This window comes from Cervus elaphus, chromosome 8, assembly GCF_910594005.1.
Source record: "Cervus elaphus chromosome 8, mCerEla1.1, whole genome shotgun sequence".
Lineage (NCBI taxonomy): Eukaryota > Metazoa > Chordata > Mammalia > Artiodactyla > Cervidae > Cervus > Cervus elaphus.
Window position 1 is genome coordinate 38,983,447 of NC_057822.1, and position 72,089 is coordinate 39,055,535.

The 72,089-nt window shown below is 40.4% G+C and overlaps 1 protein-coding gene across 2 annotated transcripts; it reads right to left on the reverse strand.

Annotated features, from left to right (window-relative positions):
- Positions 1–12,423: 12,423 nt before the first annotated feature.
- Positions 12,424–44,230, reverse strand: CPO (carboxypeptidase O). 2 transcript variants are annotated; one of them, XM_043910622.1, is made up of 9 exons: positions 44,115–44,230; positions 32,861–32,960; positions 30,831–30,932; positions 27,234–27,338; positions 26,015–26,125; positions 24,473–24,563; positions 19,863–20,065; positions 13,622–13,706; positions 12,424–12,821 (listed from the first exon to the last, which is right to left on the reverse strand). In XM_043910622.1, the coding sequence occupies exons 1-9, from the start codon at positions 44,180–44,182 to the stop codon at positions 12,559–12,561; spliced, it is 1,128 nt and encodes a 375-aa protein (XP_043766557.1). In that variant the 5' UTR covers positions 44,183–44,230; the 3' UTR covers positions 12,424–12,558. The 2 variants fall into 2 exon arrangements, with proteins under 2 accessions (XP_043766557.1, XP_043766558.1); XM_043910623.1 differs by lacking the exons at positions 26,015–26,125; positions 27,234–27,338 and having other exon boundaries at positions 44,115–44,214.
- Between the last annotated feature and the right edge of the window lie 27,859 nt (positions 44,231–72,089).

A 72,089-nucleotide genomic window follows, 5' to 3' on the forward strand; every position in this document is an offset into this window, starting at 1 on the left:
TGGGTTTCCTGATTATTTGGGGGAGAGATGGAGGCCCTAGAAATATTTACAAATAAGCTGACCCCTACATTGGCACCCACAAGGAATGGACAGGTATTCCCTTCTCTTTCACTCCCTGGACTTATACTGAAAGTAGGTTTAAATGCTCATCTTTTGAAAATCCTGGGCTTATGAAGGTACACATCTGAAAAGCTCTGATAACGTCTTGTTTTCAGCCTGGCTCCAGGAAAACAAAGCTGAATCAAGGGTTCTGCTATAGCACCTATTTAGACGCATCCTGTGTCTCTGAGCCTGGAGAGAAACCCTAATGAAAGTGATTTGGGAAAGCGGCTTTCCACTTGGCCGAAGGATGCAACACCACCTCTTCTGACACGGTCATGTTTGTATTCCTGCAACCCTTCCAGGGGACTGTTGTGTATGAAACAAAGGGCAAATTTCATGGCACCAAGGTGAGGTGAATCGTCAGAACTCCTTTGAAATTGCAGTAAAATATGGACACACAGGATTTATTCCCGGGATCCAGGCTTCTAAGCCAAGGCTTGTGTCCTTGTCTTCTTGTTTTTATATTTATCAACAGTTTCTTCAAGGAAGCCTTCTCTTTCCCTTCCTGATTTGTTGGCAGATGCTGTGTGGTTACACGGGTAGTTTCTGGTTTGAGTTTCCAAAGAAGTTTCACCCTCCAGCTTCTCTCCTGCCTGGGCCACTTCAGCAGGTCACTGGGAGCTCACTTTCATTTCTGCACTTCACTATTTAAACCTCACCTCTCTCCACTTAGCAGATGGAAAAGTGAAGCACACATAGATAAGGATAATGGACATAAACTCCTGGCACTTAGTAATGATAATAACAGATAAATACCAATTGGTTCTTGTGTATCAGGCAGCTTATTTAGCACTTCATGTGCTTTTTCTCATTTACTCTCCCCAACCACCCTATAAAAGACACAATTATGAACTCTTCTTTTCAAATCATATAAAAGAAAATTCAGACATTGAGAGAAGATTCAGTTAACTGTTATGCAATAATGCTGTGTAACAAACAGCTACACATTCTCCACGTCAGACAGCAGTAAGCACCTAGTTAGACTGTATCTCTGGGTTTACAGGAGGTTGGAGTTACACTAAGCTGGATTCAGCTGGAGCAATTCTATTACTTGCGTTTTTCATCCTTTTTAGACCAATGTGGTGGCTGAGGCATAGTCTTCTCATAGGGATGATGGAGATGAAAACAGCAAAGTGGAAACATATGAGGCCACTGAAGTCTTAGGCTCAGAACTAATACAGGGACACCTTTACCTACACAAAATTAGCCAACACACGTCACATGGGTGAGCCTAAATTCCAGAAATGAAAAGGACACTCTGCCCAAGATGGAACTATGGCAAAGTGGATGTAGAAAGGGTGAAGATACCCTGAGAAAACCATAATTCAAAAAGTTATAGATATCCTAATATTCATTGCAGCACTATTTACAATGGCCAGTACATGGAAGCAACCTAAATGTCCATTAATAGATATAGATAAAGAAGATGTGGTACATAATTACAATGGAATATTACTCTGCCATAAAAAGGAATAAAAATGGGTCATTTATAGTGATGTGGATGAACCTATAGTCTGTCATACAGAGTGAAGTAAGTCAGAAAGAGAAAAACAAATATCATATATTAATACATATATGTAGAATCTAGGAAAATTGTACTAATGAAACTAGTTGCAGGACAGGAATAGAGACACAGGCATAGAGAATGGACATCTGGATACAGAGATGCAGAGGGGAGGGTGGGATGAACTGGGAGAGGAGCACTGACATATATTCACTCCCATGTGTAAAGTAGATAGCTAGTGGGAAGCTCTATACCACAGGGCGCTCAGCTTGGTGCTTTGTGATGACCTAGACAGGAGGAGAAGGGAACGACAGAGGATGAGATGGTTGGATGGCATCACCGACTCAACGGACATGAGTTTGGGTAAACTCCAGGAGCTTACCTGGACAGGGTAAGCCTGGTGTACTGCAATCCATGGGGTCGCCAAGAGTCGGACACGACTGAGTGACTGAACTGATTGACTGGGAGGGGTGGGATGGGAGGCATGGGATGGAGGCTCATGAGGGGAGGGGATGTAAGTATACATATAGCTGATTCACTTTATTGTATGGTAGACACTAATGCAACATTGTAAAGCAATTATATTCCAACTAAAGAAAGAAAAAAGTGAAGAACTGGAAACAAACCTGCTAAGGGACAGGGTCAGAATTTGAACCAAGGCAGCCTGGCTTTAAAACCTAAGTTCATAACTTGTTATGAACATAAGTTCATACTATGTTATATCAGAAAGGCCACTGTTGCTTTCTTAAAAACACAGCTTGTCCCTCACAGACTAGTGGGATTAATGTAGACAAACAAATGAGAATAGGAGTGGAAAGCTATTAATAAGGAGAAAAACTGGAAGAATAAGAAATAGGACAGAGAGGGAGGTCATAACTATGGTGTTAAATCACAATTACCAATATTCACCAGTTACTGAACACTTGCTTACATTTTATATCATCATTTCAGAGTAAACAGACTCCTGAGCATCTATACTGACATGTGTCAAATGTTTTGAGACTCAGAGTCACTTTTCAGTAATTTGGGAGATATATCCCATTGTGGCAGCAGCACTCATTTGGACAGGTCAGGGATACTGACCTTTTGGAAAGGGTGCTGGGTCAGAAATATGAGGATCCAGGCTCACAGGGAGCAGCAAGAGAGCAATGCCAACCTCAGGAAATCAGATGAAGACAAATCGGAGGGACAATGCCTTAGAATGACCTTTGAGAGCCAGTAGGATTGGGATAAAATACAGGTGATGAATAAAGGGTAGATGACTGAGCATAGGTGAAACCTTTGACTATCAGGGAAAGGCAATCTCGTTTCTCTAAATTTGTGCCTCAACTCAGAGCTAGATTTCTGCTTGTTGCTGTTGTTGTGGTTGACTCTCAGTTGTGTCCAACTCTTCGACCCCATAGATGGCAGCACGCCAAGCTTGCTTCCCCGCCCTTCAGCATCTCCCAGAGTTTGCTTAAACTCATATCCATTGAGTCGATGATGCCATCCAACCATCTCATTCTCATTATTCACAGATTGCTGGTGGCAACTGCAAATAATCTGACAAGGGAGAGCAATCTATGTCAAGGCCAGGTATCCAAATTCCTGGTCATCTTCAGGGAGGCCCATTCAGTCCGTATTTGGGAATTTGATGGAAACTATTGGAAAATAAAAGCACTTTTCCTCCAGTGTTGCAGAGAGGGTAAAATATAGGCCTGGAGCTATGGGTGGTCACTGGCACCTATGTGGAAAGAACCTGCTTCAGTCAAACCAACAGAAAAAAATGCTGATGCAAAAGCGAAAAATGAAAAATTACTAATTCTGATAACACTTGGAATTGCCAGATCCTTTTCTCCCTGAACTCCTTCTATACATTTCTATGATCCAAACTGGTAAATCCCCTTTTATTGGTTTAAAGCCAGACCATTTGCGGTTCCAGTCCCTTGTATCTGAAAAAAATCTCCCTAAGACATCTGTGGTTCCTTGGAAGAAGGCATGCTCCTCAGTCCTAGGGTTTAAGAACTCCATTCCTGCAAGGGTCGGATCCTGAGGATTTCCTCCTGTGACCGGGGAGAGCAGCCAATATCAGATGCTTGGCTTTTTATTTTAAGAGGCAAACATCCAGAGACAACCAGGTGTTTCTTCATTCTTCTCCCCGACTCTGAGAGAGGGTTTGTGCATGCTTGTCCCCGCCCCCACCACTCTCCTCCTAGCTCCTGATTCCCAACAATACTCCCCCTCCCCATCCCACCCTGCCTCATTCTGCTTCATAAAAGACTGAGAATACTTTCATTACAAAAGCATAACTGAATGGAAAATCCATGGCTATTCACAAGCTCTCAAATGAAAGAATGTGTCTTGCATAGAACACATATCATTTAAGCAATCAGACCCTTTCCAAGTATTGCTCCAGCTTTAAGGCAAGTAGGGGAAATCTCCCCGGGGCCACCCTAGATACTGTCACGGAGCCTGAGGTCGTGGCTCTTCTACTCTTAGCTCTGTGCACGTGGCCCATGTGAGGCGTTTACTTGCTTTTCTGTATTTTGAACTAGACTCTAAGGTCCTTGAGGGAAGAAACTTCTTTTCACACTTTATCCCCTTTTACTTAAGAAAATAAATCAAGGTACCCTCGATTACCCGGTGGCATCTATATCCCAATGATGAGCCAAGTGTTCTTGATTAGGGTTCTGCAGTGTGTTTCCTAGAGCAGTAGCCACAGTATCACCTGGGAACTTGTTAGAAATGCAAGTTCTCAGGCCCCACTTGCTGAATCAGAAACTGAGCTGAGCCCAGCAAGCCATGATTAACACCCCTTCCAGATGATTCCACTGCCCTAGCCTCTTGCTATTCACCAATAGTAGCAGCCTCATCTGGGAGCTTGTTAAACACGCAAAATTTCATGCTCTACCACAGACGTGTTGCTGTGCCTGAGAATCTGTGTTTGAACATGCTTCCCAGGAAATCTGTAGCTCCAGTCATGTCCAACTCTTTGTGACCCAATGGACTGTAGCCCACCAGGCTCCTCTGTCCATGGGATTCTCCAGGTGAGAATACTGGAGTGGCTCGCCATACCCTCCTCCAGGGGATTTGACCAACGCTGGGATTGAACCCACATCTCTTATGTCTTCAGCAGTGGCAGGCAGCTTCTTTACAACTAGCACCACCTGGGAAGCCCCATACTGTAAAGCAGTGTTTCCTGTATTTTTAAGAATATCACTTTACTTAAGGAAAACTCAAGTTTTGATGCCTGAGAACTGGAATTTTTAACAAGCTGCCAGGTGAGACTGATGCTTTTGGTTCATGGACCACACTTTGAGTAGTAAGTGCCTAGAAAGAAAACAGCAAGTTCTTCAAGACTCAGGGAAACTGGGGGCAAAGGAGAGCAGAGAAACATCTCCAGACCTACTTAGTAACCATCCTCCTCCCAAGATCAGGCAGAGCAAATGTGTCTTTATCTGATTTTAATATCACACTTTAAGGAAATTTTTGATTTCAAATAATAATTCTGCTGCAAAACAAATCTTCTAGGCAACTGCATTACAGAGAATAGTCAGCCTTTAAAGTGATAGATGTGCACATGTAATTCTAAATTAAATGTCATAGGGCAAATTAGTGTATGTGCAAGAAGAAGCTGGTGGATTCAAATGAAGGTTGCTTGTTCCTGGAGACTTGGTTTAAAGTTGCAAAGCAAACCTTAAGTTTTAACAGATACTTCAGTGAGACAATTTTGCTTTTCCTATTTCCTGTCTGAAACGAAATGGCTCATCATTTTTCCATACTGCTTCCCTTTGGGCTCCATGGATCTGTAAGTCTGTATTCAGCATTGGTCTATGTTATACCTTTCTTGGTAGTGATGGGGTAAAGATGAATTAAGACAAAGTCTCATGATCTTCTAATACCACTGTTTTTCTGTTTGGCCATGCCCAACGATTCCAATCCTCCTTTTTCCACATTCCCATAATCAAAAAGACCCCACACTGAATCTTTCTGAACAATATCTCTGATGTCTGTTTGTTTCCATCTTTATGACCACCAACTCAACTGAAGTCTTATTCAATTATGTATGTGCACCACACACTATATTCTTAACTGTTTGCCTAATATGTCTCTCCTCCAACTGTCTCATTCTAATCCGTCCTTTGAGACTGATCTTCGTGTTAGGAAAAACACACTGACTGAAACCGCCCACCCTGGCCAGGCACCATGGTAACCGTTTGCATGAGTTATTTTACGAAAGGAGGTCCTAGTAAGGAACATGAAACTAACAAGCCACCCCCAAGCGTTAGAATTTGGGAAAGGTCAAGAGGAGACGCCATGTGTCCTACCGTCTCCCAGAATCCTTCTCTCTGGCAACCGTTTTGGCTGAGCAGTGTGTATGTCCCACCAGTAAAGACCCTGAGTTAGAGTGATGGGCCAAAGACAACCCAGAAACTAATCCCACCACCATAACCCCTGAGACCATGAGCCACTTGGCAAGGCAGTTCTCCCGTGTTCCCTTAACTTACTGCGCTCCACCTGGGCACCTTCCCAATAAAGTCTCTTGCTTTGTCAGCTCGTGTATCTCATTGGACAATTCATTTCCGAGTGTTAGACAAGAGCCCACTCTCAGGCCTTGGAAGGGGTTCTGCTTCCTGCAACATTTACACAACATGTGTTTAATTACCCTCTTTGTGCAAAAATATGGGGACTCCCTGCAGTCTATAGGCATAATGGCTAAACTCCTATCCAGTGCTCAGGGCCATACAACAAACTGATTCCAGCTTGACTTTCCACCTCACTTTCTCAGGATCTTCCACCTAATCAACCAGATTTTGCTGGTTCCAACCCCATGAATACACATTCCAACCCCGTGAATACACATTCTTCTTTGCCTCCTCTGTGTTTCTGTGGTTGCTTTTGTACCATTTATGTAAAGAGGGAGGGAGACTTTTTTTTTTTTAAATTGGCACCATTTTTAGAGCTGACTTGCACAAATGTATTTTTTTTTTTAAAGAACAAATTCTCAGGAAAAAACATAATAAGAGCTCCAGAGGAAAGGAACATGCAGGTAGGAAAGGAGTTAGTACATTCACCATTTAAGCTCTTTGGAGCTTTATTTTTTATTAGTATTATTTTAAATGAATGACTCCTTGGAAAGAAATAAAATTCTTTTTTCAGGGGAGCTAAGAAAAGACTATGCAGTCTTGATTATGGCAGAGTGGAAAACTGTTATAAGTGGCTATTATTTTCTCGTAAAATCTTATCATAATACCAGATATTTCAAAATTTACAAGTCCATAAAGGCTAATCTTTTTTTTTTACTGTGCCTTCAATAGAGACCAGACTGGAAATGCATATGTTTTCCTGAAGTGAAAGTCTTTTCTGGAACAAGATTCCTCATGTTCCAGAATGGTTACATCTTCAAAATAGGAAATATTTCTGTCCATATGATGTTGTAATCCCCAGGCATATTCTGAATATTAAATATAGTAATACTTAAAAAAATTTATCTCTAGGTTTTTAAAATTAAAGTATAGTTGATTAACATTCATTTTCATTTCAGGTATATAACACCACACATGATTCAGTTATATATTTTTTAATATATTATATATATAATACATATGTAATATACATGGGGCTTCCCAGGTGGTGCTAGAGGTAAAGAACCCAACTGATGCAAGAGACCTGGGTTCAATCCCTGGGTCGAGTAGATCCCCTGGAGGATGGCTTGGTAATCTACTCCAGTATTCTTGCCTGAAGAATCCCATGGACAGAGAAGCATGGCAGGCTGCAGTCCATAGGGTCACAGAGTCAGACACGACTGAAGTGACTTAGTACACAAGCACACATATAATATACATAATACATATATATATTATAGATATATATGCTTTTATTAAAAGCCATTTTAGGAAATTAATAAAGTATTATGTTTTGGTAATAATTCCCAAGGAGATTGTCTTATGTTGGGTTCCCTAGAGGTAGATCCAGAAGTGAGGATTCATGTACAAATGGCTTGTTTAGGAGGTACCACCAAGAGAAAGTGACACAGAATGAGGAAAGGTGGAAGCCAAGCATGGCTGTAATCTCAGAGAAAGGCTTTGGAGAGTCACATCAACCGTATCCCACAGGAACTCTGGGACGTGAGTGATGCTTTGAAGTTTTTCCCAACCTACTGCAAGGGGCTGGGTTTCATATTATTGGACCCACGTGTTTCTATCCAGGCAGAAGCTGGGAGTTTTGGGTGGTGGGTAGAACTCACAAATGCATCTAAGCTCTCTGTGAAAGTGAAGTCACTCAGTTGTGTCTGACTCTTTGAGACCCCATGGGCTGTAGCCTACCAGGCTCCTCCATCCATGAGATTTTCCAGGCAAGAATACTAGAGTGGGTCACCATTTCCTTCTCCAGGAGATCTTCCCCACCCAGGGATTGAACCCAGGTCTCCCACATTGTAGGCAAATGCTTTACCGTCTGAGGCACAAGCTGAGAGAGAAGCTCTCTGTAGCTGCAGGCAAATCACGTGCAGCAGCCCAAGGGCAGACATTGGATAAAGAGTCACAGAGACACATCAAGGACAGAGAGAGATACAGGAGAAGGGACCTGACAGGATCTGAAGGAAGCACTGGCTGGGGCCACTAGATAGTACTTTTAACATGGTAGAACCAAGAAGTTCCTATCTCAAGAAATTATTTGATCAATCAAGAATGATTAAGAACAGTGTGACCACATGAAGGGTGCAGATGTGTTTTCTTGGACCTGTGTGGCCTTGTAAAAATAAAGACATTTGGGGACTTCCCTGGTGGTCCAGTGGCTAAGACTTTGCACTCCCAATGCAGGGGTCTGGTGTTCAATTCCTGGTCAGGGAACTAGGTCCCACATGTTGCAACAAAGTGTTCACATGCCCAACAAAAAGACCCCTGCATGCTGTAATGAAGGTCAAAGCTTCTGCATGCCGCAACTAAGACCTGGAACAGCCAAATAAATAAATAAATGTTAAAAAAAAACAAAACACAAAAAAATTTAAAAAATAAATGCAAGAACATTTGATAGAAAAAAAAAAGTACAATGTGACCATAGATATGCTACTTACATTCTCTTCATCGCAGGCTCTTCATCAAATTAATAAAAGTGCCCAACTCAGGATTCTTGTGAGTATTATGCAAAGGAATACACGCAAAGGATTCTAATCACTACCTATAGTATCAAATTAATAATAATTAATTTAATTTTTAGAAACTCTTTCATATTTAATATTGTAATTTTATATTCTTGGGCAGTGGGCCTCTCTTAGTGACATAATAGTACTATACCAGATTCAAATTATATGCAGAAGATAAGAATAATACCAGGCAATATGAAGAATGTATTTTCAGTAACATATCAGGAGATTGCTAAACTGCATAAGAAAAGGAAGGGAAACAGAGCTTGGCCGTACCTAATGTAAGCAAAAATATAACTCATTTTAACACTGAGGTAGAAAAAAGAGCTAGCAGCTTGGATACCATCTGAGTTTATCATTTTGCATCATTTTAAACTCTAAATTCCCCTATGGGTCAAGAAGATCTCAATCCTTTGTAGGGATTGTTATAAGAAAAAAAGCATCAATCAAGTGTAATGGAAAGAAAGAAATAGTAAAAAAAAAAAAAGCAAAATATTTAAACTTAGGAGTAAGGTGTGTGTGCACACTCAGCCCTGTCTGACTCTTTGTGACCCCATGGACTGTAACCTGCCAGTTTCTCTGGTCCATGGAATTTTCTAGGCAATAATACTGGAGTGGATTATCATTTACTTCTCCAGGGGATCTTTCCAACCCAGGGATCAAACCCATGTCTCCTGCATCTTCTGCACTGGCAGGCAGATTCTTTACCACTGTGCCACCCAGGGAGCCCTGGAAACAAAGGAAACAAATGTAAATATGCTGATGTTCACGCTGTTCCCTATGCTGCATGTGATAACTTCCTGTCTCTGACTCAGGGGGTTCATGTTTTCTAACAATCCTGAAACAGCAGCGAGCTAACTTCCTAGCTTTAAAATGTGTCTTGTGTGCTCAGTCACATCAGTCATGTCCGACTCCTTGCGACCCTGTTGCAGGAAGGGGGACCCCTTCCAGGGCCTGAAACTGGGCTCTTGTCTAACACTCAGAAATGAATTGTCAGAGGAGACACATGTGCTGACAAAGCAAGAGATTTTATTGGGAAAGGGCACCCGGGCGGAGAGCAGGAGGCTAAGGGAACCCAGGAGAACTGCTCTGTCACATGGCTTGCAGTCTCGGGTTTTATGGTGATGGGATTAGTTTCTGGGTTGTCTTTAGCCAATTATTCTGACTCAGAGTACTTCCTGGTGGTGCCCGCCTTGTTCAGCCAAGATGGATGCCAGAGAGAAGGATTCTAGGAGATGGTCAGACATGTGGTGTCTCCTTTTGACCTTTCCGGAACTCTTCCGGTTGGTGGAGGCATATTCGTTCTGTGTTCCTTAGCAGGACCTCCTGTCGTAAAAACAACTCATGCAAATGGTTACTATGGTGCCTGGCCAGGGTGGGCGGTTTCACTCAGGGTGCTTCCCCTAACAACCCTAAGGATTGTATTCCGCCAGGCTCTTCTGTCTGTGGGATTCTCCAGGCAAGAATACTGGAGTGAGTTGCCTTGCCTTCCTCCAGGAGATCTTGCTGACTCAGGGATTGAACCCGTGTCTTTCCTGCATCTCCTGCATTGCAGGTGGATTCTTTACCCACTGAGCCACCTGGGAAGCCCTAGCTTTAAAGTAGGGTAAAATAAAATTTCAGACCCAACAAAGCCTCAGTACAGGCTGCCGCTCCTGCTGCTAAGTCGCTTCAGTCGTGTCTGACTCTGTGCCACCCCATAGACGGCAGCCCACCAGGCTCCTCTGTCCCTGGGATTCTCCAGGCAAGAACACTGGAGTGGGTTGCCATTTCCTTCTCCAATGCACGCATGCATGCATGCATGCTAATTCGCTTCAGTCGTGTCCAACTCTCTGCGACTCTATGGACAGCAGCTCACCAGGCTCCTCCGTCCACAGGATTCTCTAGGCAAGAATACTGGAGTGGGTTGCCATTTCCTTCTCTAGTACAGGATACTTTCAAAATTGCATTAGTTGCATCAGTTGTGAAGTTTTCCCAAACTACTACCATTTAAGACCAGAAAGTTGAAAACATCCTTGAGAAAGATCAGTGTAGTCATTCATCACTGTTCTAGTCTTGCTTTTAATATCCTTTCACACAGAGTAAAATACTTTCAGAAGAAGTAAAAAACATGTCATGGCCCTCAGTCTCCCATACCCTCAGAGAGATGTGAAACCCCTGAGAAAGCTACAATTGTATCTGAAACTTTTGGAAAGATCCCTGTAGGAGGTTTCAGGCAAGCTTGCATTTCCATCCATTCCCTACCAGCTTTATTTGGCCGTGGACTCAATCTTTAGACATGAATTGAGCTTTGTAGCTCCTATAGTACTCAGAGGTCCAACTTGTTAACAGACAGCCTTAGAAACTAAAACATGGGCTGAATGAAAGCTAATAAACTGAGTCTCAAGCCTCAGCATCTCAGCTCTTTTCTAGGATATGGCATTGGTGACCATACTAGTTTTCTTCCTTCACAGGCTGACCATTGATGAAACCCAACCATTTGCTCCCCGACAATGCCACAATTGTGGAGCTGGCATTTTTATGTAAATAGCTGTTCTCTGATTCATTAAGCCCCGCTGCCCCTGACATTTTCCTTTCTGACCCTTATCAGCCACACACTGGCAAAACACAAAAAAATAAGGACAAAGAAAGGCAATAAAAGGGTTACAAGCAAGAAGTGTATTGTGACTGTGATCAACAAGGAAATTCAGAAATGGGTGACTGAACACCCATGGATGCCTTGTCAGTCGGTCACAGTGACAACATTTGTTCAAAGCCTGACAAGTGCTTAGCATCATTTCAAGGTGTCACCTAGAGATACATAGGAAATGACAGTCATAGGTGCTACCTGAAGAGCATGTAAAATGTCATGGACAAGATGGCACCATTAAATGGCTGTGTACCTGGAAACATACAATCTGGCCCTTACTTACCTCTCTACTTACTCTTTATTTCTTTCCTAGCCCCTGTTACAGCTGCTATGGTTAGTTTATATATTTGTGTTCTTGATTATAATGGCTCCCCAGAAAGGAGGTTTGCCTGGTAAGCAACACTGTCCATTCCAGTCAATCTTACCCATTGGAACAGAAATTCAATGAGAACAGGGACCATGTCTACTTTACTCATCATTGTAAACCCAGAGCCTAGCAAAATGTACCTTGTAGATTCTCAAAAAAATTTTTTGAATAAGTAAAACATTAAATAAATAAGTAAAACGAGCAACAGCTATAGAGAAATTATATAACTTTATCTTCTGACTGCTGCTACTAACACAGTTACACAAAATTAAGAGTAAACTTGGATCAAAGGCATGAGCAATATTTTCAAAGAATTTAGATAGGAAAAAACTTTCTAGACCCTAAGGCAACTGCCTTGAAACTGACCACAGATCAGTTTCTGTGAGCACAGGCAAGATCAGAACTTCCTAGATGACCTATAGATGTGTGAGCCACTGAATTGTAGAATGGTACCTGGTGAAGAATCTGCCTGCAGTGCAGGAGACCTGCGTTCGATCCCTGGGTTGGGAACATTCCCTAGGGAAGGGAACGGGTGCCCGCTCCAGTATTCTGGCCTGGAGAATTCCATGGACTATAAAGTCCACAGGGTTGCAAAGGGTCGGACACGACTGAGTGACTTTCACTTGTAGCATTACTCTACCAATAACTAATATTATACTCTTTTAAAGTAATAAAAATTAATTACAGCAGAGCAAACATGAACATACAAAGATGATTCATCTTTATTGAAAGTATTTCTAGTTAAATTATTTGATTTCTCTGTATTCGCAAAAGCACCTGTTGGGCAGCCATATCCATGTCACTGGGGCTGAGCAGGCCTGGGGAGGATGCACTCAGAGAAGAGACATGAAGGACATCAGCAAGCTCAGCACCAGAGCAGTAGATTTTGCCTTTCTGGCACTGTTTGTGTACCAGTATTTTTCATATACATCATCCAGGACTGAAAGCACAGCCTCCATGGTTTCCTCACAGGTGGCCTGAATCTGAGCTTCTGGCAGGACAAACCCATAGGTACCATTGTCCCTCAGTTCAAATGTGTACGAAAAGGGGATCCCAATGTCCCGAGCCCAGTCTCTTGAGGATCCTGACGTAGCGTCTACAAATAAAACATGGAGGCAGAGTTAGAAGTTACTCTGGGAAAAGATAGATTTCTACAGCCATTTAAGGGACTAAAGGTTCAGCCTAGCAAAGTCAACTCTTCATACTAGGATCTATGGACAGCTGCCTTCTTCCTCTCTTTGATATTTTCAGCTTTGTCTCCACTCACCATCCCAATACCTGGCATTATAGCAGAGGTTTGGTTAAAATTTGTCAGCTGAATCAGAGACAAGACAATATGATATGGGATGGTAAGAGTCAACTGACATATCAGGGACAGAAACAAAATGACCTATAGGAAAAATATTAGGAAAATATCATCTTGCTGGTTCTTCAGTGCTTGGAGGGGGTGGTAGCTGGGGATTGGGAAAGCAATGCACTGTTCTTTCAACTAAATCCTTTTTAAAAAAAAACTCCAGGCCCCACCTCTTTTGCTTTCTTAGCCTGATGGTCCTCTGGGAACTAAATCAACTGATCAAGGGTCACTGGAAACGGTCTTTCCTGTTAACTCCTATACCTTCTCATGGTTAGCTCTTTATAACTGAAGCCAGAGGGAGTACTGGTCTGAGCCAATGTATTAATTTTTACCTTTAGTTAGCTTGCACCTTATCCCTAGAGAACACAATTCTGGATTTGTACAGACTGCCTTTTATCTTTGATCATTTTGATTTGTACAACTTCCTGTTGATCCATGGAACATTTTTATCCTGTCCACCCCACCCCACTCCAAAGTCCACTGACTTCTTTTGTGCCTTAGATACTATTGAAGAAGCAAAAAAAAAAAAAAAAGATACTTACATAAAATATCTGCACTAGATCCAACTCTATAATTGGTTCCATGCTTTGCTTTCAATGCATTTGCTGCCTTCTGTCCAACTTGGATCTGTAGGTGGGAAATGCAGAGACAGATATCTGGTGTTAAAAATAAATCTAACAATCCAGAGGGTTTGCTATTTTGTCCAAATCCATCCTCTGAGTTCCAGACCATCTTTCTAACTTCCCACTGAATACCTATACCTGGGTCATCTGCTGATACTTCAGACTCAACATACTCAAATCCAGTTTCATCATCTCCTCCACTAATAAGGCTGTTTTGATTTTCATCATTCTGTCTTATCATGTGCCCCAATATGTAAATTCTGACAATCATCTTTGACTCTTCTCTCAAATGATGACCAAATTGCACTTCACTCTGTTTCAGTTTTATTAACTCTGAAATGGACTGTTGTCATCTTCTCATAAGTTTTCCTTCCTCTCACCTATCCTTAATCCCAGCTGATCTCCCTGACTTCAGGGTGAACCTTGGAAAGCAGGACCGTGATCATGATCCTGCTGAAAACCCTCACTGACTCTTGGTTGCCCGCTAAGTTAGGGTACACTGCTCAGTGTAGTATTTCAGATTCTCTACAATAAGGACCTAACCCACCTTTCCAGCATCACATTCTCTTGACCCTACCCTAGATTATAGTCAAACTCCAGTTCTCTGACAGTTCCCCAGATGTGCACCCATGTCACTCAGCTTCTCTGCCTTTTCTCAAGATATGCCCTCTACCTGGGTTGTCTCATTTCTTATCTCTGCTGAAATTGCATACCACCGCAAAACCTTCTCAAATGCCAAGTTCTCTGTAGGTCTTTCTTGAGCACCATGACTAGATTATCTCTCCCCACTTTTTTTTCTCCCATAGCCCCTTGTTCATACTCCTCTTATTGCCTCCCTCTTATTTTTATTTAAAGGTATTTGATATTTATCTTTCAGAAGCTCATAGATTTTCAGAATAGGAAATGACACCCTTTTCCATACCTATCACCATGTCACCTGACTGCTTTGGAAACCCTTCAGAACTAGATGATGTCTAAGTTCTCAGCCTTGCTCTCTGAAGACCCTTTCCTGAGATCAGAAACACTAACTGAAGTCTAAGTATATTGGCTATGTTTATTGACCATGCAATAAATCTCCTTTCATACCCTACTGACAGTCTAAGTATTCCCCACCCTAGATTCCCTAGTGCTATATTCTAGTCACCTGATGAATTACCCCACTACTTCCCCTTGGGTTCTACATAAGACACCATGAAAATCCCCTTAGCCACCACCTGCCTGGATCCACCATTCCTTCACCCCTTAGGGCAGCCAGACTACACTTTCAGGAGCATCAGTTCCCGTACTTCTTCCCTTGACCAGTGACAGATCTTGTTTTAGATTCTGTCTTTTTTTGCCCTGCTCCTGTACTGTCCCACTGAATCCTAATGTGTGACAGTGTGGTTTTGGGTAGAGTGGATTTAGGCACAGTGACATTCAAAAGGAAAAGCAGGAGAGGTAATAAGTGGCAGTAGGGTTCCATGCAACAGTGGTAAGACTTAGAACTTTAAACTGAACATATTTGCAAGCTTTTTGCCTCCTCTCCACTCACTACTGAGTTTTACATTCTCTCTCTCTTCTGGAAAGATTCTACATCTGCCCTAGTTCCTGGTTCCTAGTTCCTGTTCCTGTCTCCAGAACTGAAATGATGGGTAGGAAGGGTTAAATAAGTGCAAGGAATAAACCTGGTTTTAATCACTTACACTGGAAAGAAGTTGTTGTTTTTGTTGTTCAATTGCTAAATCATGTGTGACTCTTTGTGACCCGCCAGGCTCCTCTGTCCATGGGATTTTCCAAGCAAGAATACTGGAGTGGATTGCCATTTCCTTCTCCAGGGGATCTTCCTGACTCAGGGATTGTACCCTTGTCTCCTTCATCGGGCAGGCTGGTTCTTTACCACTGAGTCACCAGAGAAGCCTCTGGAAAGGGGTACAAGAGCTGTCTGCAGAAAGAAGAGGAAATTATAAGAAGGAGAAGAGAGTCAGAGAGGGGATTTCTGGAGAGAAAAATTCCATTAAGGAAATCAGAAAGAAGAGTAGAGAGAAAGGAAGGATTCAGGGTAGCTGCTGTGGTGAGTGAAATTAAAACACACACCCTGGAGAAAGAGTTGCTAAAATTTAGCAGCTCACTCCTTTTTGTAGTTCTTTGGGAGTCTCTGGTAGAGATATGAATTGCTTTTAATTATTCTTAATTCCCATGTGTTTCTGTGTTTCTTTGAATGAAACTCTGCTAACTTGTCCATGTGGGGTCTTAACTGTTATTGGTTTGCATGAAGCAGCTCCAGGCTACATTTTCTATTCAGATGGGTTCTTGCACTCATTTTTTCTTTCTTGCAACTCACTCCAGACCAAGATTCCTTCTTCTCATGGCCAAACTTAATTTTATATAGTTCCCTCTCCTTAAATCCTGCCTATTGGGTAGGAAAGAATCTTTCCAGTTTCCTTTTCTTTATTGACAAAAGAACTTGTGATTTTTTTTTTTAATGATTACAACAAGAATTACAATGGATAAGTAGATAGGGATAGGAAATATAACATCTATGAGAAGCACGCAGCTGTGATACTTAGCTTATGAGTTTGGTCCTTTCTGAAAAGATGAAATGATTTCCCTATCTCTAGGGGTCGACCGCCTGATTATTCTTCTGCCTCCTTTTGACACTATACTGCAAGGCCATAGAGAGCCAATTCCTCTGCTGTCCTTCTTCTTAGCCTAAAGTTTCCTTCTAGTCAAAATAATAAAAAATCTCTTTGCTAGTAGTGTGTAATTTACATTGTTAAAGACCTCATGCATGCTTAATAACTTCTTTCCTGGACCCAGAGAGTTTCCTATAGGCATATATTCACAGGCAAGATTGATCAAGGCCCTGGCATCTGTGTGGGAGGATGGAACTTGGAATGGGATACAGGGGTTGATATGGAAAGAGTTCAAATGGAAAGAATGTCAGCATTTGAAACATTAGACTTCTTATAGCTATTCTAATTTCCAGAGAAGTTTCGAATGAGGCTATATATAGTTCTATTTCCCCCTACTTAGTGATTGCCAAGTTGTCTATCATGCAGTACAATATTTATCATGATTTCTACAAATTTTTGGTTTTGTAAATACATAGAGATTAATTACTAGTCTCTGGTGGTTGTAAATACACCAGAAATGGAAAACTCCTGGAACAGTTGGTGTGATTCTGTCTTTGTGGGCTCTATCAAAGCTTACCACTGAGAACCTAGAAACACCACTAACTAGCTTCGGTGAGTTTGACACATGGTGGCAACATTTTCTGACTTTTTACGGAGAAGTCTTAGTGATGAACGTTATGCTAACTTTTCCACACCTGATGCTGTAAGAGACACAGAATTGAAGCAATGTTTGTCAATTCAATTTTCCAGTCTCCACATAGAGTATTAAGGATTGCCAGTAATTCTCATCTTAGTGTTCCACCTTCCACTAGTGGTAAAGTCAGTGTCCACCCTGTGGTCAGAGGGTTCTAAGGAGACAGCCATCAGTAGCCCAAGACCCTGTGACCTTTGAATGCAAACCCTGCAACATGGTGATGTAGTATTTGTTTTTCTGGACCAAAAAAGGGAATGAAATTGCCTAGAAAAATACTGGGATGTATGAGCCAGTATTTTTTTTTTTTTTTTTTGCTGGTAGAAGACCTGTCCCATCAAAGAGCTACAATGGCCTGTCTATGGTGGTTCATTTGTATTTGTCATAGAATCCTTTAAGAGGGAATCAAACACCTATGGCGAGATGGTTGGATAGTATCATTGACCCAATGGACGTGAGTTTGCACGAACTCTGGATGATAATGAAGGACAGGGAAGCCTGGGGTCCTGGGGTCACAAAGAGTCAGAAACAACTAAGCGACTGAACAACAACAACAATGGCAAACATCACAGGAACGGGGAGATAAGAAAGGGTCTGGGCTTCTTGACTGAAATCCCTGTTTCTGTACATTCCTGAAGAAATAGAATTTCTGGGGCACAGAAATGAGGAGAATATAGGACACGGTGGCCCAGGCATCAAAGTCAATGACAGCTTCCAGAAGTTGCAAACCCTTCTTAAGTGGAGAGGAGAGGCAGTGTCTGGTGGCCTGATGAATGTGACCCTTGGAATCTGAAGATGTGAGCTCCAACCCAGACTCCACCATTTACCATCTACAGGGATTTTAGAAATACTATTAACTCAAGGTCTTAATTTCTGCAACTCCAAAGTGAGCTTACTATATTGTCATGAGGATCAGATAAGGGCCATAAAATCTCCTTGTAATTTTTAAAGTTCTAGGTAAATGTTATTTCTACCTCGTACAAAATAATCAGGTAGTACAAATGCCCAAAAACAATTGTGGAAAGACACTGGGGTACTGTTGGGTATTTTTGACTACTGGAGGAGGTAGTCCCCTCAGCAAAGATCTACAGTGGTTTTTCTTGTAGAGCCCTGACATGTGTTTTATAAGTGATGTTCCAGGGGGTGAGAGACAAGAAGAATGACAGAGTCCATGGGCCGCCAGCCTTCTGTGATCTTAAGAACAGAGCAAGCCAGGCCCCCATCCAGCCCAGCATTTGTTGATAATGAGAAACTTGTTTAAAAAATATTTTTAAAGGGTATACAGAAAATAACAAGTGTTGGTGAGAATGTGGAGAAATTGGAACTCTTATTCACTATTGGAGGGAATAGAAAATGGGGTACTTGCTCTGGAAATGATGGTTCCTCAAAAAATTGAAGATAGAATTACAACATGATTCAGCAATTCTACTTCTGGATGTGCCATGTGCTCAGTTGTGTCTGACTCTTTGCGACCCCATGGACTGTAGCCTGCCAGGCTCCTCTGTCCATGGAGTCTTCCAGGCAAAAATACTAGAGCAGATTGCCATTTTCTCCTCCAGGGGATCTTCCTGATCCAGGGATCGAAACTGCATCACCTGTGTCTCCTGCATTGCAGGCAGATTCTGAATTGAAAGCAGGGTCTCAAGGAGATATTTGTACACTTGTGTTCATAGCTGCATTATTTGCAATAGGTAAAAGATAGAAACAATTCAATTGCCCATTGATTGATGAATGGGTAAAGAATATGTGGTGCATACATACAATGGAATATTATTCAGCCTTGAAAAAAGGAACTTCTGACACATGGTACAACGTGTATGAAGCTTGAAGATATTATGCTAAGTGAAATAATCCAGTCACCAAAAGGACAGATGCTGTAAGATTCCACTTATATGAGCTACCTAGAGTAGTCAAACTCAGGAGTCAGAGAGTAGAATGGTGGTTGCCAGAGACAAGGTGGATCTGGAGTTGTTGTTTGATAGGTAGAGATATCTGATGATGCAAGGTGAAAGTTTTGAAGATTGGTTGCACAATAATGTGAATATACTTAACTACTGACCTGTCCACTTAAAAATGGTTAAGATAGTAAATTTTATGTTATATCTATTCTACCACAACTAAAAGTTGAAAAAATAAATTTTAGGAAAAGATAACAAATATTACAACAATTCTAAATTGACCCTTTCTTTGACTTATGTCTATTGTTCTCAGGTTCACAAAAGGGCAAGAGCCCAATACTTTCCAGCAATTCTGCCCACCAGGGCTTGGGTAAACAGAGCTTCAGAAAAGGACCCCAGATAAGACAAAGCAGAATTTCCCTGCCCCGGCTTGAATTTCACTGGCACTTCCCCTTACAAATATTCCTAGGCAGAAACTAGAGGCAGAGTTCAGGAGGAAATAAAGCATTGTGTTGAGCAGAGAAGAGAGCAGATATTATTTAGCCATGTTATTTTAGATATGCCATATTCCACTAACAGCTGGCAAGCTCTTTAAAGCACAGTTCAGAAGCTATAATTGCTGAACTGAGCTTCAAGAGAATTTACAGAAATGAAAGCACATTCCTACAGATTATTAACATAATCATCTCATTTATATTATACATGAATACCTAAGATGTCTCCCAACTTGACACTTTTCGAAACAGGTAGTTAATTAATGGAGGTAAAGCAGCATTTAACCTGAAGCCTTCCCAGCAGGCGTCTGGCAAGGTGAGAAAAGCAGGAGAAAGAAAGTAAGGAAAAGCAGAGGGAATAAAAGCAGGGCTGGAGCCAAAATCCTATTAAAGGAAACGAGGGGGGAAAGGAAGGCAGAGTCCTATCAAGGCTTCTCAGGGCTCCGGCACCGTGTATGGGCTTACCAGTTCTTCATGGTTATTTGATTTATTTTTGGTATAGCCATAAGGCACGAGAATGAGCTGCCCGTAAGAGTGCATGGTCAGGAAGCAGGCAATGTTCTCCTTCTTGCTCTCGATAAAGCTGGAAACAGCTTTTGTCTCTGGTTCAGACACGGGTCCTGTTCCACAAAATGTTAAACTTTCACAGTCGTTACTTGCACCAATACCTGAAATATACAGGAAACCCCAAGAAAGGCATCATGATCTCTGTTTAGCACTGACCTGGGTGGGGGATGAGATGGCGGGGGGTTGGGTTGCGAGGAATCACTTAGTCAGGGCATCTGTGGGTGGAATCAAGGCTTGCCTTTGCTTGTCTAAGTTTGTCCTGGTTAAATAAGTCATTTAAGGAGGAGCATAGAAAGGCAGGAGGGCTGAGGTTCAGATTTAGAAACAAACTCCCTGCTTATGTGGCTGGGGAAGGAAGATGCAAAAAAGGAAGAGCATTTTCAGCAACCTTTCACTAGAATTTTTGGTGAACCCTGAAACAAATGCTTGGGAACCAGTTCTTGGGTCCCAGGATCAGCCTCTGTCATAGTCTTATTGTCCTAAGTTTCTCTTGCTGTTTTATTGGCATGAGTCTCTCTAGAGCTATTTTGCAAGGATAGAAAAACAGTTATTTTCAGTCAGTTGTCCTCACCAGTAATAATAAGGACCATCAACAGAGCACCTTTTCCATGCTGGGCACTGTACTCAGCCCCTTTTGTGAGACATCTGAGAAATGGGATATTTCCTGCCATATCAGTAAACAAGGATATCACAGTCATCACCAATTGCAGCCCTCCAAGGTGAGCTGAGCCTTGAGGGAACTCGGGAAGGGGAAGAATACTTGCCATCTAGCAGCCATCAAAATGCAGCCACTCTCTGCGGTGAACCCCAAGGAAGTTCAGGAGGAGAAAAACAGACAATACTGGCCCCAGATAGCTGAGGTGCATATCAAAGGAGATTTCAGTGAGTCCAAACTCTTGCATCTTCCCATACATAGAAAGGGTTAAATTCCATATCTTGATATATCTGGTTTTCTTTCATTAACAATAATATTTTGACCTTCAGATCACCTGCTGTTTATTGTGAAACTCTACATAAACGTGGCTTTTCCCCTCACCTGCTCAGAGCAGTTCTTTCAAGGTTGCTTCATACACTGTCTCCCAGGCTTGAAATCCTAAAAATTCTCACCGAATAAAACATAATTCTCAACTTCTAGGTTGTGAATGTTTTTCAAGTTGATACATCTCATTGAATCCCCACGACAACCTCCTGATAAGATGGTATTATGTTGAGCCACATTTTAAAAAAAAAAAGAGAAAACTAAAGCTGAGATAGAGCAATTTTTCCAAGATCACACAGCCACCAACTCTGAACCTTTGTCATCTGGTTTTTAACCAGACTGCTCTTAACCACCCTTATTTCTGTTTGCTTCCAATATATTGAGTGTGTTGGGATTCAGAAACATGAAAATGCCTTAATGAGAAGAAAATGTTTGTCTTGTTCTGCCCCCATGTTGTAAAAAATATCTGCAAGGATAATTCTCTGACTTATCTTTGTAACAATTCATAAACAGATTCTTGATGAAGGTGAAAAAGCAGAGTGAAGAAGCTCGATTAAAACTCAACATTCAAAAAACTAAGATCATGGCATCCGGCCCATCACTTCATGGCAACTGGATGGGGAAACAAGGGGAACAGGGACAGATTATTTTCTTGGGCTCCAAAATCACTGTGGATGCTGACTGCAGCCATGAAATCAAAAGACATTTGCTCCTGGGAAGAAAAGGTATGACAAACCTAGATAGCATATTAAAAAGCAGAGACATCACTTTGTCAACAAAGGTCCATATAGTCAAAGCTGTGGCTTTTTCAATAGTCATGTACAGATGTGAGAGTTGGACCATAAAGAAGGCTGAGCACCAAAGAATTGATGCGTTCAAATTGTGGTGCTGGAGAAGACTCTTGAGAGTTCCTTGGACAGCAAGGAGATCAAACCAGTCAATCCTAAAGGAAACAAATCCTGAATATTCATTGGAAGGACTGATGCTGAAGCTGAAGCTCAATACTTTGGCCACCTGATGTGAAGAGCTGACTCATTGGAAAAGACTCTGATGCTAGGAAAGACGGAGGGCAGGAGGGGAAGGGGGCAACAGAGGGTGAGATGGTTGGATGGCCTCATTGACTCAATGGACATGTGTTTTAACAAACTCTTGGAGATAGTGAAAGTCATGGAAGCCTGGCATGCTGCAGTCCACGGGGTCACAAAGTCAGACATGACTCAGTGACTGAACAATATATTTTAAAACAAAGTGATGCAGAAATTCCTTGCATTCCTATATACTAACAATGAAAAAACAGAACGAGAAATTAAGGAAACAATACCATTCACCATTGCAACAAAAAGAATAAAATACTTAGGAGTATATCTACCTAAAGAAACAAAAGACCTATACATAGAAAACTATAAAACACTGATGAAAGAAATCAAAGAGGACACAAACAGATGGAGAAACATACCGTGTTCATGGATTGGAAGAATCAATATTGTCAAAATGGCTATTCTACCCAAAGCAGTCTATAGATTCAATGCAATCCCTATCAAGCTACCAACGGTATTTTTCACAGAACTAGAACAAATAATTTCACAATTTGTATGGAAATACAAAAAACCTCGAATAGCCAAAGCAATCTTGAGAAAGAAGAATGGAACTGGAGGAATCAACCTGCCTGACTTCAGACTCTACTACAAAGCCACAGTCATCAAGACAGTATGGTACTGGCACAAAGACAGAAATATAGACCAATGGAACAGAATAGAAAGCCCAGAGATAAATCCACGAACCTATGGACACCTTATCTTTGACAAAGGAGGCAAGGATACACAATGGAAAAAAGACAACCTCTTTAACAAGTGGTGCTGGGAAAGCTGGTCAACCACTTGTAAAAGAATGAAACTAGAACACTTTCTAACACCATACACAAAAATAAACTCAAAATGGATTAAAGATCTAAATGTAAGACCAGAAACTATAAAACTCCTAGAGGAGAACATAGACAAAACACTCTCCGACATAAATCACAGCAAGATCCTCTATGACCCACCTCCCAGAATATTGGAAATAAAAGCAAAACTAAACAAATGGGACCTAATGAAACTTAAAAGCTTTTGCACTACAAAGGAAACTATAAGTAAGGTGAAAAGACAGCCCTCAGATTGGGAGAAAATAATAGCAAATGAAGAAACAGACAAAGGATTAATCTCAAAAATATACAAGCAACTCCTGCAGCTCAATTCCAGAAAAATAAATGACCCAATCAAAAAATGGGCCAAAGAACTAAACAGACATTTCTCCAAAGAAGACATACAGATGGCTAACAAACACATGAAAAGATGCTCAACATCACTCATTATTAGAGAAATGCAAATCAAAACCACAATGAGGTACCATTACACGCCAGTCAGGATGGCTGCTATCCAAAAGTCTACAAGCAATAAATGCTGGAGAGGGTGTGGAGAAAAGGGAACCCTCTTACACTGTTGGTGGGAATGCAAACTAGTACAGCCACTATGGAAAACAGTGTGGAGATTTCTTAAAAAACTGGAAATAGAACTACCATATGACCCAGCAATCCCACTTCTGGGCATACACACTGAGGAAACCAGATCTGAAAGAGACACGTGCACCCCAATGTTCATCGCAGCACTGTTTATAATAGCCAGGACATGGAAGCAACCTAGATGCCCATCAGCAGATGAATGGATAAGGAAGCTGTGGTACATATACACCATGGAATATTACTCAGCCGTTAAAAAGAATTCATTTGAACCAGTCCTAATGAGATGGATGAAGCTGGAGCCCATTATACAGAGTGAAGTAAGCCAGAAAGATAAAGAACATTACAGCATACTAACACATATATATGGAATTTAGAAAGGTGATAATGATAACCCTATATGCAAAACAGAAAAAGAGACACAGAAATACAGAACAGACTTTTGAACTCTGTGGGAGAATGTGAGGGTGGGATATTTCAAAAGAACAGCATGTATACTATCTATGGTGAAACAGATCACCAGCCCAGGTGGGATGCATGAGACAAGTGCTCCGGCCTGGTGCACTGGGAAGACCCAGAGGAATCGGGTGGAGAGGGAGGTGGGAGGGGGGATCGGGATTGGGAATACATGTAAATCCATGGCTGATTCATATCAATGTATGACAAACCCACTGGAAAAAAAAAAAAAACTATAAAAAAAAAAAAAGAAAAAAAAAATAAAACAAAGTGATGGATTTCAAACATATTCACACCGATCAAAGTCATCGTTGCTCTTTTTTAGGCAATCTCACTTGAAAAGTCTTGCATATGAGTGTTGCTGTTCTTATTGCATAGATAATATCATCTCTTTAGACAGAGTAACACTGACCAGGAAGTCCAGAAAGCTATACAAAATTTGATGTTTATTTCAAAAGTTGCATATATAAATAGTACTAACTCTAGTAATGCACGTCTTTCCTGGCTTCTCTGCTCCATTTTTTTGTTTTTTGTTATTCATCTACTTACTAATGACGTACTTAGTAAGCGTGTACTTACTACACCAGGATGCATCAAAATTTCGATTGAGATCTGTTCCAAAACACGTGCCATTATTATGGGATGAACGGGACTTCCTCCAAAGCCGATCCTGTAACAGGGAAACAAACAGGGATGCTGTCATTCTAAGGTCTCATAAATCACAGTGTAAGTGATAATGGGTGGTCCTCGAACACGAAAAATAGTTCCTAGGATTGTCTGGAAGAACCTGCCTCAACATTATGAAGCTAGTGCATTTAATTTTTAGTCCCCCAGATGGGTTAGTAACCCCCAATAACAGGAACATCTGTACCACACTAAGTGCACATGTGTGTAAACCATCACTTTGGAAGGGTAATTTGGCCTCTCCCTCATGGGCGGATTAATAGTGCCTGGTGGGTGTAATCTGCTTAATCAGGAAAAGCTTCAGAGAGTCATTTTTTTAGGTCCAAGTGATAAAGAATGAAAGAGAAATGGCTTGGCAGATGGAAAAAGGCTCTTCCAGGTGCATCAGAGATGGTTTGTGCACATTTCTGGAGGCAGACAACTGACGAGTAGAGACAGGGCTAAAGACATGTTTCACCAGACAAGCCGGGAGGGAAGGGCTTGATTTATACTGGGCCAGAGAGGCCGTTACAGAGAAAGGGGTCCCTTGAAAGTCTGGGGGAGCCGGAAGAAGTGGGAGGAATGAAGACTCCCTAGAAACAGGGGCTCTGACTTCTGGAGCAGTATGCTTCAGAAACATTTTAAAAGAGGAAGTTGTCTATTAAATAAAAATCTTGGATTTCCCTGGTGGTGTAGCGGATATGAATCCGCTTGTCGCTGCAGGGTTCAATCCCTGGTCAGGAAGACCCCCACATGCCACAGAGCAACTAAGCCTGTGCCCCGCAGCTCCTGAGCTGCGCACCCGCAATTCTGTGCTCGGCGACAGAAGCCACCGCAGTGATACGTCTGCACACAGCAACGAAGAGTACCCCCAGCTTACCGCAACTGGAGAAAGCCTGCACAAAGCAACAAAGACCCAACGCAGCACCCCCACCCAAAAAAAAAATGATAATGTTATGAGATGCTCCCCCCTGCCCCCAACTCCATACGCATGACCATCATGGAAAAATAAAGGTTGGGTTAGAATTTATAGATTATTTGTGCCACTCGTGTTTCAAGAACTGATTTAAGGATACACGGTAGTACGGGAATTTTATACCAACATAATCCTTATCAGGTGACAGGCAATCCACAAATTTTATTTTATTTTATTTTTCATTTATTTTTATTAGTTGGAGGCAATCCACAAATTTTAAGGAGATGGAGTTGAAGAAACATTAAGTCTGAAAAACTGGGAATATGTCAAAAACAAACAAAAAAACATGTTCAAAAAAGGCCTTCAGCGTCCCCAATCCTTAGATTGTTGACTTAAAAATGTGGATTTTAATCCCAAATGAGGTTTCTTCCTTTAAATGACCACAAAACATTTTTATAGTTGCAGTGACTGAAGTCAGAAAATGAACCTGAATCAAGATCTAGTTTGTGAACCCATCCCAGGACCAAACTCAATGTACTCACAGCCGTCCAAGTGTAGATGTAACCATCTATGTTAAGAACTGGAAGCACATAGAAGTCCAGCTTTTTAAGGAGCCTTCTTATCCTTTGGTTGTCTTTATAGTTCTGTAGAATCTGGACATTTAATAGGAAAATGTTTGGAATGATCCTGGTAAGAGGTCTTTTCTCTCAATTTTCTAACAATTTCAGCTTAATCGTAGGAGGTGAGTGTGCACTGGCCTTTGCCCATCAATCCTGCCTCAATTGTCCTGTTCAATGTTGTAGTCTTTCTGAAACCTCTGCATGCATCAGAATCACCTGGAGGCTGGCTTGTTAACATACTGCCCACCTGGCTACACAGCCCCATCTCCACCCCCAGCCCCAATTCACTAGGTATGAGGTAGTGAGGTGGAAACCCAGAATTTGCATTTTGAACAAGTTCCCAGTTACGTTGATGCTATGGGTCTAGGAACCAGATTTTGAGAACTACTCCTTGTGGATGTCATCCTGTCTGGGCTTCTGAAAAGGCTTGACACAAAAGTATTTTATACTAATTTTAAAGTCTTGTTCCCTAAGGAGGGGTACAGGTAATATGTGAGAATTCACGGAGCAAGGTATTGATAGTTTCTATGTGCTAATCTCTTAATCACAACAGGCACTGAAGTAGTCATTTCACACAATTTTTGCAGGTGAAAAACTAGGGGTCCTGGTGTTAGAAATTGTGCACCAGACTGTTAGAAAGAGATGGCTCTGGGATTTAAACTCATCTGACTCCCAAGATGTATTTTCTTCTCCATTTACATTTGTTTACCTTCCAATAAAAGTGATTTGGGGTGCACTAGAAAGACAACAGAACATCTAACTCAGTTTTCAGTGAACCTATTTATGAATTCCATTCACTTTGAGGTGAAGGAGCAGTTCAGTGGAGAGCTGCCTTGCCGATATGTGAAAAGAAACATGCTCTCCAAATAGCTGAGACGTGACAGGTATTTTGTAGGGTAGTTAGCCACCTGGTGGCTCAGACAGTAAAGAATCCATCTGCAATGTGGGAGACCTGGGTTCAGTCCCTGGGTTGGGAAGATCCCCTAGAGGAGGGCATGGCAACCCCCTCTAGGATTCTTGCCTGGAGAATCCCCATGGACAGAGGAGCCTGGCAGGCTACAGTCCATGGGGTTGCAAAGAGTCAGACACGACTGAGCAACTAAGCACAACTAGCCATTGTGAGGAAGTTAAAAACACTTACGTCTTTCACAAACCACTGGCAGAAAGCAGGGGCAATCCATTCCCTGGCATGAATTCCACAGTCCATCCAAATAATCTTCTTGGGGTTATTGGATGGTTGGCTGATCTGGAGGGGACATTTGTGTTCCATTATCAAACAATTGCTTATGATTGCAAGCCACTGTGAAAAGTTACTAGATTTTGTTTTATTCCCCTCCATTTTATTCTGTCTCTCTCCATTCTGTGGTTTCAAGGATGAGGCAAGGCTGCTGGCAAAGACACCCACCAATATGACCCTCCTATGGTTACACTTGCTGTCTTTCTGTTACCTTGGTTGTTGTTCTTAGGACAGCTTACTGACTCCCCTGTGTCCCCTTCATAAAGCCTGGTCTCCCCTATACCTTAAATTATTCCCTAACTTTAAATAAAGGCTAAAACTTCCAAGCCAAAAACTGTGATGCTAAATTTCTATAAACCTTATGAAACCTTCCCACGTAGAGTTCACTCACAGTGAAAAAGTACACAAGTAGTAACATTCAAGAATCAAAAGAAGTAAAATTGAATCCCAGTCTACATTTAAGGACTTCCCCAATGGCTCAGCAGTAAAGAACCCCCCTGCCAATGCAGGAGACATAAGAAACACCGAATTGATCTCTGGGTTGGGAAGATACCCTGGAGAAGGAAATGGCAACCTGCTCCAGTATTTCTGCCTAGAAAATCACATGGACAGAGGAGCCTGGCAGGCTATAGTTCATAGGGTCGCAAAGAGTTAGACATGACTGAAGTGACTTAACATGCACACATGCACTACATTTAAACTTCTTGAAAACTGTGAAAGGATCCAAATACACAATGTCCTGCGATACTTATTAAATTCATTAATTTCTCCTTTCCTTAGAGACTCCTCCAGTACCAGCTGACCCAGTCTTCTTTCTCCTCTTCCCACTTGTTCTTGTCTATCAGGTTAGCCTCACTCAAGCAATAGAGATCCTCTCCTCTTTCGGGGCAATTAAAGATTCTCTTTGACGGAGAAATTGTGAACATGCCCATGTTTGTAACAGTCACATCTGGTTCTGTTTTGTAAATGTCCTGGACTCTTTATCATTGAAAGCTCTCGGGAGTTGGACTGATGAAGGTTCTCCCTCTGTATCTTTGAGAAAGTTACAAATTTTGAAATATGCAGCTTGAATTCATCATATTCAAGGAATTTTTCCTTTTAGCCTCACCCATTTTCAAAGCTCCTAATCTACCTTTTACCTTAAATTCTGTCTTATAATTCCCTCTTTTATGAGTATATATATATGACCATAAGTTTATCTTTATTGCCTCCTTATTACATGCCAATTCTCTTTTTAAAAAGATGTCCTGTGCAAAAGATGTTTAGATGTCTTCTTGGCTGACTCAGCTCAGCTTAACAACCTATGGAAAGTCACATAGGTAGGTGGCCCACATTTAACATAGCAGTCAACTCCTCGGTAAATTCTGTTTTAAAGTCAATAGACATTTTTGTAACTGTGAGTAACTAAAATTTGAGGATGTGCTTTGCAAAATAACATGTCTATAATAAGTAGTAAGAGGACAGCAAACAAATAATGCTAGTTTTTAATGCCAAACTGCTTTGGTGGTGGTTCTGGAAGAGCAGTCCTGGGCCAGTGATATCAGCACCAGCTAGGAACTTGTTAGAAATGCATTGTGGTCCTGAAACGTGTGCCTGGGGTGTGCCTCGTCGCTCAGTCGTGTCCAACTCTTTGTGACCTCATGGACTGTAGCCCACCAGGCTCCTCTGTCCATGGGGATTCTCCAGGCAAGAATACCAGAATGGGTTGCCATGCCTTCTCCAGGGGATCTTCCCGACTCAGGGATTGAACCCGGGTCTCCCACATTGCAGGTAGATTCTTTACCGTCTGAGCCACCAGGGAAGCCCTCTGAAACTTGAGTGTGCATCAAAATGGCCTGGGGGAGGGCTTGTTAAAACACAGATTGCTGGGCCCAACCCCAGAGTTTCTGATTCAGTAGATCTGCAGTTAGGCCCAAGCATGTGCATTTCTAACAAGTTCCCAGGTGACGCTGATGCTGCTGGTCCAGGGCCGCCCTTTGAAAACCCGCTGATTAGGTGCAGCAGTCATCAACCCTGCTTGTACCTTAGGGTCATCTAGGGAGCTTTCAAGGGGTGCCTGGGACCCATCCTGGAGCAATTAGCTCAGAATCTCTGTGAATGGGACCCAGGCATCAGTATTAAGCAAGCAGGACTGAAAAATCACTGGTCTGAACCTGAGAGTCTGTGGAAAAGTGGTTAATCAGCCTCAAACACTTTTCATTATGTCATATGCAAAAGGGGCAGAGAACTTTGGGACCAGCTTATTCCTCTGGCTATGCTATGATCTGACATTGTGACTTTGCACAAGTCACTTTACTTCTCTGGGTCTTTGTTCCCTCATAAAATGAGGGAACCAAAAATAAAGGTTGTCCATAATGTTCAAATATTTTTTTATGGAAAATAATGTGTTAAAGAAAGCTGAGTGCCGAAGAACTGATGCTTTTGAACTGTGGTGTTAGAGAAGACTCTTGAGAGTCTCTTGGACTGCAAGGAGATCCAACCAGTCCATCCTAAAGGAGATCAGTCCTGAATATTCATTGGAAGGACTGATGTTGAAGCTGAAACTCCAATACTTTGGCCACCTGATGTGAAGAACTGACTCATTTGAAGAGGCTCTGATGCTGGGAGGGATTGAGGGCAGGAGGAGAAGGGGATGACAGAGGATGAGATGGTTGGATGGCATCACTGACTCAATGGACATGAGTTTGGGTAAACTGGGAGTTGGTGACGGACAGGGAGGCCTGGCATGCTGCAGTCCATGGGGTTGCAAAGAGTCGGACACGACTGAGTGACTGAACTGAACTGAATGTGTTAAAAAACAATTTTGTAAAAACTCAAAAGCATGAAAAGTGAACTGGGGATTTCACCCTTCTGCAGACCATACTTCCTGCCCCCGCCCACCCCAACTGTGGGAACACTGGAGGAATCCAGGCCTTCACAGAACACAGTCTGGAAACCGCTCAGCCAGAATGTCTTAAGTTCTTTTCAGCCACCATCCGCAATTCTAAGTTCCTCAGTTTTAGCAGGGACAAGGGAAGCACAGCAGGAAGGAAAACTAAGGGGTAAGTTCTTATTTCTGGACCTTAGGTAGTGCAGTGGTAAAGAATCCTAGTGCCAATGAAGGAGTCTGAAGAAATGCAGGTTTGATTCCTAGGTCAGGAGCATCCCCTAGAGAAGGAAATGGCAACCCACTCCAGTATTCTTGCCTGGGAAATCCCATGGATGGAGGGCCCCAATGGGCTACACGGGGCTGCAGAGTTGGACACGACTGAGCGACTGAGCAGGCAAGCCCATGGTGTCACACAACCATTCCAAGTTCTCTTTGCTTCCGAACATGATTCCACCCAGGTGATTAATATGTAAGCATTTACAAGTTGTTAATTTTAAAAGCCCAGTTTGGGGTGGAAAAGTCAGCATCTCTCTGTCCTGTCTCTTTAACCTTGTCCGTACTTGTGACTAGAGCCCCTGAATAGTAAGCAAATATCCTTGGGTAAGGCTGTAACTCTCAGCCTTCTCACTCACCTTCAAATAATACATGGGCCGGCTCTCATAGGTCATTCCTAGGAAATGCTGTGTCACCACTTCAGTGTACTTCTCCCTTATCTCACTCATCCACTGGTAGATCTGAAACAGCCAGGGAGGACTGAGGTTATCAATCAGAAGATCCTTTGCTTGCCTCTAATTAAGATAATTGTTTCTTTCATCAAGATACTGAACTTTCAACTCTTGGCTCTTCATTAGCACACAAATGAAAGACAACCAATGAATTACAACTGTCCTTTCTCCCCTTTTCTTTAACACCACCCAGGCTAGGACACCCTGTTGAACTTCACAAATAAATGATTGAGAATGATCAAGTTCAACAATGCAGAATAACACTTCCGAAACATTGTCCAATCACACAATCTTCAAATAGCCACCAGCCTTCTGGACTTTGCTGTGGCACTCAATCATGCCAGAAATTTCAGGATAAGCTTATTTTGTGGGATCTTCTTTGAATCCCCAAAATATCCTTTGTTAATGTCCATGAATCCAAAATTAGAGAAGAGTCTGGGTATGCCCCTTCACAGAACAGTGAAATTTCTAAATCAAGACCAAGTTAATAACTTTAAGGAGAGAATGAAATAAGGTCCTTTAAGGGTCCTTTAAGGGAGAATGAAATAAGCAATTAACCAAGATAAGACATATTAGGACAGTCCTCAGCATATGATACCCTCCACATTCAATTTCTGTATAGTAGAATTATCTGAATGATAAGAATTATGGTAAATGATAATAATTAATTTGGCATAACAAATTCTATTTGGATTTCTGTGTCTCAATTGACTTTGTCTCAATTCTGTCTCAATTCTGACACAAATTTCTGTGTCTCAATTGACTTTCATCTTAGCATGGAATATCTATGGATAAAATGCATTATTAAATGAGGGAAGAGATTAACAACTCATCACATGGGTACTATATGCTTTTCTGTGATGAGACTGGATCAGATGCAGGTGCCCTGAGTCCTGGGAGAGAGATAAATAGCACATCACAGTTGCAGCTATCATTTTATTTATTGCTTCATCAGTAAAAGTGTAGCCTATTTCATTTACTCTCACAACCAAACTGCGGGAGAAGTACTGCTATTCCTTTTTCACATATAAGGAAACTGAGGAACAAAGAGATTAAATGCCTTGGACAAGGTCAAAGAGCAAGTAACCAAGCCAAGTTTATCTCGTCTCTGATACCAGCACATACACTTCTCATGGGTCTTACTGGATCTTGTTAAGAAAAAAAAAATCTAAGAGACTTTAGTATTTTGGGGTGAATGTTACAGAGGAAAGTGTAACTTTTTTCTTGTACTCTTTGGAAAAAAATATGGAAAATATTAATATATTTCCCAAGACTGAGGAAATAAGTGGCAAAGCCTGGCTGGAGGGCAACTTGGGCATTTATATAAAAAACGTAAATGATTGTTTAACCCAGCAATTCTATTTTTAGAAATTTATACTTCAAAAGAAGTGTTACATACATATATACACTGCATATATGCATAAATACTTTTTACTGTATCCAGTTTCAGAAACCACTAAACATATCTTCATAGCAATACAAATATTTCTTTTGAGAGAGGTTGCCTGTGTTTCTTCTATTCTACCGGAAATACCACTCTTTTAGCTAAACAGGATTCAATCAGAAGGCTTCTCCACCCGTGTTTTACATCCATATACACACTGATCCTGCCCTACTTAAAGCAGCTAAAAGACTTGATGAACAAGAGTAACATTTAATTTTGACCCATGTTTACACTAGAAAAACTGGGGCATTCTTTTCCATTTTTTTTCTTTTGGTTGTTGATTTACTTTTTTATTTCTATCACTAGATTTGTATCTGTAATGGTGATGGTCACAGAATGATGTTTGTGAATCCCTTGACCTCAGTGCACAGACAAATCTCAACTTCTCATTTGGAGGCCCTCTGGTCTGCAGATATTAACAGTGAACTATGCCTTGCCCACCATAAAGCAGTTGTAACTACCACCAACCCCCACACCATGCGTCCGTGCTCACCTCCCCCATGGGGTGGTATCTGTTATAAGAATATGTCTCCAGGATCCTCCATGGACTCGCCACTTTATCCACAACTTCTTGTCTCTGTTGTGTGAGGGATCTGCAAAGACAAAAAGCAGCAATGAAACCAGGATTATCATGAGGGTTGGAAGGTTGATGATAAAAGTAGTGGAAACCAACATGCACAGAACCCTGAGGACAGAAGTCAGTCCTCATGTCTCGCCTGTGCAGCTTACTCACTGTGAGACCATGGGTACCACTAAGCCCCTCTGAACTGCAGTTTCTTCATCTGCAGGTTGGGGACAGCCATTCCCACTTTGCAGGGAGGCTGGGATAATTCAGCAAGATGTTGTAGATAAGAACACTTTTTAAATTTGTAAAATAAAGAATAAGATTTATTGAACTGAAACTTACTGTGAGACATTCATTAGATTAACCAATTTGAATCTCTCACTTTTCTGGAAAACTCTAAGATGAGATATTCTTTTTTTTTTTTTTTTTTAGCCACATCCTGAGGCATATGGAACCTTTGTTCCCAGACCAGGGATCAAACCCATGTTTCCTGACCTGGAAAGTGAAGTCTTAGCCACTGGACCACTGGTTAAGTCCTAAGATAAGGTATTCTCTTTTTAAAAACATAATTTTATTTATTTTTGGCTGCACTGGGTCTTTTTGTTGCTACAAGTGGGCTTTCTCTAGCTGCTGTGAGCAGGGGCTACATTCTAGTTGCAGTGCTGGTGTTTCTCATTGCAGTGGCTTCTCTTGTTGCAGCTCCCAGATTCTAAAGCACAGGCTCAGTGGTTGTGGCACATGGGCTTAGCTGCTCCACAGCACACAGAATCTTCCCAGACCAGGGATCAAACCACACCTCATGTGTCTGCAGGTAGATTCTTTATCACTGAGCCACCAGGGAAGCCCCAAAGTATTCTTATTACCCCCATTTCAGAGATGAAGAAATTGGGTCACAGGGAAAGTATTGTTAGGACTTAAACTCTGACAGCCTGAGTGAAAAGCCTGAAGTATTAACCTCAATACTGTATACAGTTGTAAGAATCTTTATGCAGTGGTTTATATTTTTTTAAAACAAGCTTTGTTTTTTAGAGGAGTTTTAGGTTCACAGCAAAATTGGATGAAAAATACTGAGAGTTCCCATATACTTGCTGTTCCCTGCCACCTCTGACACACACAACCTCCCCCATTACCAACATCCCACACCAGAGCAGTCTATTTGTTATAATAAACCTACATAGACACATCATTATTTCCCAAAGTCCATAGGTTACACGAGGGTTCACTCTTGCTGTTGTACATTCTATGGATTTGGACAAATGCATAATGATGTGTAGCCACCATTATATTAATAGTATCATACAGAAGAGCTTCACTGCCCTAGAAATCTTCTCTGATCTGCCTATGCATCTTCCCCTCCTACCTAACCCCTGGCAACCACTGATCTTTTCAGTTTTAGTTTTGCCTTTTATAGAATGTCATGTAGTTGGAATCATGCAGCATGTGGCCTTTTCAGATTGGTTTCCTTCACTTAGTAATATGTATTTAACTTTCTTCTATGTCTTTTTAGGGCTTGATAGTTCATTTCTTTTTGTGCGTGCTAAGTCGCTTCAGTTGTGTCCAACTGAACAACCTATGGACTGTAGCCTCCAGGCTCCTCTGTCCATGGGGATTCTCCAGGCAAGAATACTGGAGTGTCCCCTCCTCCAAGGGATCGTCCCAACCCAGGATCCAACCCAGGTCTCTTATGTCTCTTGCCTTAGCAGGCAGGTTTTTAGCGCTGTCTGGTCTACTGTCTATCTTGCCATAGTTTATTTATCCATTCACCCACTGAAGAATATCTTGGTGGCTTCCACGTTTTGGAAGTTATGAGTGAAGCTGCCATAGGTAGCTGTGTGCAGTGTTTTGTGGACATAAGTTTTCAATTCATTTTGGATCATACCAAATTGGATCATACCAATTCATTTTGGATCCTACCACGGAGCATGTTTGCTAGATCATATGGCAAGAGTATGTTTAGTTTTGTAAGAAACTACCAAATGGTCTTCCAGAGCAACTGAAAGAACTATGCCATTTCTCATTTTCTCCAGCAAGGTTTTCTATGTTTATTTGCCACCTGTGTATCTTCTTTGCTGAGGTGTGTCCATTCAGGTCCTTTGTCCATTTTTAAAATCAGGTTGTCTCTTTGTTATTACTAACAAAGAGTTCTTTGTATGTTTTAGATAACTGTGCTTTATCAGATATGTCTTTTGCAAATATTTTCTCTCACTTTGTGGCTTGTCTTTGCCTCCTCTTGACATTATCTTTTGCATAAGTTTTTAATTTTAATAAAGCATAAGCTATCAATTATTTACTTCATGGTTCATGTCTTTGGTGATGTATTTAAAAAATCATCACTATTCCCAAATTTATCTAGACTTTCTCCTACATTATCTTCTAGGAGTTTTATGGTTTTACATTTTACATTTTTTAGGTCTATAATCCATTTTGAGTTAATTTTGTAAAGAATGTAGGTCTGTGTCTAGATTCACTTTTTTTGTGTGTGTGGATGTCCAATTGTTCCAGCACCATTTATTGGATTTTTTCAATTTTTTTTCCTTTATCTACTGATATGATCATGATTACATTAATTGGTTATCAAATGTTAAACTAAACTTGCATATCTGGGATAAATTCAGTCAGTGGACATGGTGTATAATTCATTTTGTACATTTTTGGATTTAATTTGCTAGTGTTTTGTGATGGATTTTTACATCTATGTTCATGAGAGATATTGATCTATAGTGTTTTTTCCTCATGATGTCTTTGACTGGTTTTGATATTTGGTTGGCCCCAAAGAATGAATTAAAAAGTATTCCCTCTGCTTCTATTTTTTAGATGAGACTGTAGAGATATAACTTTTTCCTTAAATATTTCATAGAATTCACTGAACACGTCTGGGCTTGGTGCTTTGTTTTGTAAGGTTATTAACTATTGATTCAATTTCTATAACAACATATTCTTTGTTGCTTAGTTGCTAAGTCATGTGACCCCATGTAGCCCACCAGGTTCCTCTGTGGGAACCCCATGTAGCCCAGGTTCCTCTGTCCTTGGGATTTCCCAGGCAAGAACAATGGAGTGGATTGGGTTGCCATTTCCTTCTCCAGTGGCTCTTCCCAACTCAGGGATAGAACCCAGGTCTCCTGCATTGGCAGATGGATTCTTTACCACTGAGACACCTGGAAAGCCCATAATAGATAAAGGCCTATGTAATGGATTGCCATGTATGGCTTATATTTTAACAAACAGTTTGATAAAAGTATTCAATGCCTCTCCTTTGTGCCAGAACAATAATATACAATATATGATTTATTCTCATTACAACTCTGTGAAATGTCATCATCCATGTTCTACAAATAAGGAAAGTAGGCCAAGAGAAATCAAGTAACTTGCAAACAGTCACAGAGTTAGTAAGTCATAGAGCTAATTCTCTGTCTCCAAACCACACAAATGTTTGAGGAATGTTTTGGTTCCCTAACTAAAAGTCTTTACCTAAGTTAAAAGTAGGGTTATATTTTCATTATGAGAGCATAGTAATTGATCATTCATTTACCCAATAACTATATTTGGAGTGATTTCTTTCTATGTTAATAGCACTAGGATGTGAGTTTTTAGTGAAGCTAGGATGTGAACTTTTGGATAGAGAGAAAGAAATGTGTTAGTGATCTAATTAGCTAATGTTTCAATGATTTTATCTATTTTCTCACATTTTTTTTTCTCTGAATGTTCTGGCATTATATTTAGCCTCATTTTATAATCTGTAAAATGGGAATAATACCTTTCCAAGGGGTTCTTATGAGGATTAAATTAGTTAGTCCATGTTTTAAAATAAGCTAATTTCTGGAACGTAGTTAATGCTTAATGTATGTGAAAACATAGTAGCAATTCAAAACAATGCTGAGTAAAAACCCTATTTTGCTACAATAATATTGAAAATAATAATTATATGGAGAATAATTTGCCATCTAACTGATATTATCTTCAAACAATATCAAACTACAAAATATTTTGATAGAATCAGTTAAAACTCAAGTTCAATTCACATTATATAACTCCAATGTAGAACTGACTATATTTAATTTTTTAATCTGTTCAATTAGCACCATGTACCATAATAATCACCCACTGGAGTAGAAATCAATTTCTCTACACAATTCCATGATTTTAATTGTTACTAATATTAATAATAATAATCTGAACTTAGCAGAAGCTCTTTATCTTCAAAACTGTAAATGTTTTATTGTTAAATGAGTAGTATTTCATTTAGGTTGTCCAAGAAAAGCTCACAAGATATGATTGTCTAGATAATTAGTTAAAACAATGAAATGAATTTTAAAAGGAGATTACAAGAAACAAATGCTGTTAAAATTGTAATTGTTGTGGAGCAATACACTTTTCCACTCAAGGATGAATCTCTAATGCTTATCATCTATTCAATTTTTTAAGAAAACCAGAGTGCTTCAGAATGAACAATTTCAGTTTAAAAATACTATAAGTGTAATATGTTGAGGCCGATTATTTACAAAACATATTATCATTTTATAAAGAAAACACATACATCCCTTGGTGTGTTTAAAATTTAAAAAAATTCAACTTACCCATAAATTTTCAGAAACTCATTTCATCTGCTATTATCAAATAATCATCTAGTATATATATGTTATATTAACGTTTGTTAACCCTTTTGGGCACTATAGTCTAGGCACCAGTCTAAACATTTACATTATTATCTTATCTAATTTATTCAATGACCCAATAGGTAGGCACCCTTGGGACTCTATGCAAAAGTGATAACACAGTAATAGTAATAGAATATAGATTTCTTCCTTACAGAGCTTAAAATCTACTTAAGGAAGTGAGATATAAATACATGAAAAGCAAAATAACTTAGCTATTAAGAAATATAAAGTGAGGTATGATGAGCTAGAGCCTAACTACCAATTAAATAGTGCACTAAGTGTATTGAGGACAGGAGAGAGAGAATCCCAAACTGAAGAGTAGTTGGTAATAATAGCGACCAATATTTTACAAGCAATTATGCATGTCAGCACTGTTCTAACTCTACATATAATTCTAACAACAATCCTTAAGGTAAATTCTAGTATCCTAGGTTGTTGGGTTTTTTTTTCTCCTGTGAAGATTTTGTTACAGAGGCTAAATTAGGCATTTGCGTGCATGCTAAATCACTTGAGTCATACCTGACTCATTGCGACCCCACGGGCTATAGCCTACCAGGCTCCTCTGTCCATGGGATTCTCCAGGCAAGAATACTGGAGTGGGTTGCCATGCCCTCCTCCAGGGGATCTTCCTGACTTTGGGATCTAACCCACGAATCTCACATCTACCTGCATTGGCAGGGGGGTTCTTTACCACTAGTGCCACCTGGGAAGTCAAATTATATGTTTATTATACTCTAGAAAACATGCATTAAAATGTTTATTAGCCTATTTTTTTAAATTATCGATCTCTAATTTGGACTACAAAGAAAGCTAAATAAATGTTAGCACTATAAATGCATCAGGACCTCGTTTTGGTGCTTTTGCAGAATGGGGAGAGGAGAGGAAATGAAGCTAATGAGAAGAGTCTTTTCAGCCCTTCCTTCTCACTCTTCACACTGGCTGTCCAACTGAGAAAGGAGATCACTGCAGATGCTTTCCTGTGGGGTTGGGACCAGGGATAGTGGTTGTTCAAGGCAACACGGTTCTTTCCATCACATAGTTCAGCAAAGGTCTGTTTCGATCACAGTCATCTACTTGGTAACATATAAAAGTGAGTACACTAAAAAGCAGCCTGGCAGCTGGTGAATTCCTGTTTCAACTGAGCTGGTATTCCCAGGCAATTTCACAATATGGAAAGGAATAAATGAAAGGTCACTGGACACTTTCAAGCACCAACCTTCAACTTTGCCCCAGTTAAATGTCTGGAAAATGTGTGAGTATGATGCTTCCTAAGCCCAGCATTGAATGACTGGGTGCATATGATATACAAAAAAAGTGAGCCATATGAGATTTGAACGAAAACCCCTAATATTGGAAGTGCTGATTATTTTACATGAAATTAAACACAGTGCTTACATCTCAAAACCCCAAATGTTACTTAGTTCAAGCAACATATAAACCATATACTTAGAAAAGGCAGCTTCCTGTTTCCAGGCAATTTCTTGGGTGATGCATAATACATGTAGAGAGGGAAGGAAAAAGCTGGCTAATCCCCCGAATTATCACCAGTCTCATCTCACGATCAAATGAAAAGATTATTGTACGTTGTGTATTCTTTTTGAATAGGAATTCATAAAATGTTTAACAGAGAAAATGATCTCTTGGGGTACATTATTAATAAATACTGCAGATCAAAGATTGTCTGATGAAATTTTTTTGGGGATGTTGAAAGAGGCAAAAATCCTAATGTATATTGAGGCAAATTTTGTATTTAAATACTTAGGAAACAGCTACATGAATATTTCATGACAGAAATGTATTTTCAATTTTTTTTCTTTCTTACAAAATTAGCATTTGCTTATAAGTGGAAAATTTAGGAAGTACAGAGAGAAGAAAAATAGAAAAGAGAAGGAAGGAATAATCCTCCCATCTTCCTGAGTTAACCACTGCTGATATTTTGACATATTTCCCTTCAGGCTTTTATCAGTGAATATTTTTTCATAAACAGTGCAAATTATCTCTATATATAATTTTGTATTTGCTTCTTTTTATTATATATTCTACCAGAGACATTTTCTCAAACTAATAGAAACTCATTATAAATATTTTTATTGACTGTATAGTATTTGACAGTAATTACTGGAGCTTCCCAGGTGGTGTTAGTGGTAAAGAAACTGCCTGTCAATGCAGGACATGTAAGAGATAGAGGTTCAATCCCTGGGTTGGAAAGACCCCTTAGAGGAGGGCATGGAAACCCACTCCAGTATCCTCGCCTAGAAAATTGCATGGACAGAGGAGCCTGGTGGGCTACAGTCCAAAGGGTCACAGAGTTGGACATGACTGAGCATGCAGAAGCATCCGTCCTTGATTCATAGTGCTAGATCCAAACAGTTCTACATATTGGGAGTATGTAATATATATAATAGACCACCTCCCTAAATGATCAAGGGAAAGATTACAAAGCTTGTCATCCTTGTTGATTGTAGATTTTCTGGACTACTATTATATCAGATGTTCAAGCTGGTTTTAGAAAAGGCAGAGGAACCAGAGATCAAATTGCCAACATCTGCTGGATCATCGAAAAAGCAAGAGAGCTCCAGAAAAACATCTATTTCTGCTTTACTGACTATGCCAAAGCATTTGACTGTGTGGATCACAATAAACTGTGGAAAATTCTGAAAGAGATGGGAATACCAGACCACCAGACCTGCCTCTTGAGAAACCTATATGCAGGTCAGGAAGCAACAGTTAGAACTGGACATGGAACAACAGACTGGTTCCAAATAGGAAAAGGAGTACATCAAGGCTGTATATTGCCACCCTGCTTATTTAACTTATATGCAGAGTACATCATGAGAAACGCTGGGCTGGAGGAAGCACAAGCTGGAATCAAGATTGCCAGAGAAATATCAATAACCTCAGATATGCAGATGATACCACCCTTATGGCAGAAAGTGAAGAGCAACTAAAAAGCCTCTTGATGAAAGTGAAAGAGCAGAGTGAAAAAGTTGGCTTAAAGCTCAACATTCAGAAAACCAAGATCATGGCATCTGGTCCCATCACTTCATGGCAAATACATGGGGAAACAGTGGAAACAATGGCTGACTTTATTTTTCTGGGCTCCAAAATCACTGCGGATGGTGATTGCAGCCATGAAATTAAAAGACGCTTACTCCTTGGAAGGAAAGTTATGACCAACCTAGACAGCATATTAAAAAGCAGAGACATTACTTTGCCAACAAAGGTCTGTCTAATCAAGGCTATGGTTTTTCCAGTGGTCATGTATGGATGTGAGAGTTGGACTATAAAGAAAGCTGAGCCCAGAAGAATTGATGCTTTTGAACTGTGGTGTTGGAGACGACTCTTGAGAGTCCCTTGGACTGCAAGGAGATCCAACCAGTCCATTCTAAAGGAGATCAGTCCTGGGTGTTCATTGGAAGGACTGATGTTGAAGCTGAAACTCCAATACTTTGGGCACCTGATGCGAAGAGCTGACTCATTGGAAAAGACCCTGATGCTGGAAAAGATTGAGGCCAGGAGGAGAAGGGGACAACAGAGGATGAGATGGTTGGATGGCATCACTGACTCAATGGACATGGGTTTGCGTGGACTCTGGGAGTTGGTGATGGATAGGGAGGCCTGGCGTGCTGCAGTTAATGGGGTCACAAAGAGTTGGACACGACTGAGCAACTGAACTGAACTGATTACATCACAAAGTACAGAAGGAGGATCAAAAATGGCAGCTAACCTATGTTTTGAGTTGGTAAGAGCATTATGAAAGTGGATGTTATTTTATGTTAGTAAATAATAAAATGAAACCCATCAACAAGGACCAGGACTAGCAGATTTGAAATGTTTTGCTCAAGTGCTGGGATGAGGAGCTGTGCACTGGAAGTCATCTTGTCCGATTCCCGGTATCTGAGCCAAATCACTTCCATAATTTAACTTGGGCTTGTCAATCATTTTTAAAATAAAAATTTTATGTATCTACTTTGTAGATATTTGCAAAATGAAGAATAATTGAGGGAAAAGGAAAAGAATTAGCAGCCAAAGATAACAGTGTCCATTTTGGTACTTATCTGGTTTCTTCTATTTTTTTAAGTATTTTTATTACATTTTGTATTCTGCATCTTTCTTTTAGCATAAAACATGTCTTTTCCCATGCTATTAATTTTTTCATAGTTATTATTCTAGTGGATAAATAATATCCTACTGTCATCTGTCATGTATCAATATTTACATACCTTAATATGGGGCATGTAGGTTGTTTCCAAATTTTATAATATTTAATATCATGTTTATCTTATAAATAAAGCTATATCTCAGTGCATATGAGTCTTTCCATAGTTTGTTTTCTCAATATAAATTTACAGAAGAAGGAATACCAGTTCAAAGAATATGTATGTTTGTTTTGCATATAGGGTTATTGTTACCATCTTTCTAAATTCCATATATATGCTTTAGTATACTGTATTGGTCTTTATCTTTCTGGCTTACTTCACTCTGTATAATGGGCTCCAGTTTCATCTCATTAGAACTGATTCAAATGAATGAGACAAGTGCTCAGGCCTGGTGCACTGGGAAGACCCAGAGGAATCAGGTGGAGAGGGAGGTGGGAGGGGGGACTGGGATGGGGAATACGTGTAAATCTATGGCTGATTCATGTCAATGTATGACAAAAACCGCTACAATATTGTAAAGTAATTAGCCTCCAACTAATAAAAATAAATGGAAAAAAAATGGAAAAAAAAAAGAATATGTACGTTTGGAGGTTTGTGATATTTTAAGCAAGTTTTTTATTCCAATCAAAGTCCTGTGTTATATGTAAGTCTTTGTCTATGATTTATGAATGAAGACTCTCAGAAGAGAAGGTAAACACAGTATCTATATGAAACCCAAGTAAAGTAATGAAAACATGAGATAGTGATGTCCAAACAGCTTTAGGTATCACATAGATCCTGGACTTCCTTTACGTATCTGAAATCAGACGGTCTATGAAGCTGAGGGACAGGCTGAGGTCATACAGTTAATCTGGGGCAAAAATTGGACTGGATTTCCCTGCTCAGTGAGAGCGTGTTTGCTGTAGGATTAGATTAAACATGGAACTAAAGAAGAAACACTGTTTCTAACCACACATGCATGATGAGACATATTAAGTGTGCAGAATAATAAACTGTGCATAATACTAATAAAGGAAAATACACTTAATGTTGGAATTACACATACACACAATGTTTAATATATATTATATATTCCAAAAATTTATTCATTATGAGTGGAGAAAGAACACAAAATGGCAAATGACATGAATGAGCAATTTATAAACTGATAAAATGAGTAATAAATAAGACAAAATACTTAACCTTATAAGAAATAAACAAAATGAAAAATAAGTAACTGTGGCTATTTTTCACTTGTCAAATTGGAAAATGCTTAAAAAGTGCTTTCATACACTGTAGTTGGAAGTGTAAATCAATGCAGCTTTCTAGAGGGCACTTTGGCAATATGTAGCAAGATTCTTGAGCTTTTTGCAGCTTCTAACCCAGTGATTCCACTTCTTATAACTTATATTAGGGAAATAATAAAAAATTTGCAACAATAACAACAAAAATTATCATATGGCTGGATGTGCATCACAGCATTATATATAAAAATGACAGTAGAAATCACTCTGCCTTATAGGGTAGCAATGATGGAATATTATTAGTGATTGCATTATGCTTTCAATAAGTTATGAATGCCATAAGAAATTTTGTATAAGACAACTTAACTGAAAAATGTTTGCAGTAGTACTATATGCTTAATTAGCTACCTCACTATCTGTTCAAAAACATCAACAGTAATTATGTCTTAGTGAAGTTGTTTGGTAGTTTTAAACACTTGAAACATTTTCTGAATAATTAGAATAATGTGATTTATCAATGGAGAAATTATGTAAATGAGGGATATAGAATTTTCATTATGGTTTTCTTTTTTCAATTACAAAATATGACATATCTATTGGTATTTATCATACACTGTGCTAGGAAATCTTTGTTGAAGATCTATATATTTATTTAAAGATTATTAGAGTAATGCTCTAGAGAAGGGAATGTCTCACTCCAGTATTCTTGCCTGGAGAATCCCATGGACAGAGGAGCCTGGTGGGCTACGATGCATGGGGTTGCAAAGGGTTGGACACGACTGAAGTAACTTAGCAGCAGCAGCAGCAGAGTAATGCTCAGTTTGATTCCTGGATTGGGAAGAGCCCCTGGAAAAGTATTCTTGCCTGGAGAATTCCATGGACAGAGTAGCTTGGCAAGCTACAGTCCATGGGGCTGCAAAGAGCCAGACACGACTGAGTGACTAACACACACACACACACACACACACACACACACAGAGTAAAGCTCAATGATAAAATTTCAGTCATTATTATTCTCATTTCATGGTGGTGTGCGTAATGGGTAGGAAGAGTGGAGAATCCAACTGCACTGATCTTGAAGAGAAGCTTTCCATTCAGACAATCCAAATCATACCAGTAACCCCTCCTTCCACTTCATACTCACCTATCATATCCCAGCCAACCAGGAACCAGCATACCCAACAGGTAAAAGGTTCCAAGCAGAGGTTTCATTCTTCTGTAAAGAGAGCTAGAAAATCCTGTGCTTCTCCTGCAGGTCAGTGGATCCTGTGTCTCTGAGAATGCATAAGGGCATAGGCTCCCACAGTCAAGATAAGATAAGTCCAGATGTCTCAACAGAAGTTAATACGTAAGCAGTTGCTTCATTAACTCCATCGTGTTGTCAAACAACTTTTTTTTAATAGTGGAAAATTATTTGAATTTTTCTCCTTTAAAACCAACTATATCAAAGCTCTTGGCTCCCCTAGATCCAGAAAGAAGTTTCTTCCCTGTGTAAAGTCCTCAGTTCTAGGAATCCCCATCACCTATACTCAAGAGCAGACTACTCCTGCTCTTTCTTCCACACAGGTCACTGAGTATAATAGCGGCTGTGTCTTCTGCTGTGGTCATGGTGAGCATGATTATTATTTGGGGTCTTCACTTCACTCTGCAACCTAAGGCTTTATCTGGTGTCAAAGGTCTTCTCTTGTTCTGATGGACCACATCATCAGCTTCTTAAACAAACTCAGGCCTCTCCATATCTGAGCAATGAAAACGTTTTAAATCCTTTCCCAAGTGGATTTCCCCATACATTCTTCTTACATAAAGGACTCTTGCCAGACACTGCCTCCCACCCCCATGTTTTTAGACAAACCCATGTTTTAGACAAACAATTTTAGATACGCCTCAAATCTCAAACAGTGACCAGTAAAACAAAGGTTCAAGTTAAGATTACTGATAAAAATCTAACTGAGCTAGGCAAATTTTAGTGCAGAGACGAAAAGGGTTTAAACAGAGTTCTTAGCATCTGGGTTGTGTGTGTGTTCGTTGTTCAGTCGTGTCTGACGCTATGCAGTCCCAACAGGCTCCTCTGCCAATGGAATTCTCCAGGAGATCTTCCTGACTCAGGAAATGAACCTGGGTCTCCTGCATTGCAGGCAGATTCTTTACCATCTGAGTCACCAGGCCATCTCAGCAGTAAAGAATCCGCCTGCAACGCAGGAGACACGAGTTCATTCCCTGAAACAGGAAGATCCCCTAGAGGAAGAAGTGGCAATCCACTTCCGGAACAACCGTGCCTGAAAAATCACATGGACAGAGGGCAGTAGCTGGCTATAGTCCAAAGGGTCACAAAGAGTCAGACACAACTGAGCCACTATTAGAGCATCTCCCCTCATGGTGGGGGTTAGGGTTCCAGAATTTGGGGATCCATCTAAATCCTTTGCCATGTATGATCATTCATCCATTCATTCTTTCTACAAAAATGTAATGAGTACTCTCCAGGTACCAAGCACTATTACAAAGATCAACACATACAAGATGAATGAGGTTCTTTAAATGGAATTCAACGTAGAATTGAGAAGAGAATAAGCAAGTTCACAAACAAATAATACAATTTTGAGTAAAAGAAATCACAGTAAGGAAAGATATGGGTCAAGAATATATTGAGATAGAGAGCCATTCCTGACTGATGTAAGACAGTTCTGAATGATGTTTCTTCAGAGGTCTGTAGAAAAAGTATTTTAAGTAAAGGGGAGCAAAGGTGTAGGGAAGAAATGAGCTTGGCGTGATAGAGGAACTGGAAGGAAATCAGTGTTTAAGTGAAGTGGGAGCAAGAGAGAGTGATGGAAAGTGAGGTCAGAGAGAGAGGCAAGAGGCAGATCTTGTAGAAACCATGGGCCACAGTATGGACTTAGGATTTTTTTCTAAGAAATCATTGAACAGGTTGTGTTTTGATATTTTATTTTTAATTAATCTTATTGATGTAAAGTTGCTTTACAATGTTGTGTTGGGCTACCCAGGTGCCACTAGTGGTAAAGACCTGCCTGCCAATGTGGGAGACATAATAGACATGGGTTCCATCCCTGGGTCAGGAAGGTCCCCTGGAGGAGGGCATGGCAGCCCACTCCAGTATTCTTGTCTGGAGGATCCCTATGGACAGAGGAAAATGGCCAACTCGAGTTCATAGGGTCACAGAGTCGGACATGACTAAAGGGACCACGCACATATGCTGTGTTAGCTTCTACTGTACAGCAAAATCAATCAATCATGTTTATACATATACACCATCCCGTTTGGATTTCCTTCCCATTCAAGCCACCACTACGGATGGAGGTTCATAACACTGCACAGGAGGTGGTGATCAAAACCATCCCCAAGAAAAAGAAATGCAAAAGGAAAATGGCTGTCTGAGGAGGCCTTACAAACAGCTGAAAAAAGAAGAAAAGCAAAAGGCAAAGGAGAAAAGGAAAGATATACCCACCAGAATGCAGAGTTCTAAAGAATAGCAAGGAGAGATAAGAAAGCCTTTTTAAGTAAACAATGCAAAGAAATAGAGTAAAACAACAGGATGGTAAACACTAGTGATCTTTTCAAGAAAATTAGAAATACCAAGGGAACATTTCATGCAAAGATGGGCACAACAAAGGACAGAAATCGTATGGATCTAACAGAAGCAGAAGATATTAAAAGAAGGTGGCAAGAATACACAGAGGAACTATACAAAAAAGATCTTCATGACCCAGGTAACCAAGATGGTGTGATCACGCATCTAGAGCCAGACATCCTGAAATCAGAAATCAAGTGGGCCTTAGAAAGCATCACTATGAACAAAGCTAGTGGAGGTGATGGAATTCCAGCTGAGCTATTTCAATTCCTAAAACATGGCGCTGTGAAAGTGCTGCACTCAATATGCCAACAAATTTGGAAAACTCAGTAGTGGCCACAGGACTGGAAAAGATCAGTTTTCATTCCAATCCCAAGAAACACAATGCCACAGAATGTTCAAACTACTACACAATTGCACTCATCTCACACGCTAGCAAAAGTAACGTTCACAATTCTCCAAGCTAAGCTTCAACAGTATGTGAATCGAGAACTGCCAAATGTTCAAGCTGGATTTAGAAGAGGCAGAGGAACCAGAGATCAAATCACCAACATTCGTTGGATCATAGAAAAGTAAGAGAATTCCAGGAAAACATCTACTTCTGCTTTATTGACTTCGCCAAAGCCTTTGACTGTGTGGATCACAACAAACTGTGGAAAATTCTTCAAGAGATGGGAATACCAGACCACCTGACCTGCCTCTTGGGAAATCTGTATGCAGGTCAAGAAGCAACAGTTAGAACTGGACATGTAACAGCAGACTGGTTCCAAATTGGGAAAGGAGTACCTCAAGGCTGTATATTGTCACCCTGCTTATTTAACTTATATACAGAGTACATCATCAGAAATGTTGGACTGGATGAAGCACAGCTGGAATCAAGATTGCCAGGAAAGATATCAATAACAACAGATATGCAGATGACACCACCCTTATGGCAGAAAGCAAAGAGGAACTAAAGAGCCTCTTGATGAAACTAAAAACAAAGAGCTAAAAAGCTGACTTGAAACACAACATTTTAAAAATGAAGATCATGGCATCTAGTCCCATCACCTCATGGCAAATAGATGGGAAAACAATGGAAACAGTGAGAGACTTTATTTTTTCGGTCTCCAAAATCACTGCAGATGGTGACTGCAGCCATGAAATGAAAAGACGCTTGCGCCTTGGAAGAAGGAGCATATTAAAAAGCAGAGACATTATTTTGCCAACCAAGTTCCATCTAATCAAAGCTATTGTTTTTCCAGTAGTCAGGTATGGATGTGAGAGTTGGACCATAAAGGAAGCTGAGCACCAAAGAATTGATGCTTTTGAACTGTGGTGTTGGAGAAGACTCTTGGGAGTCCCTTCAACTGCAAGGAGATCAAATCAGTCAATCATAACAGAAATCAGTCCTGAATATTCATTGGAAGGACTGATGCTGAAGCTGAAACTCCAATACTTTGGCCACCTGATGCAAACAACTGACTCATTGGGAAAGACCCTGATGCTGGGAAAGATTGATGGCAGGAGGAGAAGGGGATGACAAAGGATGAGATGGTTGGATGGCATCACCAACTGGATGGACATGAGTTTGAGCACACTCCGGGAGTTGGTGATGGACAGAGAGGCCTGGCATGCTGCAGTCCATGGGATTGCAAAGAGTTGGACACGAATGAATGACTGAATTGAACTGAACTTGCACCTTGGAAGAAAAGCAATGACAAACCTAGACAGCATGTTAAAAAGCAGAGACACTAATTTGCCGACAAAGGTACATATAGTCAAAGCTATGGTTTTTCCAGTAGCCATATACAGATGTGAGAGTGCCAAAGAATTGATGCTTTTGAACTGTGATGCTGGAGAAGACTCTAGAGTCTTTTGGATGGCAAAGAGATCAAACCAGTCAATCCTAAAAGAAATCAACCCTAAATATTCATTTGAAGGATTATGAAGATGATTATGAAACTGAAGCTCCAATACTTTGGCCACCTGATGCAAAGAACTGATTCATTGGAAAAGACCCTGATGCTGGGAAAGATTGAAGGCAGAAGAATGAGACGACAGATAATGAGATGGCTGGATGGCATCACCGACTCAATGGACATCAATTTGAACAAGTTCTGGTAGATGGTGAAGGACAGGGATGGCATGTGCAGTCCATGGGGTCTCAAGATTCAGACACAACTGAGTGATTGAACAGCCTCAACAGGTCACCACAATGTACTGAGTAGATTCCCTGTGCTATACAATACACTCACATTAGTTATCTATTTTATACAAGAAGCTCAATATTTAAAAAAAGCAACCAAATAAAAATGTGGGCAGAAGACCTAAATAGACATTTCTCAAAGAAGACATAGAGATGGCTAATAAATGCATGAAAAGATGCTCAACATCACTCAAAATCAAAAGTACATCAAAAATAAATCAAAAGTACATCAAAAATAATCAAAAGTACAATGAGATATCACCTCACACCAGTCAAAATGGCCATCATTAAAAAATTCTAAATCCTGGAGAGGCTGTGCAGAGAAAGGAACCCTCTTGCACTGTTGTTGGGAATGTAAAATGATACGGCCACCATGGAAGTCAGTATGGAGATTCCTCAAAAAATTAGGAATAAAACAACCATATGATGCAGAGATCCCACTATTAGGCATGTACACAGAAGAAACCAAAATTGAAAAGATACGTGTACGCCAATGTTCATTGCAGCACTATTTACAATAGCTAGGACATGGAAGCAACCTAGATATCCATCAACAGTGAATGAATAAAGAATCTGTGGTACATATATACAATGGAACATTAGTCAGCCATGAAAAGAAAGGTATATGAGTCAGTTCTAATGAGGTAGATGAACCTAGAGCCTATTATACAGAGTGAAGTGAGTCAGAAAGAGAAAACAAATATCATATATATGCATATATATAGAATCTAGAAAGATGGTACTGATTAACCTATTTGCAGGGTAGCAATGGAGATACAGACATAGAGAACAGACTTATGGACATAGGTTGGAGGGAGGAGGGCGACCTGGGGATGAATGGAGAGACTAACATGGTAACATATACCCTCAGTTCAGTCAGTCAGTTCAGTTGCTCAGTCACGTCCGACTCTTTGCAGCCCCATGAATTGCAGGACGCCAGGCCTCGCTGTCCATCAACAATGCCTGGAGTTCACTCAAACTCATGTCCTTCAAGTCGGTGATGCCATTCAGCCATCTCATCCTCTGTTGTCCCCTTCTCCACCTGCCCCCAATCCCTCCCAGGATCAGGGTCTTTTCAAATGAGTCAGCTCTTCGTATCACGTGCACAAAGTATTGGAGTTTCAGCTTCAACATCAGTCCTTCCAATGTACACCCAGGACTGATCTCCTTTAGGATGGACTGGTTGGATCTCCTTGCAGTCCAAGGGACTCTCAAGAGTCTTCTCCAACACCACAGTTCAAAAGCATCAATTCTTTAGTGCTCAGCTTTCTTCACAGTCCAACTCTCACATCCATACATGACCACTGGAAAAACCATAGCCTTGACTAGACAGACCTTTGTTGACAAAGTGATGTCTCTGCTTTTTAATATGTTGTCTAGGTTGGTCATAACTTTCCTTCCAAGGAGTAAGCGTCTTTTAATTTCATGACTGCAGTCACCATCTGCAGTTATTTTGGAGCCCCAAAAAATAAAGTCTGACACTCTTTCCACTGTTTCCCCATCTATTTGACATGAAGTGATGGGACCGGATGCCATGATCTTGGTTTTCTGAATGTTCAGCTTTAAGCCAACTTTTTCACTTCCTCTTTCACTTTCATCAAGAGGCTTTTTAGTTCCTCTTCACTTTCTGCCATAAGAGTGGTGTCATCTGCATATCTGAGGTTATTGATATTTCTCCCAGCAATCTTGATTCCAGCTTGTGCTTATTCCAGCCCAGCGTTTCTCATGATGTACTCTGCATATAAGTTAAATAAGCAGGGTGTCAATATACAGCCTTGATGTACTCCTTTTCCTATTTGGAACAAGTCTGTTGTTCCATGTGCAGTTCAACTGTTGCTTCCTGACCTGCATACAGATTTCTCAAGAGTCAGGTCTGGTGGTCTGGTATTCCCATCTCTTTCAGAATTTTCCACAGTTTATTGTGATCCACACAGCATATACCCTACCATACGTAAAATAGATAACCAATGGGAGTTTATTGCTTGACTCAGGGAACTAGAACAGGGTCTTTGTAACAACCTAGAGGGGTGGGAAGGGGTGGGCGGTGGGAGGGAGGTTCAAGAGAGAGGAGACATATATATGCCTATGGCTGACTCATGTTGATGTATGGCAGAAACCAACACAATATTGTAAAGCAATTATCTTTCAATGATAAATAAGTAAATTTATAATAAAAAAATGAAGACAGAAAGAGCAGTGGGGAAGGTTACCACAGCATTCCAGGGAAGAGATGATGGGGCCCAGGGCTAAATGTCATGGACTACATGGTAAGCCATGGTCGCACTGGGGATTTATTTTAGCAGCAGACTAACACACATGCTTATGGAATAAATACAAAGTATGAGGAAATTGGGGAACTCAAGAACAACTCCTAGATTGAAGGGCCATGAAATGGATTGAATAGTAGTGACTTTTTATGATATGGGGGAAATCAAAGGGAGAGTGACTCTGAGGGGATGGAAAGTCAAGATTCAATTTAAGATTGATAACTTTGAGATGTTTCTTAGACATCCCAAGGTCTTAGAAATGGGCAGCAGCTATAGCAGGCTGGCTCTGGAAGGAAAGTTGCAGTGAAGTGCATACATTTGTGACTGCCTGGGATGAAAGAGCTACTGTTTGAAGCCACACAGAGGAGCCCTTCTAGGATCCAAGTATAGGCTGAGAAGGGAAGAACAAGGACTGGTGTGTAGGTCATTTAGAGATTGTAACATTTAGAGATTGTGGTATAGAAAAGGAGAACTCCAGCAATGGAAATTAAGAAAAAACAGCCAGTGAGGTAAATAGAAAACCAAGAGACTGTTGTGTCCCAGAAGTCAAGTGAGAAGATCATTTTAAGTAAGTGAGAGTTACTCACTGGGCCAAATCCTGTAAAGAGGTCAAGTCTGATGGTGGCCAAGAACTGGCAGGATAGAGATTCCTGGAGACCTTGAAAAGAGCAATTTCAGTAAGTACATGCCATGTGATAAGACAAAAGTCAACTAGAGTTTTGTTCAAAAAGGACCAAGAAGAGAGAGGAGGTGAGGAGTACAGAAAATTGTGCAGCTTGCCTCTATGGCCTAATAGAAACTTCACTGTTAATAATCTTCCTTCATCCCCCTGGGGAAATTGCCAATTTGGAAATCTTGAATTTGAATTTTGATGGTGTTCAGAACAAGAAGTAAAATGTAGCCCCTGTGATATTCTTCCCCTCACCTAAATACAGAGACAGGCCAGCCACCTGGGTGGTCCTAACTCCGAAGCAAATGTTTTCATGGAGCTGAGAGCTCCACAGAGGGAGAGAGGAACATAGGAGATAAAGGTGTTTTCTTTCCATGCTTCTGCTAATTGGAAGGGGACCCAGATGGACTCAGGGATGCATGGGTAGTTTAAATAAAAAGCAAGATTAAATAGGCTTTCCCCCTCAATAGATATGCAATCCCATGCAGTCATTCTGAAGAAAAAGAACATAAATAAAAATAAGAAGTACATGAAATGCATGGTCAAATAATGCATACAAATTGTTAATGGAAATCAAATAATTTTTAAGAATACATTGTGAGGACATTTGGCAGTACTACACAGGATTTTCCTAACAATCACTGATAATTGGATTTTCCTCAATCCCCATGTCCAATTTCACTGTAATATGTAGTCTCCTGCCAACCAAATGGTCAAAGATTATCTTTCTGCAACCTTATGGAATGCAGGCAGTAACCTAGAGCACCCGGGGCCAATGAACTGGAACCATGGACTCCTCACTAACAAGCGTGAATTATTATCATATCTTTTCTGGTGATTAGATTATTCCTTATCATTGTGTTTTATAGCTTTCTAGTTAGTCATCTCAACACAATTTATTCTCAATAATAGTGTTTTTTATTATTGCTGTTTCATAGTTCTTATAGCAGTAAAATTTATTCTCAACTTTATTATTACAATATTCAACTACTAATGGAATTCTTGTTTTTATTTGATTGTGTTTTAAAGCCATAACAATAAAATTTACTCCCCAAAATTATTACTGCAAGTTTTATGTTCTCTAAACTACTTGATAGAATGCCTGCAAACACATGTGGTTCTTTAAACCATGTGAGAGAAGGCCTGCCAAAGTGTAAACATTGTTTTAGCTAGAAAAAGGGAGGAATTAGTTCCTATTATGGTGAGATCCATGTTCTTTGTTAGAATAAGTAATAGGGTGAAAGAAATGCAAAGGACCTTAGAGACTGCTGATACAGTGGAAGATATATTTCTAATTGGCAGGAATATCTCTTTAAAAAATCAACCTCTTTTCATTATCTGCCAAGCCCTAGACAATCCCACCATCTTTATCCTCCAAAATAATATGCTCTCAAAATCAAGTCCATGATTTCTCATGGCTGGTGGCCATATTAGTTGGAAAGAGGATGCTATGAAATGTTATAACCAAAGGCCGGGGTTATCTTGAAGGTAAACAGTTTCAGTGACTTCAGAACTGGAAGGCACACAGCCAAGCTGTCTCACCACCTCTGCTGTCCTGTAGGTGTCCTTATTGACCCTGAACCCAAGGACATCACAGTGAACCTCGTCACTTGCCATGCACCTTTTATGCCTGCAACGCTGAGTCAAAGGGCTATAACATAAATTATGGTCTATCTAGTGGAGCAAAGTATCATTAAGACTCAAGAAAGAGGTGTGTCAGACTGGTAGAAATTAGGGTTTATAAAGGACTTCATTTCAGAAGTGTATGTTGAATTAGGAACAGAAGCATATTGGGAAGAGATACAGGCTAGTTGTCACTCACAGATTGTGGCTGTGGTAGCAAAGAGGCAAAATCTAGATTTGGTTTCTGAGGTAGCACCATGGATGAGATTCTTGTTTTGAGAGAAGCTTCAGAGATTGCTGCTGTCATCTAAGGCGATAAAAGAGTGTATGGGTGGATAGCTAAGTAGGTGGATCCATGGACACATGGATGGATGCATGAATCTGTATCCGTGTTCTTATCAAATGACATAAATCTTGGCTATGTCTACCATCTCATGTATACAGCTAGGCACTTGGCTTTCTGTTTCTGCCTGCTTCCCTTCTACCAGCTATAGCAGCTGTGGGAGCACCCCCATTGAGATTCAGCTTCAAGAAGGAAACTTCTGCCAATCTCTGGCTGTGGGTGCCTTCAGAATCTTACTCAGTATTCAAGCTAAAACTATGTGCTACCTGGACATTCCCCAACCAATGGTAGAACACAGAAATGGCATAAGAGCTCTTCCTTGTATATATGCAGGGTTATTCTATGAGCAATATTCTTGGAACTGCACCAGGACTATTCAGTCCTCCTTTCTTCCCTCTCTCTTTAATGAGTGTCAGAACTGCATCAAGTTCTGAAGGTTCTCCTGCTTACTATGCCTTTGATCTTTCACAAGGACTACCCCCTATAAGTCTTTTCCACTCCCAACTCCATCTTGACATCTACTTCTCAGATGAAACAGCCAACACACCAACCAGATTCCAGGACAAATGAAAACAAGTAAATACAATTGGTCTTAATCTTCTTGGACTCTGTGAATAATTAAATGCAGAAACAAGATTGAGGTTTGGAAGAACAGGAGCAATCCTCCATGGCCAGATCTTATCAGGCTTCCAAAACACAGCCAGCAAACTACAGAAAATTATACACTAGCTAAATAGTGCCACATACTAGTTGGCTTTAAATATATATATATATTTTATCTCATTGCTTGCTTGCCCTGTCTACTTTGTTCCCAATACTGTATGGCAGGTCTTCTATCATTTCCTGGAGATAACAAACTGTTCTTTCTTTCTTTTTCGTGCTAAAGTATATTCTGTTTAGGTCATTAGGGGAAGAAAGAGGAACAGGAAGGAAATACAGGCTCTCAAGTGCCAGGAGGGTAGATGGGAGGGTAAGGAGACTGAAGAGCTACCAGTGAGGAGGTTGGGTTTCCTCCAGAAACCCCAGCAACCTGCCTGGAGGTGAGATGGGCATAGAACCAAGGTATGCTAAGGGCAATTAGCTTAGGGATTAGCCCTTTGGATACTTTTCCATCTCTTTCATAGTTGGATAGTATCTCATTCCACATCAGCCACCAATTGGTTTTCAAAAACTGTTTTTACTTCTTATGAGTTTAAACAAATCAAAAAGAAAAAAATAATACTTCTGATTTATCACCATTGGGACTTTGTCAATGGTGATATTTAAATGGAAAGCATTCAAATGGGAGGCAAAAGATATGCAGACAACCTCAGTGTCTGTCAACAGATGAATCGATAAAGAAGATTTTAAGTAGATAGAGAAATATATAATGGAGTATCATTTAGCCATGAAAAAAGAAAGAAATCCTGCCACTTGCTATGACTTGGATGGAACTTGAGGGCACTAGATTAAGAGAAATAAGTCAGAGAAAGACAGACCAATATGCTCTACTATATGTGGAATCCAAAATAGCCAAACTCATAGAAACAGAGTGGAATGGTGGTCATCAGGGAATGAAGCTTGGGGAAAAAGAGGAGATTTTGGTCAAAGGATTCAAAATTTCAGTTAGAAGATGAATAACTTCTGGAGATCTAACATACGGCATGGTCATCATAGTCAATAATATTATGTTTTATGCTTGATAGCTGCTAAGAGAGTAGATCTTAAATGTTATACCACAAAAAGAAAATGGTAATTATGTGACATGATGGAGATGGAGATGGTATCTAACATTGTTCTCCTTAAACTTATATGTGTCAATTATATCTCAATAAAGCTGAAAAAAATATATATATACATATAAAACAATATCTTTAGAACGATCTTCCTCTCCTTCTCTGGATTTTGCCTCAAGGTCATTTCCCTGCATCTTTTAGTTTCCAATTACTATATTTAGCATGATCATTATAGATCATTATGGATTACTATGTTTATTGTCAGAATCTCAGTGCAATATTAGGTGGGCCAAATGCAGAGCCCTGAGTTAGAAATCAGAAGCCTTGGATTCTAATTTTGATTCCAGTATTTATCAGCCATGTAATTTGGGGCAAACTTCACCTGCCTTCCTTCATAAGCAATTATCCTTGTCTGGCCTGTCACTCAGTTATGGAACATATTAAAAGAAATAATGTATGTAAAAGCAGTCTGAAGATTGTAAAAACCATCAAAAATGTATAGTGTAATTATTATTGACACTAATAATAAGGATCTGTAACTAGATTATAGTTCTGCACAGGATTATTCCATTATGATAACCACACTATAGAGAAGAGAAAAACTAAATTCCCTCCAAAGAAAAATAGTTGCACTATTTTCTCTTTTACCACAAAATTTCTGAATGTAAAGTTCATGAAAGGATTTTCATGGGACGGAGGTTAGAGGGGTTTCTCAGCTTTATATGCATTAGAAAACCAGATTTTTGAAATGCATCATCTGTTGAAAAAAAGCTATATCTTAGCTGCTAAAATCAACTGTATATAATCTGTATGATCCTTGCTCCCTGTTTATAAAATAAGAAAATTCTTTCAGTATAATTACTCCTGATATAAAAATATTCCTAATTTAATGTCATTCCCATATTCCTATTCCTGTGTATTTCCCTATTTCTCTAAAACAATTTCTATAGAAGGATAGAAGTGAGACCCAAACCTTATTTCATGAACTGAGATGCATTTTATACACAGAAAAGTAGTCGTTAGTAAAATTATGATGGTGTTTAATAAACCCAAATACATTCAGCAAGTTCAATTTCACACTTGTACACTAAAACCACCAAACTCCACAAGACTCTACTGGTTCTTTGCATACACAGAAATAATACTGTCAGTAAGGGTGGAGTGCCTGATGCTAACTTTCCTATGTCCCTCTTGCTCCTGTTAGCACTTCCTTAATTCCCTAGACAGACACCATGTTACTCTGATGAGAAATATCTTAAAATTTCTTTTAAATTAAAGAGTTACAAAGACAGTTTATAGAGTAATTGCTATGTTCCAGACATTGTGCTTTAATGCACAAACTACATGGTGGGATCGTTTACTGACCTCAGTTACCAAAAAGGAAGGTAGCTCAGCTGGTAAAGAATCTGCCTGTAATGCAGGACTCCAGTTGGATTCTTGGGTCAGGAAGATCTCCTGGAGAAGGGATAGGGTACCCACTCCAGTATTCACGCTTCCTTGGTGGCTCAGACCATAAAGAATCCGCCTGTATGCGGGAGACCTGGGTTCAGTCCCTGGGTTGGGAAGATCCCCTGGAGAAGGGCATGGCAACCCACTCTAAGATTCTTGCATAGAGAATCACCAAGAACAGAGGAACATAGGCTCCATAGGATCACAAAGAGTCAGACATGACTGAGAGACTAAGCACACAGAAAAGGAGACTAAGTCACAGAGGCCTTCATTGACTGTTTTATCTGAAACATAAAATAAAAAAACTGTGGGCTGGAGACCAGCAGAATTAGCACTGTCTGGCCCAAGCACCATTAGAAAGGCAGAGCCTCAGACTCTCACTGCAGATTCTCCACTTTAACAAGATCCCTAGATGAGTCCTTCATCAAGCCCATCTTTGCATGAAATGTTCCCTTGGTATCTCTAATTTTCTTGAAGAGATCTCTAGTCTTTCCCATTCTATTGTTTTCCTCCATTTCTTTGCATTGGTTGCTGAAGAATGCTTTCTTATCTCTCCTTGCAATTCTTTGGAACTTTGCATTCAAATGGGTATATCTTTCCTTTTCTCCTTTGCTTTTCCCTTCTCTTCTTTTCACAGCTATTTGTAAGGCCTCCTCAGACAGCCATTTTGCTTTTTTGCATTTTTTTTTCTTGGGGATGGTCTTGATTCCTGTTTCCTGTATAAAGTCACGAACCTCCATCCATAGTTCATCAGGCAATCTGTCTATCAGATCTAGTCCCTTAAATCTATTTCTCACTTCCACTGTATAGTCGTAAGGGATTTGATTTAGGTCATGCCTGAATGGTCTAGTGGTTTTCTCCACTTTCTTCAATTTCAGTCTGAATTTGGGAATAAGGAGTTCATGATCTGAGCCACAGTCAGCTCCCGGTCTTGTTTTTGCTGACTGTAAGGACAGAAATGGTAGGGACCTAACAGAAGCAGAAGATATTAAGAAGAGGTGGCAAGAACACACAGAAGAACTGTACAAAAAAGATCTTCACGACCCAGATAATCACGATGGTGTGATCACTTACCTAGAGCCAGACATCTTGGAATGTGAAGTCAAGTGGGCCTTAGGAAGCATCACTACGAACAAAGCTAGTGGAGGTGATGGAATTCCAGTTGAGCTATTTCAAATCCTAAAAGATGATGCTGTGAAAGTCCTGCACTCAATATGACAGCAAGTTTGGAAAACTCAGCAGTGGCCACAGGACTGGAAAAGGTCCATTTTCATTCTAATCCCAAAGAAAGGCAATGCCAAAGAATGCCTAAATTACCACACAATTGCACTCATCTCACACGCTAGTAAAGTAATGCTTAAAATTCTCCAAGCCAGGCTTCAGCAATACGTGAACCACGAACTTCCAGATGTTCAAGCTGGTTTTAGAAAAGACAGAGGAACCAGAGATCAAATTACCAACATCTGAAGGATCATCAAAAAAGCAAGAGAGTTCCAGAAAAACATCTATTTCTGCTTTATTGACTATGCCAAAGCCTTTGACCGTGTGGATCACAATAAACTGTGGAAAATTCTGAAAGAGATGGGAATACCAGACCACCTGACCTGAGTCTTGAGAAACCTGTATGCAGGTCAGGAAGCAACAGCTAGAACTGGACATGGGACAACAGACTGGTTCCAAATAGGGGAAGGAGTACGTCAAGGCTGTATATTGTCACCCTGCTTATTTAACTTATATGCAAAGTACATCATGAGAAATGCTGGGCTGGAGGAAGCACAAGCTGGAATCAAGATTGCCAGGAGAAATATCAATAACCTCAGATATGCAGATGACACCACCCTTATGGCAGAAAGTGAAGAACTAAAGAGCCTCTTGATGAACGTGAAAGAGGAGAGTGAAAAAGTTGGCTTAAAGCTCAACATTCAGAAAACTAAGATCATGGCATCCAGCCCCATCACTTCATGGCAAATAATTGGGGAAACAGTGGAAACAGTGGCTGACTTTATTTTTCTGGGCTCCAAAATCACTGCAGATGGTGATTACAGCCATGAAATTATAAGACGCTTACTCCTTGGAAGGAAAGTTATGACCAACATAGACAGCATATTAAAAAGCAGAGACATTACTTTGTCAACAAAGGTCTGTGTAGTCAAGGCTATGGTTCTTCCCGTGGTCATGTATGGATGTGAGAGTTGGACTATAAAGAAAGCTGAGTACCGAAGAATTGATGCTTTTGAACTGTGGTGTTGGAGAAGACTCTTGAGAGTCCCTTGGACTGCAAGGAGATCCAACCAGTCCATCCCAAAGGCAATCAGTCCTGGGTGTTCATTGGACTGATGTTGAAGCTGAAACTCCAATACTTTGGGCACCTGATGTGAAGAGCTGACTCATTTGAAAAGACCCTGATGCTGGGAAAGATTGAGGGCAGGAGGAGAAGGGGATGACAGAGGATGAGATGGTTGGATGGCATCACCAACACAATGGACATGGGTTTTGGTGGACTCCAGGAGCTGGTGATGGACAGGGAGACCTGGCGTGCTGTGGTTCATGGGATCGCAAAGAGTCGGACATGACTGGGCGACTGAACTGAACTGAACTGAACTAGATGAGTCACATTTTGTTATCTCTGTATTTGTTTATTGTGGGTCCTATTGGCTTCTATGTGGAGCTTCTTTAACACCCTAGAAGAATGTCATGTTCCTCCTGCCTTGGCTCTTCCTTGCCTAGAGCGCTCTTCTTTGGGAGAGTCAGATAGCCATAGTCAGATAATCCCTCCATTCATCAGGGACTTTGACCATGGCCTTAATTTCCAGTCCCTTGAACACAGTCTGGCACATAATGGGTATCTTGTAAATATATGGTGAATGAATGAATTCTATTTTCCTAATGACACAGTGTGTAGCAACATTTAAAAGTTATCCACACACTCCCGCCCTTCATCAAGCTCTCCCTCATTCTCTTAACATCAAGTCACAGAAACCCCCCTGAGCACATCACTTCATTTCTCTGAGCCTTTTATTTCCTCATCTATAAAGCAAGGATGAAAAAACCTCTCTTATGGGATCACTATGAGGGCTAAATTAAACCAGAGAGCACAAGTAAATTGTGTAGCACAGGGATTCAGTAGCTTGGTTTCATTTTAGAATCATCTGGGGAATTTTCCCTAGCACCTCCTTCTCCAGACCAATTACATTCGAATTTCTGATAATGGGGCTCAGGCATCAGCATCGTTACATATCCACCAGTGATTCTAAGGGGGCTCAGGTCTGAGAATCTCTGGCACACATTACCTTCTATGTTGTGAATGCCAAATAAAATTTAGCCTTGATTATTAATTTTCCTATCCAGACCTTGTCAAGGGACAAAATCTCTCTGAACAGGCCAAGGTGACTTCCATCACTTGTTGCTGTTAATCACAAAGTTGTGTCCAACTCTTTTGCGACCCCATGGACTGTCGCCCTGCCAGGCTCCTCTCTCCATGGGATTTCCCCGGCAAGAATAGTACAGTGAGTTGTCATGCCCTCCTCTAGGGCATCTTCCTGACCCGGAGATTGAACCCATGTCTCCTGCATTGGCAGGCGGATTCTTTACTCCTGAGCCACCACGGAAGCTCAATTTCTATCATGTATTACCTCAGTGGTGTCTTCCCTTCTCAAAGCAAGTTCTGGTTTCATCTCTTCTGGGCTTTCTGAGATCCTAACTCAGAAACATACATTTTATCTGAAACCTTTCTAGTTACTCCAAACCTGATCTCTTTCTCCTCTAAATGGCAATCTCTATTATAAAATCTACTGACTTGCCCTGTTCGTTCATGTGTAGTTTGCAATTGTTTTATATGTGTTAAACTGGCATACCTCCCATGCCTCCAGCCCAGTGCTAGGGACACCTGAAAAGGATTGATAAGATACTGAAAAGGGATAATTGATTTTCAAATGTAAAAATCAAGACTTTCATATAGTATGAACATGAGGCAAAGATTCTATTTATAAAATTTATCTTATTTATGAGGGAGTCAGTAAGATGTTAAAACCAGTCCAAAGAAGAATTTAAAGAACCACAGATATGTGGGCAATAAGGAACAGACAGATGCAAAATTAATCACTTCCACTCCACCAAATGCTGTTCATTTCTTTTTTATGGACAAGAATCATTTGGATTATTATTCATTTTCTATTATGTACAGAGTTATAAAGCAGATTAGAAACAATGAAAGTCGGAGACAACCACAACAGTGCTCTAGACAGTGTCTCATTTTTCCACTGTGGATGTCTCATGACTTTTGTGGTTCGTTTCATAGCTTTTCACAATTTTTCCTTATAACACTCAGTGTTTTTATGGTCTGTTGAATGTTACGACAGATAGAAAGGTTAGATGGAAACCAACTAAAAAGCCTCACTTCATTAGGAATTTGATTGAGATTAATTTAGCTACAGGTATCTTCAAGTAACTACAGGCAAGGTGAAGCTCAAATCTAAGCTTTAACTGGAGTAGCCCAGACTTTTGTGATGCCTGTTTAAATTTTATTAGTTAAGAGATGAAACTTCTGATGTGGGAAAGGAGTTATCATCAAGTTGGCTATCCTGGGAAAGAAAGAGAATATGCACCAAGAAGCTCATTAAAGTCTGCAAATGAGAAGAAACATTTGGGAAGGAACTGGGATGTCTAAATTTATAGCTCAGTTGGTAAGGAATCCGCCTGCGATGCAGGAGACTGCTATTCAATTCCTGGGTTGGGAAGATCCACTGGAGAACGGATAGGCTATCCACTCCAGTATTCTTGGGTTTCCCTTGTGGCTCAACTGGTAAAGAATCTGCCTGCTATGTGGGAGACTGAGTTCAATCCCTGGGTTGGGAAGATGCCCTGAAGAAGGGAAAGGCTACCCACTCCAGTACTCTGGCCTGGAGAATTCCTTGGACTGTATAGTCCATGGGGATGTAAAGAGTTGGACACGATTGAGCGACTTTCACTGGTTTGTGTAATACATCCTTTCAACTTCCTAACGACCCTAAAACGCAATCACTTTTATCCCCATTTTCCCACGAAGAAATGAAAGGTCAGAGATACAAAGGGATTTGCCCAACTAAGGGCAGGGATTGGAACCAAACCCATCTTTGCCAAGATCCACACTCTCTCCCATAGTTTAAGGTTGCAGATTAACTTTGTTATTTTATTGTCACTTCCAGAAAGCTTCAAAACTTTATTTTTTTTTTTATGAAGCTATAGTTTTACCCTGAAAAAGAAAATTTGATTATTACTCAATGTGGTCTAAATTTATTCGAGGAGATTTAGCAGCAACTTGAAATTTCATTTTCAGTCACCAAATTTCACTAATATTTTAGAAATTGCTTTCCAAATAACTGATTTTTTTTCCAGATCTGCCTCTGACTTCCATTTCTTATTAAGCTGAAATATTTGAGGTGCGATCATTTTCTACAGGCATTTTGCAATTGTAGAACAAAGATGCTATAAAGTACCAGAAACTTGGAACATACAGTTATTACCATGATGATGCTAAAGTTGAGCATTTGGATTGGGGATTTATGTATTACAGCCTTACTTCTGGGAATGTGTGACTAGCAGATCAAGTACAAAGATATGGTACAGGAAGTGCAGTCTCTCAGCCTTCTTTGGAGAGCACGTTTATTCCCAATCCTACTACTAAACTCAAGAGTTACTCTTAAATCTTTCAAGTACCCAGGCCAAAAGAACAATTTCAATTTCTCTTCTGAACTTTGTTCATGAGTTTTCTGTAGGAATACGTGTGCTGCCAATAATTTGGATTCAGATTGTCCTGTACTTTGCATCTTCACATCACCTACACTTTCCTGCTGTACGTGGTAGCGGTGCAGATCTCTTCATGTTGGGCTGGCACAGCCCAGTTAGTTAGTCTCCCGACAGTGTAACATCAGGTCAGGGGCAACCTGGTTGCAATACGTAGATTTCTATAATTAATCATGATGACGTAAGTATGGCTTCTTGGTTGTTGGAACTGTATATGAGGTGGACCTAGAAATTTTCATGCTTAAACTAAGTCAGAAAAAGGAAGAGAAATTCCATGATGTTGTTCAGCTGCCAAGTTGCATCTCACTCCTTGCGACCCCACGGACTGCAGCATGCCAGGCTTCCCTGTCCCTCACCATCTCCCGGAGTTTGCCCAAGTTCATGTCCATTGAATCAGTGATGCCTTCCAACCATCTCATACTCTGTAGCCGTCCACAAATACAATAGGATATCACTTAAAAGTGGAATCTAAAATAAGGGACAAAAACAGACTTATAGACAGAGAATAGACTTGTGGTTGCCACAGGGAAGGTGGGGTGGGAATGGGAAGGACTGGAAGTTTGGGATTAGCAGATGCAAACCACCATACATAAGATGGATAAACAACAAGGCCCTACTACAGAGCATAAGGAACCATATTCAAAATCCCGTGATAAACCATAATGGAAAAGAATATGAAAAGAATATATGTATATAAACACAATTAAAAAATATATATGTATAACTGAGTCTCTTTGGTGTATGTAGAAATTAAACACATTATATAACAACTATAGTTCAATAAAAATTTTTTGAAGAGTATATATGGATTTTAATACTGACTCAGCTTTCTAAAACTCATTTAGTCAACTTTTTTCATTCTGAAATGTATTATTATCAGTATAATGTTAGTCACTGATTACTTTTGATCAGTGTATTCTCATTTGGCATATATTTCCTTAGGACTCACCAAGACAGAATTAGTAGGTCTACAGCTACTTTGTGGAAAATTGAACTACTTTGAGACTATAGATTGCTACAACAGTCTGCAGCCATTCCCTCTCCATGTCAGTCTGTTCTCTACCCTAATCCCAGAGAAACCTTTTGAAATCCCAACTTTGGCCATACTTTTCCACGACTTCCCATTGCTTTAAGGGTTAAGATAATCTCCTTGTCAATTCCTGCAGGGAAAGTGTCTTTTGATACTTCCTTATAATCCTATCCTGGTCTAGGCAGTGATCAGTGTCCACTTAATACCTCAACTCATTCCTTTCTCAAGGTCTTTCCTGCCCCCTCTTACTCTCAACTGGATCCTATCTTCCTATTATATGCTCTCGTATGAGCACTAAACAAGAATCCTTTGTAACATTAATTAAGGATGCAAGTTATTGATATGATGATTTGGTTGTTGTCTAACTCTCGAATCAGACTGTAAGCTCCATGAGGGCAAGGGTCTGCCTTTTTCTTTTTTTTTTTTAATTTATTTATTTATTTTTTTCAGTGGGTTTTGTCATACATTGACATGAATCAGCAATAGATTTACACGTATTCCCCATCCCGATCCCCCCTCCCCCCTCCCTCTCCACCCGATTCCTCTGGGTCTTCCCAGTGCACCAGGCTCGAGCACTTGTCTCATGCATCCCACCTGGGCTGGTGACCTGTTTCACCATAGATAATATACATGCTGTTCTTTCGCAACATCCCACCCTCACCTTCTCCCACAGAGTTCAAAAGTCTGTTCTGTACTTCTGTGTCTCTTTCTCTGTTTTGCATATAGGGTTGTCGTTACCATCTTTCTAAATTCCATATATATGTGTTAGTATGCTGTAATGTTCTTTATCTTTCTGGCTTACTTCACTCTGTATAATGGGCTCCAGTTTCATCCATCTCATTAGAACTGGTTCAAATGAATTCTTTTTAACGGCTGAGTAATATTCCATGGTGTATATGTACCACAGCTTCTTTATCCATTCATCTGCTGATGGGCATCTAGGTTGCTTCCATGTCCTGGCTATTATAAACAGTGCTGCGATGAACATTGGGGTGCACGTGTCTCTTTCAGATCTGGTTTCCTCAGTGTGTATGCCCAGGAGTGGGATTGCTGGGTCATATGGCAGTTCTATTTCCAGTTTTTTAAGAAATCTCCACACTGTTCTCCATAGCGGCTGTACTAGTTTGCATTCCCACCAACAGTGTAAGAGGGCTCCCTTTTCTCCACACCCTCTCCAGCATTTATTGCTTGTAGACTTTTGGATAGCAGCCATCCTGACTGGCGTGTAATGGTACCTCATTGTGGTTTTGATTTGCATTTCTCTAATAATGAGTGATGTTGAGCATCTTTTCATGTGTTTGTTAGCCATCTGTATGTCTTCTTTGGAGAAATGTCTGTTTAGTTCTTTGGCCCATTTTTTGATTGGGTCATTTATTTTTCTGGAATTGAGCTGCAGGAGTTGCTTGTATATTTTTGAGATTAATCCTTTGTCTGTTTCTTCATTTGCTATTATTTTCTCCCAATCTGAGGGCTGTCTTTTCACCTTACTTATAGTTTCCTTTGTAGTGCAAAAGCTTTTAAGTTTCATTAGGTCCCATTTGTTTAGTTTTGCTTTTATTTCCAATATTCTGGGAGGTGGGTCATAGAGGATCTTGCTGTGATTTATGTCGGAGAGTGTTTTGCCTATGTTCTCCTCTAGGAGTTTTATAGTTTCTGGTCTTACATTTAGATCTTTAATCCATTTTGAGTTTATTTTTGTGTATGGTGTTAGAAAGTGTTCTAGTTTCATTCTTTTACAAGTGGTTGACCAGCTTTCCCAGCACCACTTGTTAAAGAGGTTGTCTTTTTTCCATTGTGTATCCTTGCCTCCTTTGTCAAAGATAAGGTGTCCATAAGTTCGTGGATTTATCTCTGGGCTTTCTATTCTGTTCCATTGATCTATATTTCTGTCTTTGTGCCAGTACCATACTGTCTTGATGACTGTGGCTTTGTAGTAGAGTCTGAAGTCAGGCAGGTTGATTCCTCCAGTTCCATTCTTCTTTCTCAAGATTGCTTTGGCTATTCGAGGTTTTTTGTATTTCCATACAAATTGTGAAATTATTTGTTCTAGTTCTGTGAAAAATACCGTTGGTAGCTTGATAGGGATTGCATTGAATCTATAGATTGCTTTGGGTAGAATAGCCATTTTGACAATATTGATTCTTCCAATCCATGAGCATGGTATGTTTCTCCATCTGTTTGTGTCCTCTTTGATTTCTTTCATCAGTGTTTTATAGTTTTCTATGTATAGGTCTTTTGTTTCTTTAGGTAGATATATTCCTAAGTATTTTATTCTTTTTGTTGCAATGGTGAATGGTATTGTTTCCTTAATTTCTCTTTCTGTTTTTTCATTGTTAGTATATAGGAATGCAAGGGATTTTTGTGTGTTAATTTTATATCCTGCAACTTTACTATATTCATTGATTAGCTCTAGTAATTTTCTGGAAGAGTCTTTAGGGTTTTCTATGTGGAGGATCATGTCATCTGCAAACAGTGAGAGTTTCACTTCTTCTTTTCCTATCTGGATTCCTTTTACTTCTTTTTCTGCTCTGATTGCTGTGGCCAAAACTTCCAACACTATGTTGAATAGTAGTGGTGAGAGTGGGCACCCTTGTCTTGTTCCTGATTTCAGGGGAAATGCTTTCAATTTTTCACCATTGAGGGTGATACTTGCTGTGGGTTTGTCATATATAGCTTTTATTATGTTGAGGTATGTTCCTTCTATTCCTGCTTTCTGGAGAGTTTTTATCATGAATGGGTGTTGAATTTTGTCAAAGGCTTTCTCTGCATCTATTGAGATAATCATATGGTTTTTATCTTTAAATTTGTTAATGTGGTGTATTACATTGATTGATTTGCGGATATTAAAGAATCCTTGCATTCCTGGGATAAAGCCCACTTGGTCGTGGTGTATGATTTTTTTAATATGTTGTTGGATTCTGTTTGCTAGAATTTTGTTAAGGATTTTTGCATCTATGTTCATCAGTGATATTGGCCTGTAGTTTTCTTTTTTTGTGGCATCTTTGTCTGGTTTTGGAATTAGGGTGATGGTGGCCTCATAGAATGAGTTTGGAAGTTTACCTTCCTCTGCAATTTTCTGGAAGAGTTTGAGTAAGATAGGTGTTAGCTCTTCTCTAAATTTCTGGTAGAATTCAGCTGTGAAGCCATCTGGTCCTGGGCTTTTGTTTGCTGGTAGATTTTTGATTACAGTTTCGATTTCCTTGCTTGTGATGGGTCTGTTAAGATCTTCTATTTCTTCCTGGTTCAGTTTTGGAAGGTTATACTTTTCTAAGAATTTGTCCATTTCATCCAAGTTGTCCATTTTATTGGCATAGAGCTGCTGGTAGTAGTCTCTTATGATCCTTTGTATTTCAGTGTTGTCTGTTGTGATCTCTCCATTTTCATTTCTAATTTTGTTAATTTGGTTCTTCTCTCTTTGCTTCTTAATGAGTCTTGCTAATGGTTTGTCAATTTTGTTTATTTTTTCAAAAAACCAGCTTTCAGCTTTGTTGATTTTTGCTATGGTCTCTTTAGTTTCTTTTGCATTTATTTCTGCCCTAATTTTTAGGATTTCTTTCCTTCTGCTAACCCTGGGGTTCTTCATTTCTTCCTTCTCTAATTGCTTTAGGTGTAGAGTTAGGTTATTTATTTGGCTTTTTTCTTGTTTCTTGATGTGAGCCTGTAATGCTATGAACCTTCCCCTTAGCACTGCTTTTACAGTATCCCATAGGTTTTGGGTTGTTGTGTTTTCATTTTCATTCATTTCTATGCATATTTTGATTTCTTTTTTGATTTCTTTTATGATTTGTTGGTTATTCAGAAGTGTGTTATTTAGCCTCCATATGTTTGCATTTTTAACAATTTTTTTCCTGTAATTGAGATGTAATCTTACTGCACTGTGGTCAGAAAAGATGACTGGAATGATTTCAATTTTTTTGAATTTTCCAAGACCAGATTTATGGCCCAGGATGTGGTCTATTCTGGAGAAGGTTCCGTGTGCACTTGAGAAAAAGGTGAAGTTGATTGTTTTGGGGTGAAATGTCCTATAGATATCAATCAGGTCTAGCTGGTCCATTGTGTCATTCAAGGTTTGTGTTTCCTTGTTAATTTTCTGTTTAGTTGATCTATCCATAGTTGTGAGTGGGGTATTAAAGTCTCCCACTATTATTGTGTTAGTATTAATTTCCTCTTTCATACTTGTTAGCGTTTGCCGCACATATTGTGGTGCTCCTATGTTGGGTGCATATATATTTATAATTGTTATATCTTCTTCTTGCATTAATCCTTTGATCATTATGTAGTGTCCTTCTTTGTCTCTTTTCACATCCTTTATTTGAAAGTCTATTTTATCTGATATGAGTATTGCAACTCCTGCTTTCTTTTGGTCTCCGTTTGCATGAAATATTTTTTTCCAGCCCTTCACTTTTAGTCTGTATGTGTCTCTTGCTTTGAGGTGGGTCTCTTGTAGACAGCATATATAGGGGTCTTGTTTTTGTATCCATTCAGCCAGTCTTTGTCTTTTGGTTGGGGCATTCAACCCATTTACATTTAAGGTAATTATTGATAGGTGTGGTCCCGTTGCCATTTACTTTGTTGTTTTGGGTTCACGTTTATACAACCTTTCTGCATTTCCTATCTAGAGAAGATCCTTTAGCATTTGTTGAAGAGCTGGTTTGGTGGTGCTGAATTCTCTCAGCCTTTGCTTGTCTGTAAAGCTTTTGAATTCTCCTTCATATCTGAATGAGATCCTTGCTGGATACAGTAATCTAGGTTGTAGGTTATTCTCTTTCATTACTTGAGGTATGTCCTGCCATTCCCTTCTGGCCTGGGGGGTTTCTATTGATAGATCAGCTGTTATCCTTATGGGAATCCCTTTGTGTGTTATTTGTTGTTTCTCCCTTGCTGCTTTTAATATTTGTTCTTTGTGTTTGATCTTTGTTAATTTGATTAATATGTGTCTTGGAGTGTTTCGCCTTGGGTTTATCCTGTTTGGGACTCTCTGGGTTTCTTGGACTTGGGTGACTATTTCCTTCCCCATTTTAGGGAAGTTTTCAGCTATTATCTCCTCGAGTATTTTCTCATGGCCTTTCTTTTTGTCTTCTTCTTCTGGGATTCCTATGATTCGAATGTTGGGGCGTTTCACAGTGTCCCAGAGGTCCCTGAGGTTGTCCTCATTTCTTTTGATCCTTTTTTCTTTTTTCCTCTCTGCTTCATTTATTTCCACCATTTTATCTTCTACCTCACTTATCCTATCTTCTGTCTCCGTTATTCTACTCTTGGTTCCCTCCAGAGTGTTTTTGATCTCATTCATTGCATTATTCATTTTTAATTGACTCTTTTTTATTTCTTCTAGGTCTTTATTAAACATTTCTTGCATCTTTTCAATCTTTGTCTCCAGGCTATTTATCTGTAACTCCATTTTGTTTTCAAGATTTTGGATCATTTTTATTATCATTATTCTAAATTCTTTTTCAGGTAGATTCCCTATCTCCTCCTCTTTTGCTTGACTTGGTGGGCATTTTTCATGTTCCTTTACCTGTTGGGTATTTCTTTGCCTTTTCATCTTGTTTAGATTGCTGTGTCTGGAGTGGCCTTTCTGTATTCTGGAGGTCTGTGGTTCCTTTTTATTGTGGAGGATTTACCCAGTGGGTGGGGTTAGACGATTGGCTTGTCAAGGTTTCCTGGTTAGGAAAGTTTACGTCGGTGTTCTGGTGCGTGGAACTTGATTTCTTCTCTCTGAAGATCAATGGAGTGCTCAGTAATGAGTTTTGAGATGGGTCTATGTGTTAGGTGTCACCTTGGGCAGCCTGTATGTTGACGTTTAGGGCTATGTTCCTGCGTTGCTGGAGAATTTGCTTGGTATGTCTTGCTCTAAAACTTATTGGCTCTTGGGTGGTGGTTGGTTTCAGTGTAGGTATGGAGGCTTTTGGACGGTCACTTATTACTTAAAGTTCCATGTAATCAGGAGTTTTCTGGTGTTCTCAAGTTTTGGGCTTAAGTCTCCTGCCTCTGGATTTCAGTTTTATTCTTCCTGTAGTCTCAGGACTTCTCCAACTACACAGCACTGATAATAAAACTTCTAGGTTAATGGCGAAAAGATTCTCCCCCGTTAGGGACACCCAGAGAGGTTCACAGAGTTACATGAAGAAGAGGAGAGGGAGGAGGGAGATAGTGTTGAGCAGGAGGAGAAAAAGGGGGACTCAAGAGGAGAGAGACAGATCTACGCAGTTGTCTGTTCCCAGAATGTTCTCCGTAGCCCAGACACCCACTAGGATTCACAGAATTGGACTGGGAAGAGGAGGAGAAAGGAGGATATAGAGGTGTTCTGAGGTAGAAAACAGAGAGTCAAGATTGGGAGAGAAAAATCAACACACTCCTGAATAAAAATGGGAACTGAATATTGGATTCTTAAATGTTCACAATTTATATCATATATTGAAAAACAAAAATTAAAAATCTAGAGTAGAGATTAGACTCTTAAAAATACTATATTAAAAACAAAAACCAAAACACACACAAAAAAATTTTTTTAATATATATGAAGTTCAGTTTAAAAAATAGGGCTTCTCTCCTTTTTTTTTTTTTTTTTTGGTAAGGTTATAGTGTATTGAAAATGAAAATTAAGGAGTAGTAGAGGAGTACTAGAGGACTTTAAAAGAAATAAGAGAAAAAGAAAAATAGAAAATAGACGAGAAAAAGGAGAAAAAAAAAGAAAGAAAAAAAAGAATTTTCCCTAATTAAAAAAATCGTAAAAATCTATGAAAATGAAAGTTAAGGAATGATGGGGGAGTAATAGGGAATTTTAAAGGAAAATAAAAGAGAAAACATAAAAAAGAAAAAATTAAAAAAAAAATTTTTTTTTCTTATTAAAAAAAAAAAAAAAGTAAAAATATATCTAGGAATTTCTCTGGAGCTGTAGCGGTCAGTGTCGGTTTGGCTCAGTTTCAGATATCTCCTCGTTCCAGCTTACAGATCTTGATATCTACAGGCCTCTTCCGGTGTAATCGGTGTTTTCTACAGGGATTTTAATCTGTTGCACCACTCTCTCCTGAAGCGGTTCCCTTTGTTTATTTGGCTTCTGTTTGCCGGTTTCTTCAGAGCCTCATTTCCGCCCTGACACAGGCTGGCGGAGGTGAACTCTTATTCAGGTAGCCAGTTCTGTCGCGCTGCTGGGAGGGGCTGACGCTGCGGGGATGGGCTGGCGCTGCCGGGAGAGGCTGGCGCTGGTTTCTCGGTCTGCGCTGCTCAGAGTCCCGGCCGCTCCTCATGGAGCGCGCCGCGTGCAGCTCCAGCCCTCGGGTGATCCACAAAAGCGCGGAACAAAAGGCTGAGTCCGCTCTTGTGCCTTCCCCGTCAGAGCGGTCCAGGCAGCCAGGAGCTCGACCGGCGCACTCTCTCCGGGTGTGGCGCACCCTCTCCCACGGTCCCAATCTCGGTTTCTGCCGGCGCCAGTCGGGTGTGTGCGCCTTCTGCCCTCTGCCCCCAGCCCGTCCCCGCCCACGTCGGTCGGGTGCCTGCGCGCTGTGTCTCGCCGCGACCTGCTCCCGCCTCCGGCGGGTCCGGGCCGGCCCGCAGTCTGCGAGCCCCTCTCCGGACTCTCTCGGTCCCCCCGTTCGGCGAACGGCCGGCAGCGAGTTCCGGCCGGTCAATTTTCTTTCTCTTCCCTGCTCTCCCACAGTTCAAGCCGGCAACTCACAAAAGCTCCCTCCGATTGTCCTCAGGGCACTCAGGCCCGGACCCTGCCCCAAACAATGCCGCCTGCTCCTCTCCGTGCCGCCCCCACTTGCTGGTGGCGGATGCGGGTGTCCGGGGCACTTTTCTGCTGAGAGTTGCTTTTAGGCACGTAATCTGTGGGTTTTATTTATTGTTTCCCTCCCAGTCAGGTTTCCCTCCTAGATTCAAACACTTCCCCCAGGCCCGCCAGTGCGAGGGTTTCCCGGTGTCTGGAAACGTCCTCTAAAGACTTGCTTCCCGGGACGGATCTCCGTCCTTAGCTCTTTTGTCTCACTTTTTATCTTTTATATTTTTTCCTACCTCCTTTCGAAGACAATGGGCTGCTTTTCTGGGCGCCTGATGACCTCAGCTAGCGATCAGAAGTTGTTTTGTGAAGTTTGCTCTGCGTTCAGATATTCTTTTGATGAATTTGTAGGAGAGAAAGTGGTCTCCCCTTCCTACTCCTCCGCCATCTTCTGCCTTTTTCTGTTTATCGCTTATTTCCAGTGCTTCACACCATGTCATGCCCAGAAGGGCACCCAATAATTGTGGAATCAATAACTGTATGAAGTCCCCACTTATACACAGATGTAGCAATTGCTTCTTGGTTCCTAGAGTTTTATTTATTTCCTTGTTGATTGCTTTTGTTTGGGCTTTTTGTTTTGCTTTGCTTTTTTGCTGCTTTTACAAGACTGCATCAGAGACATGGGAAAGAAGAAGTGTGAGCTGAGCCAGTGCAGAGTATTTTCACATGATCTCATTTAATCTTCATAATCTG

Excerpts from the sequence above, each read along its gene's own strand:
- CPO (XM_043910622.1), bottom strand. The coding sequence starts at position 44,182 with ATGAAACCTCTGCTTGGAACCTTTTACCTGTTGGGTATGCTGGTTCCT. Across the intron at positions 32,961-44,114 it reads GGTTGGCTGGGATATGATAG|ATCCCTCACACAACAGAGAC; the intron begins GTGAGTATGAAG and ends TTGTCTTTGCAG. Across the intron at positions 30,933-32,860 it reads GATACCACCCCATGGGGGAG|ATCTACCAGTGGATGAGTGA; the intron begins GTGAGCACGGAC and ends TGGCTGTTTCAG.